Consider the following 72089-nt stretch of genomic DNA (forward strand, 5'->3'; position numbering starts at 1 on the left):
CGGGGGGCAAAGTGGTACAGATGCCCCCCCCTCCTTCCCCTCCCCCCGCCGGGAGGCTGAAGTTTTGAGTTCCAGTGAGAAAAGCTTTGATGCTGCTGTTTGCTGTTAGAGGTCGTGTCTGGCTGATAAAGTCTCGCTGTGCCAGCCTGTACCGGACTGCATACCGGGATCAAAGTGCTTTACTGCGTTTGATCCATTCAAATATTCAACGAGGCGCGGTCTGAACTTTTGCCACCCGCCGTCTCCTGCCTGTGGGACGACAGCGTGGAGGAGAACTAGCCCTATGAAACGTCACGTGCATCTGAGCATGTCAGAAATGGCTGATAGATATCTTTGCCTTTTTGTGTCGTTCTTCACTAAAGCTAAAATCTGTCCAAAAAATTGGACGCAACATTATCTTTCGGGGCCGACTTGGTTTGGGACTAACATTAGTTGGGCAGGTCGTTTGATTTAGTTTGTATCCCAACTCTGCATCTGCTTTTAGGCTGTATGAAAATAGCTTCAGTTGAATAATCCCTGCAGGCAGCAGGTAAAGATGTTGGTGTATCTGTAGCTTCAAAGCTGGGAGCGTTTTCAATGGCGGGACGCGGCGCCATTAAGCACGGCTGTCTGCTGTGTTTACTACAATTAAAGCGCCTGCTGTTGACGCCGGGCTGCTGCAGAACAAACGCAGCAGGCTCGTCCGTATTCTGTCCCTGTTATTAAAATGCAGCACCAATAGAATTATGAGCGTCATCAAAGGATGGAATTTGCTAAATGGTCCTGTCTGTATGAAGTTTTCCTGCCGAAATAACACAAAATCCTCTCCAAGCAGGAAGTGGAAGAAGAGCCTCTGCTCTCTATTCACTTTGTACTGCAAATGGTTTCAGGAAAACAGGCCTTTTGATGAGTTTGTGTTTGTGTAAGGCTTCATCATCTGACGAAGCCATGGATGCTAATGCGTGTGTGTAAAAGCCAGAGAGGCCACAGTACCCCACCCCCCCCCCCCCCCCCCCCCCCCATGCATGCCCTCTGGGTAAAATTGTAAGGTTAGGACTTGTAAGAAGACACTGCAATGTCAGCAAGTCGCCATGACAATGCAGTCATTCCCCGGTTTCATTGCCTTTTTTCCCCTCCTCTTGTCTCCCAGAAGGTCACGTGAGCGAATTGATCCCCATAACACAGGAACACACACACACACACACACACACAGCGCTGCCCCTCTCTTCTCTCCAAACAGCGGCAGCCACATAGACACTGCCATGACGCTGACACGTCCAGAGCGTCGACGTGGACCCTGCAGAATATGAAATCTGTGCTGCTGGCGTATCGCGTCAAATGGGCTCTATGAAGTAAAGCGGGCAAGCGAGTCCTTCAGTAATGCAGAGAAGACGAGTTTACAGCCCTTAGAGATGAGTCGGCTCCGGCACAAACGCGCTGAATGCACATCCAAGGTCGTTGGTGTTTCTGCCTGCCGTTCATTGCTTGCGCTTGTTCGGAGGCTGAGCGAGCTGCGGCGGCTAATAGCCGGCCGTAGTGCTACGTAAGCCAGAGTAAGCCAGAGAGGAGCTCGATTAAAGAGGCAGGCTCGCACCTCGGCATCCTTTATTGCAGGGCGGTAACATATTTGTTGCTTTTTTTTCATGCATGTCTAATGCAAACAGTAAAGTCTGGCTGTGTTGTCATGCCGACGATGATAGACACTGACTTGGTTCAACGTTAGACTGGAAACCAATAACGGGTTTGGTGAGCTCCGACTCCATTACCGCCCCACACATGTGGAAAGCAAATATGCAGCCTATAATGCGCCGGCGGTGAAGGCGGGCCCGGTGGCTCCCGCGTCGACCACAGCTCTCCAACCCCCCCCCCCCAAATATCCAGGCTCAATGCCAGTCATGCAGGGTTCACATCCCCTCTGTCCCGCAACTGGGCAGAACACTGTTCATGTGATGGTAAGAGCAGCCAAAGGACGTTCTGTGACGGTGTTATATTTAGATTTGGGTCACAGGAAGGGTCAGCAGGACGATGTATCAATGCACATTGTTTTTACATGGAACGCCGCTGCAAAAATGTCCATCCAAACTTGGCATTTAGCAACATTCAAGCTTTGAATCCGGTTCGGGTCTTAATTTTTTACGTCTGTCCAGTTTCACCTTCAGACTGTCCTAATAGGCTAAATCTGATCTTCAAAACTATGTGGACCCAAACGTTCTGACTTACCCTCATAATTAAACTCCATTATTAAGCCCTAATCCGCATTTGCTAGCACATTTCATTTTTGTGCTTTGCACTTGGGAGCGGCAGCAGCGGCGTGATTCTCCAGCAAAGCCTTCGTGAGGCGTTTTTAATTCCAAGACAGAGATAATAATAAAAGACCTCTTGACATCCTTGCCAAATATAATTAACGATTTATTGCCTCTGTGCAGTCATTTATCCAGTTACGTTGTCCAACATTTGGACTGCCCCCCCCCCCGCCCCCCTGCCAGCAGGAAATGAGAAATGACATGCTGAAAGAAAGACAAAGGCAGATGAGGCGGGAGGAGTGAAATAAGCGCAGACGACTTCAGGTGTTTCGAGAAGTGATTCCTGTCTGCTCATCGAAAGTCACAGGAAGGAAAGCCAACGTAGACTGAAAGGCCTCACGACACACTCATCCTGGTTCCAGAGGTATTTGAAATGTAGATGTGCTTCTCTCTCACTGCTTCCCTTCTATGGCGCCGAGGAAACGGACCATTGCTGAAGCGTCCGGACGGGGTTTGTTTTAAAAAGAGGTTCGATCACTAATGTTTTCAAGGTGTGGGGGAACTGTTCTGATTAAAGAGAATCTGATACTATGCGATTAAAATAAAATAAAAAGTTTGCAGGCAGAGTGTCAAGGCAGCATTGTTGTTGATTTTTAGCTTAAAGATCTAAGAGTTTGAAAGATTCTTGATTAACCAGAAGGAACAGATAATACTGTAGTTTGGAGCTACATACTAAGGATAGTACTTATCGTTAGCATCTGTTTAATAAGCTGCAAAGCCGTCAGATGACACTTTGGGCAGCAAGTCAGGTGTGATTGAGGCTGCTGGAGAACAGTGTGTGGACATTGGTAGCATTTCTATTGACAATCTCTGGGGGGGGGGCTGTCTTTTTTTAGCTGGGGTAACAAAGTTGATTGACAGAGGCTGAGGGTGGGGCTGGTGATGCGGTAAAATGAGTGGCATCTTCTCTGTTGAGAGTAAAAGCTCCAATCTTGGGGGGGGGGTTTGGCTGTCTTCCGTGTCCTAATAATGTGTCCTTTAGTTTAGAATGTCCTCGTCTCATGTCCTTGGCAAAGGGAACAGTGTGACGCAGGAGGAAATGAATGTTCGGTCAAAAGTTTTACTCCCGACTTGTTGAGTCAAATTCCTTCTTTCCTAAAAAAAAAAAAAAAAGAAAGATGTCTTTCACTGACTGGACATCACAGGTAACCTGCTAAATCGCTGCTCCTCTGACTGGTGGTCGGCCTTCCAGGTGAAACGCGTGTTCATCAAGCAGGAAGTAGACGGCCAGTGGGGTTTACGCCAACATCCAACAAAAGGAACAGCTGAGAGACGCAAATAAAACCAGAGGTTGATTTATTTTTTTCATCTACTTGTGGATTAGATTTGTTTTTTTGCCGTTTTAATGAATATGCCCACACACACTCACACATGCACGCTGAGTGTTCCAGGTGTAATTATAGAAGGTTTTGTTCCATTATTGTTCCTGGAAAATGGCTTTGACTCACGTCTGCTAGGTGTCGGAGAGTTTTTTTTTTTTCCACTTGTCACACTTGGGTTTATGTAACTTTAATGAGTTCTTAACTTAACGTGACTGGCTCACCTGACTGATGACCGGAGAGTCCCGAGGGTTAATGCCTCGCTACTCCTCACTTAGCTCTGAGGTTTGCTGCTCCCGCCTCCCGGGGAGCTGCAGGTGTGCCCTCAGGTCAGTGCAGGACTTCTGGAACTTCCTGTGTTGGCTGTAGAAAAGGACTTCTAAAGCTGTGAGAAATTACTTCAGGGCTTACGGAGACTCCCACTGATCTCAGAGCAGGTGCTCTGAAGGTAGTGGGCTATGCATCATGGGTAATGAACAGTTCCCCGCAGGTCTAATCTAAAGAATTACAAGCAACAGAGGTTCATTTAAAGGCGGTGATGACAAAAAAAAGTCTCTGTCTTTCTGTTTTTAATGATTTTGCGCTCATTAAAACGTATAAATTGTTCATAGTGTTTCTAACTAAAGTCGTTTTATTTGACGGCGTGGAAGTCTGAGATCAGTTCTGTCTTTCTTCCAGCCATCATGTATGTGATGGGAGCCCTGGGACCTGCAGCCGGCTACCTGCTGGGAGGCGTCCTCATCGGCTTTTACGTTGACCCCAAGACGGTTGTCAACATCGACCAGAATGACCCTCGCTTTGTTGGCAACTGGTGAATATGCTCCTGCATGAACGTCCCTGAGCCACGTGTCGGTGCTTCCTGGGCAAACCGCCGTTTAACACGTTCGGCTTCTTTCTTTTTAGGTGGAGCGGTTTTCTCCTGTGTGCCATAGCCATGCTCCTGGTTATCTTTCCCATGTTTGCCTTCCCCAAAAAACTGCCTCCACGCCACAAAAAAAGGAAGAAGAAAAAAATCGGCTCGCCGGGTGATGTTTCCAGCGATGACGACGTGAAGAAGGAAAAGTCCAGCAGCAAAGGCCAGAATGTCTCGTCCTCTATGGGCTTTGGAAAAGACATTAAAGGTGAGGAGCCTGCATCAGCGCGATCCTTGCCCTCCTCTCAGCTCCTTTGTAAGGGAACTGTGTATAATATTGATGTACAAATGTCCTGCAAGCCAATCAATGTCCAGGATTAGTCCTGGAAGCTCCACTGAGATCGCCTTATTGATTTGGAATGGGGGGGGGGGGGTTCACAGATGACCAATGAAGCAGCTAAATCTCTGTTAGCATGAGCTGTCAGTGAGTCGGCTTCACGTACCTAACGAAGCTAAAATGTGGCTAAAAGTCAAACCCTTTTTAGTTTGGTGGTCTAGATTTTTAATTAGAGAAGCTATTCTTCCTAAAAGAGGCGGCGTTTGTTATGTCATCTCCGAGATCTCCTGGTTTTCCCTGGAAGAGCCCCCCCCCCCTCTTCTCTGGATTCTACTCCAGTGTTTCCCAGTTTCCACTTCCTCTCTCCCAGTCAGTCTCTGTGTCGCTCTCCCTTTTTAAATGAGCTCTCGGGGGAACTCTGAGCAGAACTGTGTCATGCATGTGCGCTCCCTCGCTCTTTATTACGTGCAGAGGAACAAAATGAAGATGTACTTAAACAGGTGCGTGCTTCCGTTCCCCTTCGTGCGCGTCCCATAAAGCAGTGCAGACAGCCGATGACAAACTGGAAACATAAAGGCGTTGCGTCTTCCTCCGCAGCGGCAGCTCTCCTACTGATGTTCTTGTTCCAGCAGGCTGTTTTGGGCTTGTTTGCAAACTGTGGCCAATTTTGCCGATTCGGGCGGTTCAGTGTTTGGATCTCTAATGTATTTTGGTGCTCTGTGCCCCCCCCCCCCCCATTGAGGAGTGTGTGTTTATATCAGCATTTTCAGTGCAAAATGCCAGCGCTGAATATTTTCACGCTGTTCAAGCGGTTCTTGAAATGTATTGCATTTTCCAGCAAGTATGGATAAGTATATTGCACACATTTCATTATACACCATTTAGAAATCAAACGTGTACGACTCGCTATTCTAAAGAAGCAAAAATTGGTTTCAACAGCTCAAGATTCTCTGTTCAGTTCCACTCGATGTGTTCTACAGTCGGCGTTTTCTTTCAGAAATGGAGCGATCCATTTGGAAAGGGACTCATCTCGCAGTCTGAAATTACAGATTAGATTATGACAATTTAAAGGACAGTGCAAAACAAGCTGCAGTCCGACCAGGAGACGTACCGGTACCCACGCCACTGCCGCTGAGCATTGGTCCTCTTATCATATCCTCTGCTTGGACGTCACTATCTTCATGGGGTCAAGACGGGCGGACCCCCCCCCCCCCCTCCCCCCAACACATCTGTCCCCGTCCAAACGAGATTACAGCTCCGCAGGAATCGAATAATTGTTGTCTGAGAAAACACTAAAAGAAAAAAAATGTATATATTTCTTCACCTGCAAATGTTGTTTATTTGCATTGAGATGGTGATCCCAGATCACTCGTTTGGATGGGGACAGATAGTGATCCCAGATCACTATCTCAGTGCGGCCCAGTTTGCTCGGCTAACTTTGTGATAACCGATCCAATGGAGGGGCATCAATATCCCACTTCACACGCTCCCCTCCTGTGTTTTGTTCTTTCTCTGTTTTAAGCATCATGTGACAGAACAAGTGCCCACGATGGGCCTTGTGACTAAAGTCCGGATCTTTGCCAAGTTCTTAAAGAACGCTGAACAGACTCTGAATGAAACTGGCGATGGCAACAATCTGACAATTCTCACGCTAGTCTAGTCAAATCAATTCAACGCTAGTCAAGAAAAAACGTTTCAGCGAAACTACCAGCCAGAGATGGGACTCGTAGTTAGTTTTTTTATGAAGACTATTTATATAATACATATATATATATATGTGAGGGGGGTAAAGGGCAAAGGGACTGGGCGTGTCTTAATTGCTACCCCACCCTTTATGAAGCGCTCCGTCTTGTTCCCCTCCCCAGACCTCCCCAAGGCGGCTCTGAGGATCCTCAGCAACGTGACGTTCCTGTTCGTCAGCCTGTCCTACACGGCTGAGTGTGCCATCGTCACCGCCTTCATCACTTTTATTCCTAAATTCATCGAGTCGCAGTTTGGTATCCCCGCCTCCAACGCCAGCATATACACTGGTAAGTGTTCCTTTAGTCCTGAGGTTGGATAATTCACAAAACCCAAAGGTGCATCTCCAGTTTTACTTGGGTTCAAAAATCAATAATGGAAACTCACCACTGCAAACAGCTTATTAGAATTTATTACTCTCATCGGCAGCGTTTCACGTGGATGCAAATACATATTGTGAGAGATCTTTATGTGAACTTGCACCTGTTTAAGTTCACGCTTGTTTCTCACCTCTGTTCACACGGGTGCAGGGCTTTGAGTCGTGGAGTCTCTGACTTTAATTCAGGGATCAGCCTCCGTTTCATCCCCTGAACGCAGCACACGCGCCTCTGCTGGACTGCAGGAGACGCATTCATTCATCCATCAAAAAATTATTACACACATACACACACACTACCCTTTACACGACCTGTAATTTGTGCACCAGAAATGTAGAGTGTGGAAAGGACCAGTCCTTTAGTCATGTCTGAACCAGCGGTGCTAATTCACAAAGGGTATGCTATCAGGATTATTAGAGCAAGAGGTAATTGACAACTCAATTGTGTGTGTGTGCGTGTGTGTGTGTGTGAGAGAGAGAGATAAATATTGCATTAGTTTAAAGCATGGTCATCTCTAAACAGGCACATACAAAACGCCATTGCGTCATCTTGTCTGCCTGTTGCCAGGATACAAGGGGTAAGGGCAAAAGGGGTGGTGCAGTTGCCATGGCTGCAGGGATGTGATGGTTGGGGGGGGGGGGGGGGGGGCGTGCCATTCTTGCTCGGAGCGCAGTACTTCCTCAGGCAGGCAGATGGACTGACCAACTGTGATATTTCCTGGTGACTGTTTTTTTTTTTTTATGAATGAACAGAAGAAAAGGCTGAAGCACGGAGCATTAGCTCCCCGTGTCTTTTATGATATCAGGCAGTAACGATACCGATAGACCGATTCGGTTGGCCGGAGATCATTAAATACAAACTCGTATATTAAGGATTAGCTTTCAGCAGTTTAAGAGGAGCTAATATTTAAGAATGGGAAAAAAATGAAAGATTAACCTTCATTTAACTTTGCAACATAAAGATCTGTTCCCTTATGATCGTTATGACAACATGAATACCCTGATAGCAGAGCATTATCACCCCCCATCTCTGGAGTTTTAAAATGGACATGCTCATTAGCTACAGAAATAGCACCGTAGCATCCCACACCCCTTCTTCAGCTGTATGTAGTGTTGCGCTGTATGTAGCTTTCCACGCTTCACCTTTTCACAACGTTTAGCTCTGTTAACAACAAAGTCAAAGATCTCCGTGCCTCTTAAGAGCAACGGTCGAATCTCTATAATTGATGACACTGATACGCACACTTCTGAATCAGTCACTCTCATTCATTGCTCTTAATCCAGATGAGATGCGTAACTCATTTCCTATGTCTCAGTGAACGTGTGTGTGTGTGTGTGTGTGTGTGTGTGTTTGTCTAATCCTGCAGGACGGGGGAGGTTTTAGCTCAGAAACAGGCACTCACAGGATGATATAAGACTACAGCTGTCACTGAGCATGCTCAGAGACACTCGGTGTCTTGCCCTCTCCTTGTCTTTGTCTTGTTCCCAACACCACACACACACACACACACACACACATATAGGCAGAGAAAAGCCAGATGACATTATCGGTTCATCCGCTATGTTTGATGACCTTCCTCCCCCACCGACTGACCGACCCCCCCCCCTTGCTTGTTGGCAGGACGTCTGCACACATCGCTGGACTCGAGGGCTGCCATGTGCGGCTTCTTCAGCCCTTAATTCATCCACGATGACACTTCCCACCCAGTCCGCCCTGCTAGCAGCTAGCGTTCCCTTTCTTCTCCCATTACCGAGCCCTAAATGACTTACTGGCAGCCTGTAGCACAGGAATAAAGCAAAGCCTTTTTATTGTAGTTGTATGTTGTAGATCTAACAAGTGATGATGTGGCGTTTGACATTTCAAAATGATTCAGCATAGAATTTATTTTACACATTATTGATTTTAGTTCGCTGTGGATCAGATGTTCATGGCACCAAGTCACGCTTTACAGTGATTAAATCAGTGTTGACATTTTCTCACAACCCAAATGAACTACTCTATTCCTCTGCCACAAAACGTCACGAGCGTTCCTCTCACCTGCTCTTGCTTTCCTCTGATTGCTCTCACAGGGCTGATCATCGTACCCAGCGCCGGGGTGGGCATTGTCCTCGGGGGCTACATCATCAAGAAGCTGAAGCTCGGTGCCAGAGAGTCGGCCAAGCTGGCGATGATCTGCAGCGGGGTGTCCCTCCTCTGCTTCTCCACACTCTTCATAGTGGGCTGCGAGAGCATCAATTTAGGAGGCATCAACATCCCATACACCACAGGGTAAGGGCGTCCTGTGTTAGCGCACGCTAATGCCTGCTTTTCACATGACCCGGTGTTTGTTTTTCCCCTTTCCACTCACCAAACATTTATAGATTTGTCTCTGAACTGCTCATAAAGAAATATTCTGAATCTAAGGTGATATCTGACACACACACACACACACACACACAGACAAGGAGTTCTGTGTGTCTGAGACGCTGTCCCAGCTCCCATCATCCTCAATGCCGGCGTGCTGCAAAGCAAATGACTAACTGGTGACGCTAGCATCTGGTCCCGTGGCTCCGGCGCTTCTCGCCACCTCTGTTTCCGAGGTTTCTGCACAGTCAACAGTCATCCCGGGTGTCACCGGGCTCCGAGTCATGATGCACAGCGATAATGACGCGTCTCCTGTGCTCACATCCCATCTCATTATACCTTTACACTACTGAACTTCACATTTCACAAGTCTTAAAATTTGATTCCCAAGACGTAGCACTTGACGAGGAGACCCCCCCCCCCCCCCCCGAGGTATGAAGGACGGGACACACAAAGTCAAAGCTTCTGAACCTCTGTGAAATGTACTTTTCTCCTAACTACGTGATCGTTTGCCCTTTAAGAGCCTCTTCGCTGAGCCGTTAATACCTGCAGTCTCTGATTATAGCGGTGCTTGTAGAGAGGCCAAGCGACGCACGAGGCTCGGGCGTCCCCTCACAATGAACAGCCCCGGGTCACTGGTGGCTGCTGGCACCCTCATGAGGAATGTTAAACCCAAGCCCAACCTCCTGTCTCTTGTCTTTACTCACACACCAGTCTAGACACACAAAAAAAAGGTCACAACGAGCTCGGCAACCTTCCCACGCTTGGTGCAATATTGCTGCGTATCTGCAGAAGCTCATTAACCGGCTCTGTGTGCTTAAATAGAAGCCGCTAGGTCGTCGCATTAAAAGGGGAGCGATCAGAATCTGTAAATGTCACCGGTCGCCTTCCTCCGTTGAAATTAGAGCAGTTGGTTTCCCTTCACTCTGCCTTTTCTGTCTGCGCCGCGAAACCGCATTCAAACCAAACGCTGCCTTTCTGCTCCCTGTTTGGGCTTTTATGACGTGCAAGTCAGTGACGAGAACTGGAGGGTTCAGCGAAGGTCGGGGTTTAGTCTGTGCATCAGTCAGTGCAGCGAGCCTGATGCATTTAAACATGCTCACACGCACACACACACACACGCACAGTGTCTGGAATGTGACACTGTTATGTCAGAACGGGCCCAAACCGGCCTCCCAGGCTGCAGCCGATATGAAAACGAGGTATCACTTCATGGTGTTGTGAAAACGACGGTCCACTGGACAGCATAATGAAGCTTTTTCCTGATAGTCATCTTCAATTACTGATCAAATGTAAAGTCCTAACAGCACAGTGTGTGTGTGTGTGTGTGTGTGTGTGTGTGTGTGTGTCGCTCCCAGCCGGCTGTGTTGTTAGGCATCATCACCGGTCAGAGCAGAAGCTTCCCAGAGAAAACCCAAGACTCGCTTCACTGGTTCTGGTTTTGATGAAGTCCTGTTTGTCTTAGAGTGGCGGTTCCCACACAGTCTGTGGAATCGATGGTGCCGTGATTATTCTAATCTCCTTCATCTCCATTCTCCGCCCTTCTATTAGCCACACACACTCTGGTGGGGGGGCTAGATTAAAGATAATTAAACGGATTATGTTTGGAGATTAGCGACTATAGAAGACGATCTCTGCTTGGCCGCGTGTTTCTTTTATCATTTTCTTCATCTGTAACTTCTCTTATGAGACATTAACATGTGAAATTATTTTATTTTGCAAATGATATAATGTGGTTCAACTCTTCCCTAAGAACACAGGCTTCAAAGATCTGCTTTGTGATGGTGTGGTCCATTAAAATAATCTGATCGGGTCTCGCTCCTTCATCAATGTTTCCTGCCTGCAGTCCGACCTTGACGATGACCCACAGGAACCTGACGGGCAGCTGCAACGTGAACTGTGGCTGCAGGATCCACGAGTACGCACCGGTCTGCGGCTCTGATGGCATCACCTACTTCAACCCGTGCCTGGCTGGATGCAGCACCGTGGGCAACGACAGCACTGGGGTCAGCACACACACTCACACACACACACACACACACACACACACACACGCTTTGTTGGTTTTCTGTCTCGGAAAACTGTTCTGCCGTCGTTTATGCAATGACGAGGGAAAAGATGGATTTAATGAGAACAATGCCGGAGAAGCTTTGAGTTTACGTGCTGGACGGCAGGAAAGAACTCGTTTGTGTTCGTCTACAGATCAGGAACTACACCGACTGCGGCTGCGTGCAGAGCAGACAGGTCATCACGCCGTCCTCCGGCGGCCAGGTCAACCAGCTCCAACTGGTCATTGTCAAAACCTACCTGAATGAGAATGGCCACGCGGTGTCCGGGAAGTGTGACCGCACCTGTAACACCCTTATCCCTTTCCTCATCTTCCTCTTCATCGTCACTCTCATCACCGCTTGTGCCCAGCCCTCGGCCATCATCGTCACACTCAGGTAACGGCTGTGAATCCAGCCCAATCGTTGACTCTCCAGGAACCTGCGTTGCTCATCTTGCTTTGTTTCCTCACATTTTTAAATCTTGTCTGTTTAAACCAAATAAATAGAGTTGAATCTGCCACACTCTTTTACTTTGGTGCATTGGATACATGTCTTTCTTTGCCGTTTCTCATCTCTCAGGTCTGTTGATGAACAGGAGAGGCCTTTCGCTCTCGGCATGCAGTTCGTCTTGCTCCGGACTCTCGGTAAATTAACACTCGGATGGAAAGTAAAAAAACTGTTTGTTCAGTGAATCTTCTTAAAACACGAGGATGTCTTGTCTTTTCTTTTTGTTTTCATCGTCAACATTAGATGTTAAAGGTGAATAAGACTTTCAGGAGTTCTCACCAAAGACACAGCCAGTTTCTCACGAGGTTTTCCCATCACTGGAGGTTCTCCTGCTGGTCTCATATTCTATTTTTCTAAGGTTTTGTTTTCTCCTGCTCGAGTTCTTCCTCTTGTCCTCACTAACCTCATGCGACCTTAAAGAGAACAGCGATGAGGCACCTTAGTGGACCTCTGTGAACTTGAGGAAATCATTTTAAATGGATGAAACTGTTAATATTGCGGTTTTATAACCAGATGGGTGGTTGAACACAAACATCATTTCCTTTTTCAAGGTTAGTGAATCAGATTATCGAACGTTGTTGGAAAGTGTTGGAGTCTCTGACGAAGATGCTGCAGGAAATGGTGCCACCAAGTGGTAGAATGGTGACACTACCATGTAATAAAGTTCCATTCCATTTCCAAGAAAACTCGCTTATACAGCAGGAACAAGAACTGATAAATGACAAGACCCTCACAAACGCACAGAATACGTCCCTCAAATGTTCACCTTCCGCTATATTAATTTTTTTAAAGGTGTTTGTCTGAGGTTGAGTATTTATTGTAATCTGCAAAAGCAACAAACATCTTATTAATCATCATTAAAGCAAACGTTGAATTTCTTTCGATGGTTTGTTTCATACCGTTGGGCTGAACTTCACTAAGCATTTGGGAAATGGACACAGGATATAAACGGCATGCTATTCCATGTTATTGATCGCGGCGTCTCTCTTCTTCCTCAGCCTACATCCCCACGCCCATCTACTTTGGGGCTGTGATCGACACCACCTGCATGCTGTGGCAGCAGGACTGCGGCGTGCACGGCTCCTGCTGGGAGTATGACGTCACCTCCTTTCGCTTCGTCTACTTCGGCCTGGCCGCCAGCCTCAAGTTCGTTGGCTTCATCTTCATCTTCCTCACCTGGTACTCGATCAAGCACAAGGAGGAGCGGGCCGAGCGCTGGCGCCAGCGCCTCCCTCCACTGGGCACCGTCAGTGAGCTCATCTGCCACGCTGGAGGCCAGAAGAGCCACGCCCGCACCCGCTCCTGCCCCGTGTTTATCCCCCCTCGAGCCGACCCGCCTGCCGCGCTGCTGCTCAACCGCGGCCACAGCAGCCTGAGCTGCCCCGGCAATGCCCTCAAAGCAATAACTCCGCCCCTCCCGTTGCCGAATCAACACAGAGGCTCCGCCCATGTCGGCGAGCGCATCAAACCCCCGTCCTAGGGGTTCCACGTGAGACGTGCCTTCCTGATTTACACCAATCGGACAGGCAGGGGCTTCACAGCTGCTACAGGACAGGGACATGTGGGCGGGGGGGGGGGGGGGGGGGGGGCGCACACCATCAATAAAGGGCTGCTCATGGTCGCTCATAATAACAGATGCTCTTTTACGCTGAAGATGTAATCAGCTGCAGCCACACACCCCCCCCGTATCCACACAGAAGGTCAGAGGTCGTCCGTCAAGGTTCAGATGATTTGACTGCATCAGATGGTGCTACCGCTAAAGGGCAGGACATCCACATCTGGGTAAAGACAGACGAGTCCTCATCAACACAGCACAAAAAGCACAACTAACACACCTGTACTATGCAAGATCCTGTGTACAGCGCCCTCTGGAACCTGCATCTGTTCCCTGCTCATTCATAAGGCCACGATTCCTGTCAACGTATCCGAATCGCGTCTCGTATTTGAGCCATCCCATCATGTCGTGCGGTTGTTATTTACATCTTCAGAAATGACAGAAGTTGAATTCTTTTTAATCATCCCACCTTTCTTCATGACGGCACCGCTCAGCTACCAGGGTAACCGCCGGAAGGCCTCGTCCATCTGCTGCCGTCTCATTCAGGTGTTGATATTCTGATTATTTGACCTCGGCTTTTGTGTTTGGGATCAGTTGCCACCAAACTTGTGTCGTTGGGCCCGGTGAAGTTTCTCCTCTTGGGGGACGGTAACTGCTGTATGTAGCCTCTATCGCTGACGAGCACCAATGGTACACAGTGATAGAATCACCTCTAATCTCAGTGAGCAACAAATATATATGTCAAAAACTCATCCCGCTACTTTATCTTTACAGTTTGTAATAATCAGCCTCGGGGTAATCGGGTGGAAGAGTAAAAAAAAAAAAAAGCTCATCTCTGATTGCGTGCAGAACTACTGTCCAAATAATGTGATTGCACTTGAAGGTGGAACTGGATTCAGGAGATTCAAGTCAATGTGGGAAGACTGCGGTTTTCATTTTGCCTCACTTTCAACCTCCTCAAATTAAAATGATTTTTTTTTAATCAATAACAATCAGCAACAAATAATAATTTTGGCTTCGCATTGTAATATTTCACACTTTCTAATAACAGTCATCAGATGTACATAGTAGTTATCTAGTACTCTAGGCTTTCAACGAAAAGAGAACCCCGCATCTATCAGTGAGCGTAATGTAACCAGTGGTCCTGGGTGTTCCGGCGCCCCTTAGTGGTCGGAGAGGGGATTGAAGGCCAGTGAATGTTGCTGTTTGTCAGGCCAGATAAAGGAATAATGATGTACTTTAATCACTGCACTGCATTTAATTTAAATGAATTTAAATTAAAAGATACTTGCCATCATTGACATTTACAATTGCAGGAAATAGAAGTAATAAATAGCTTTATTTTATCTGCTAGATAAAAATCCTCCCATTCAGCTCCCAACAGGGACAGGGTTAATTCAGAGTGTTTGCATGAGCCTCAACTACTGTAATAGAATCATCTTATTCTCTATCTTGGGCTCATTTTTTTCTCATGGATTTACCTACCTACCTTCCTCCTACCTGGAGAAAATGGTAATAAGGCCTTCTTCCTGTTTTTGTTTTTAATATATACATAGAAAAGGTCAAATATGTGGCACATTATGATGCAAGTCTAACAACAATTTCGGTCTTTTCTATTTGGATCAGTATAGCTTCTTTTTTTTTAGCTTTTAAATGTTTCCGGGGGGGGGGAGGAAATGAAGCTTTGAATAAATTTAAAGTTAAATTAACAATGACCAAGATCAATGGTGAAAATGCTCAAGTGTTAATGGCAGTGAATAATTTCCCGATTAAGTGACATAGTACCTCATATGTAATTGTTGTGTAAATACTAAGCAAATTAAGCATATTATTGAGCTCAAACATAGAAGCATATTTATGACCTAACCCTCAACACGGTAGTTAAAAAGGAAAACAATGTTAAAGCTTTAAAAAAAGAAAAGGTGGCTTCATCTGGCTGTGCCTGATCAGTGTTATTCACATGGAAGGGCTCTCTGTCATTTGGGGTGGGGGGTCAGGTCGTCGCAAAGTATTTTTGTTCTTTGATAAGGACAACAGAATTTAGTTTGCCTTTACTGCACTGTCCTACAGGCTTTAATGTAGGGCTGCTTTAACTCATTGGACTTAAATCGACATTTAAACTGAATCTCCTGAACAGAAGTTGTACTCTGAAAGTCAAGCGCTCGTTGCTTTTGTTCCCTCAGGAGCAGAAATCGAATTGTTTGTGAACACTTTGTTTACAAATGCTTTGAATACTTGATATTTGTCATTAAAAAAGAAAAAGAGGAAAACCCGACTTGGCTTGGTTGAGTTGTTTGTTTGTTTGTTTGTTTGTGTGAGAGCACGTGGTGAGACGACAGAAGAAGCCCAAACAGCAGAAGGTTGACAGAATTTATTTCTTTAGTTCGATGGCTTTTCTTAAACCGGACTTGATGCGACACACACACAAACACAGACACACGACACATGCGCGCGCACAAAATGCAGAGAAAAAACAAGGACATCAGGATTTCTAGCATCTCAGTCGCTCTTTGGGAACACCAACAGCAAAGATAAACTATTAGCATGAAGGTTAAACATTCTACCCTCAATAGCCCTAGAATATTAAGCTTCATATCAAAGTTACAAATCTAGCATCGCACAAGCGGCTCTAGGAGACTGGGCAGTCACATTTGGAATGAATTGATCACGTTGCAACCCAATATTCTGCATGATCAAAGCGCTGCATCGCCACATTGTGATTGTGTGAGCGCCAGATTGGGCTGGTGCAGCTAATAAATGGAGAATATCAGCTGTGTAACGGTTTAAAACCGTCCGACACCGGAACCGACACGATGAGACTAAACAAATCTGTAATTGTGTTTACCATTTTCAGAAGTGACAATCCAGGCGTTTGATCCAAAAGGTTTTCTTTTATAATCTGGTTTCACAATGGACACATTTCACGAGGGTCGCGTTCATCATATGGAGAATTACAAAAGTGCATTTGGGGGTCAAATGTTCTACGACTATAAAAGGTCCTGTTAACGGATTCTAACCCACAGTAATGCTAACTAGCGGTACCCGCTGACATGAAGAACATCAATGGGTTTATCCACACGGAATTACTTTTCAATCCCAACACTTTAGTTTAGCTGCATTAAGGCTTTTTATTTTCTAAATATATATATATATATATATATATATATATATATAAAAACCACAACACTGTTTACTAATGGATGTAAGCACCTGTAAAAAAATAAACAATAGCTTTAATAGTCATTACGCAGCTCCGTCTGGCTGGCTGAGGCGGCATCGCTCGCCGTCGCTGTTGGCAAGCTCATTGCTCAATCGCCGCGCGTCTCTGTGTCATCCAGCAGCTCACTGGCTGGCCGGTCTGCATGTGCTTCCGCCTCAGAGGGTCTGATTGGAGGGCTGAGACGGAGAGCCGCTGCCCTCATCATCCAGGGTGAGCGGCACCTGTAGAACCAGCCCGACACCCTCCGGGCTGCTAGTCTGTGTGGCTGGGGGGGCCCTGGCGGCGCTGTCCTGCTCCTTGGGCCTGGGTGCCTTCGGGGACAGAGGGAGGTATCCTTGGGCCTGGAAGATGTCCTCCTCTTCATGCTTCAGGCCCTCAGAGGAGCCTGTGTCCTCTACTTGGCCAAAGCCAGGCTCCAGCTGGGCCGGCAGGCTGTTGGGACCGTGCAGCAGGTTGTCGTGTTGTATTTCCAGCTCGGTCAGCCCGTTTCCACTGAACGCCTCGCCTTCCAGCTCCTCCAGCTGCACCCACACATCGCTCTGTGAGATAAAGCTGTCTCCTCTTGGACCCGATGGTGATTTTGACCCCTTGGGTTTGTCCGTAAGCCTCCCAGGAAGGTCGTTAACAAAAGATTCCAGTTTTCTTTCCAGTGCGGACCTGGATGTGGGTGGTGCTGGTGGCGTTTTGGTGGGGGAGGGGGTGGCGAGGGGAGATTCTGTGGCTAAGCCCGGCCAGTCATCACTAGCTTTGGCCAACTCCTCTCCGCCACCCTCTTCAAGGCCTCCACCCCCGACCCCGGAGCCCAGCTCTGGCAGGGTGGAGTCGTCACGCTCATGGGTTCGGTTGGTTTTAAAAATGTGTCGCAGTGCAAATATATTATCTACATCCTTCTGGAAGTTGGCCCAGTTGTCCGGGCTGGGTCTGTACTCAGGCCTACATTCATAAAGGCTTTCGTTTATGCTATACAGATCCTCCAGTCCCTGCCAGTTCACCTCCTCGTCTGTCAAGTTGGGCAGTTTAACCCTTTCGTCCGTCCCACATGGGCTGTGTGCTGCAAAAGACAAAGCGACAGGAGACTGTAAAGATGTGGAGGAGAAAGAGCAGTGGAGTTTTCTCACCATGCAGTCATGCCCAGCTTCCGGCCCCATGGGGTTAGAGGCCCCAAGCAACACACACACACACGCTTCAAAGCTGCATTTGATAAGCTAGATAAACACGACTCAAGCCTTGAGTAGTGCAAACACATGCCGCCTTAGATATTAACATTAAAAAGACTGAAAAGAAAAATGGTCCATCATAATAGACTGACATATGGAGCTGTGCAAAAACAATGTAAGGGTGGAGTTAATGATACGCCTGGATTGGGGTGAATGCAAATCAGGCAACCTGGAATAAAAGAACAGAGCAGCATTGGAAATAAAAGGTGGTCTCTAAGGAAAAAAATAAATACGAGAAGGATCTTTGTGCTAGCTATGTGATTTATCACCATAGAACGATGAAGGAATTCAAAATGCAACAACAACAACCAAAAAAAAGGGAAGTGAAAGAAAATGGCAGCAAAAAAGCTAAATCAGGGTTGGATTGAAAGTAAAAACGTCGGATTAGAAGCATCAGAGCCACTTTGGGTCGGCTCTCCTTTGTGAGATCGGCTTCCTTTGAAGCTACAGCGGCTAGAGGACTGAAATGGGTTTGACACCGGCTGAGGGACTCACAGGAAGGAGAGGCTCGGTCGCCTCTTTGACCACTTTCGATGCTGCCGTTTCCTGGTAAGCAGGTGTCAAAACACAGGTCAAAAGGACACAGGTGAGTGGGAGGACAGAGAGGTCACAGCAACTCAAGTGTCCATTGCACCACAGGCTGATGGCCATGAGAGACGTCTGTCTGAATGTCCCACACTAACTTGTGGGTATGGCTAACACGGTGGGGGTGATGCTAATGAAATAGTTCAACATTTTGGTAAATTAGCAAGTTGAGAGTGAGCTGAGAAAACTGACCTCTACTGATGCTGCAGTTAGAATGCCTTAGCAGGGAGGAGAAGCTGCACTGAACACATGCTTTAATTTAATTTTCAAAAACATACAAGAGTTTATATTAAGAATTTATTCTCTTTTGCGTTTCTGTACAGCTGATTTCTTTCGCTCGCAACACAGCATAGCATAAAATTGCACCTTATAGCGTGCAACCTTCTCATCGGACTCTCAGCAATGCTCATTCACCCAAAATGTCGTACTCTTCCTATGTGTAGGATGTGATGATGCATGAGGGATGATTGGATGAAATCATGCGTCAACTCGGTGGTTGGGTGGGTCTCAATTGTAAGAATCTATTTAGCATCACGCTATCACGAGAACAGCTAAGATCGATCTTGAGGATATATTTGATATATTGATATATTTCTGCCTGTAAATGTTGCATCAAGCACATGCTTGGATGGATATGTGTGAATTGCATGCTGACATCATACAGCAGAAACAAATGAAGGCAGATGGTGCGCAAAGAGGTGACGACATATCAAGCTGCTACGACAAGAGAAAAAAATAATAATAATCTGTTATAATTTGTTATCTTGTCCCCAGCATGCAGCCACAGATTAAACGCCAGCGCTCCATGTACGGATGTATTAGTGGGAATGAGAGGCAATTTGGCTCATGCAGGTGTTAAAGAAAAAGCCTCTGAAGAGAAACAAAAAAATGGATGGATACCTGTGTGGCTCATAGCTTCCTCCATCTTTACCTCCTGATCGGAAAAATAAAAGCAATTGATTGTTAATGTTTTGATTTAAGGAGATGTAGAAGGGAGAGATAAATAAGGACGTTCACACTGGAGATTTCTTCATGCACGGCTGCTACTCCCTATGGACAAACGCAGTTATCGGGCAATCAGGACTTCAGGAGGAGAGAAGACTTTGGATTTGAAAACAAGAAGGAAAAGTGCACAAGTTCATGTGATCAGGTGATCACATGGGGGGGGGGGGGGTGTATTGATCGGAACGGAGTAGGTTTGCGAGATGCAGCGTTCAACAGGGATTCCCCTCGAAAGCAAAAACGCGACAGGTCATCGAGTGAGACGGTAAAGTCACCGTCCATGAATGCATGCAAGTAGCTGCTAGATCCATTAATCCAGAGTGTATAAACGTTAATGATCTATTCCTCCAACAAAAACATCACTTGATCTAACCACAATGGCAATTTTGATTGGTTCACAGCGATGGCATGGTACCCGAGCAGGAGAGCCAGTACCAGTAATAGATGTGACTTGTGTTGGCACGGATCTGACAAGTCCAGCATGCCAACGCTGTCAGAGCAGCTCAGCTGCCCCAGCTGGTAATTACAGAAATTATGTTTTTATCCTCAGGACATAAACAAGGCAGCCAGTTCACGCCGCACACACGTTCATAATTAACCACCTTCGTGGCTGGAGATCTACTCTGTAAGTGTGCTCGAACCATGTGGTGTTAGTAAAAACCGCAATGTGTCGGATTACAGAAGTGATGCGTGACAGGCTCAAATAAAATCACTGCCTCTGTTGGCACGAGGGCAGAATCCTCCAAAAAAACACGCCTCACGCCTGGTGACCCATAACAGAGGATGAACAACCGCCCATATTCTTTTATCGTAAATGTTCCAAGGTCTACGTAAACAGAAAATGTGCCAGCAGATAGGAAGGTTCTGGCCTGAGGAATAGAAGTCATTGTGAGGAGAACATCAACACATCAAACAAGACAGCACTCTGGTGATGATTCCTGAGCCTCCACCTGAACTACGTGCGGGTCACTCCCAAACGCATGCAGCATGCAGATGCATGCCAACACACAAACACCACTGAGACGGAAAGAGATTTAAAACACAGCATGAGACTCACTAGACTCACTTTATTCACCTAAGCAACAATAACTGATGTTTTTTTTTTTTTTATACCTGCATCCAGTCCTTTCGGGCGAGGGTTGCACTGCTTGTAACCTTGGCAACTCCTCATCTCCATCAGCTGGGCGTGGAGAGCGTTCAGTACCTCCCGATCAACTGCGTACACCGCATTGGTCAGCTGCCACAGGAAAAACAGGGACCAATGAAAATGGTTCTAGGAGTACAGCCAGGAAGTGCAGCAAATTTGACCGGCGACAGATTGTCCACCTACCTGGTAGGGGTCACTGTTAAGGTCAAAATACTCCAAGAAACCAGTGGAGAACTCGCAGAACATGGTGTTGTGGGTCTCATTGATGGTTCTCAGGCACCAGTAGGTGTTGTTGTTGGAGCTGGTGCAGGCACAGAAGCCACCCACTGGACAAGGATCAACATTTGCGGAAGTCAGTTACCAAACAGGTTATAAATAAGCGCGTGGAGCCGCTATACGTACACGACCAGAGCGGAGCCGTCTGCCAGTGGTCGTTGTTATGCGTGAAGCAGGTGAGGCCCGGCAGGCTGCAGTCGTCGCCCTTCCTCTGCCGTTTCTTCTCCTTCCTCTCCTTCTTCCTCCTCCGGATCTCATTGTACAGCTGCGACCTCCCGTCTATGTCGTGCACGGACACCCTGTCGACCAGAAAAGCGAGAGAATTACGAAAACAGCGGCAAACAAAGATGACATCAGCCTCTCTAATTCCAGTAACCACACAGTAGTTTAGGATCCGGAGGGGACTTCCAGGAGGCCGGTGCCAGGACAGCGACAGTCTGTTTACTTTCCAGTTTAAGCTCTTGCTATACGTCCAGTTTTCTCAGGGACGACATTCTAGCCACTGTCGTTCGCTTCCTTCCTGCATGAGCAGAGCGAGCGTGGCAAGAAAACAGCTGCTTTGTATTGCCAAAATGTGTTCCCAATGTTTCCCAGTGCAAGCGGATCGCTGTTTGAAGGACTCACTGATTTCCCTTCTCTGTTGAGTCATAATAGCTTTCCATGTGACTCAATCATTTCCAGTCTCACAAACACACACACACACACACACACACACACACACACTCACGCAAATTAGGCTGTACCTTTCCCTGACTGTAATTTAAGCTCAAACCAGGGACTGACAGGAAAAGGTCTGTACATAAACACACAATACACACACACACACACACACACATGCTAAACTGGTCATGTGAAGTCATCTAAATGAAGGTGAGTTGTATGTTCAAACCCGACATGCAGTGTCCATGCACATGTACAGTCAAGCAAATGATGTAAGGATTGAAGAGTTGAAGTATTATGTATTAAAGAAAGGGGCAACACTAATAGTAAAACTCATAATTGAAGGCAAACTCACTTAAACGGGTGGAGTTGATCTTTCCTGCTCTTCAACCTCTCTGCCTTGTTTCTGTCTCCTTTGCTATAATAGCTGGTTTTATAGACAAAGAAAGAGACTAAGGACCAAACAAACTTTCTTTCTTTTTTTTTTTAACATTTGGAATCCAGTAGACCCTAAACAAGTTCTGGAGTTAAAAAAAAAAGATAGAATAATAACTTGGATGTGACATTTAAACTGACTAACCTTCTGTCTCCGCAGTCGCACTCGTCTGGTCGCGTCCTCTTCAGATGGCCTCTTACTTCCCGGAGGTTTTTAATTTTGTCTTGAAGCGCTTCAATCTGGCGTTAAATGTGCAACAAATAATCAGTTCTGGCCACTGAACGAAATCAATAACCTGGAAAATGTGTGCTTGAGGCAATCACCTCCTGATCCACGTAGCTCTTGTGATCTTTCCAGGCTCTGGAGGACTGATAGACCTCTCTCTCGCAATGGATGCTATCATTCATCAAGATAAAGCACCTGAAACACAGCATGAGCACCTGTTGGTCTCCTTTGACACACACACAGTATATCCAAGGCGATAACTGAAGAACTGCCTCCTTACTTGTGTGTGACCTTCACAGAGTTCGGGTATCCCACAGCATTCGTGTCGTCCGCCATCATTTCCTCCGAACCATCATCTGAACTCAAATCAAACTCCGGATCGTCCGGGCTGTAGTGACTCTTTGAGATGAAGTGCCGACGGACCGCCGACTGATCGTCCGCTTGAAGGTCAATGTCGTAAATCTGACCTTCAAACTCCACAGAGAGAGACCTGGCTGGTCGGGTGTGGACGAAACGTGGCCGATAACCTGTCAAAATAAAAGTCAAGTTTCGCATTAGAGTTCCTATGAACCAATAACGAGCAAGAATGACTTTTAGTCCATTTTTAATGTAAATGTTTGAGGGCCATCAGTGGTCTTAATTCCATTGCATGTTCTCTCAGTAACACTAGAGGGCATCAAACTATGCAAAAGCACTCGAACATACGCACAGAACAAAAAAGCAGGACTTGTTGCAGGATGTTTGTCTTCTCCAGACATTCGTCTTCCTTTTCATAACATAAATAATCCATTTCAGGAAATCATGTTTCTTCTAACCTTTGCAGACATATTTTTTCTGCAGCTGAAAATCACACAGAAATCAACAGAGAACAAGCTGGATGTCAACGGAAGCGGTCTGCCCCCGAAAATTAATTACAGCAATCCTGAACACGCGTACGTCAAACGCTCCGCTTCACATCCTCAAACAAAATTAGAGTCAGTGAGCACAATACTCACGCTGGCCAGAAGAGAACTGTCGGTGGGAGCGGCGGTCGGATTTGGTGGGCTTGAAGGCAGGGTCCCCGCAGTCACATCCCCTCTCCTTGTTGTCGTAGCTGCTGCGAGGCTTCAGGCTGCGGGCCCTCTTCCTGGAGCCTTCTTTCGAGCCACCTTTACACTTCTGAATCCTCCATTTGCCCGTGATCTCCTCCACACAATGCCATTTCTAGCCACAGAGTTGATAAGAGAAAGAACATTTCTGTCGTGTTGGAGAATCAATCCCCTGTAGGGAATACTCAGGCTGTTCAGCATATTACAATGTGCACTTTAAAGCGTGCAACTTCTACATACCATTTGTGCACGCGTGTATTTGCTGCGCTGCAATGACATTTGCTCTGCTGCTGCATTTAATTACTGACAGCTACGTACACACGTTAATGTGACCCATAAACCTGAATCTGGATCGCGTTAGCCCGGCCCAGAAACTCTGCCTGTCATTTAACGTGACCTTTAACTCGTAACAATTTGTATTGTTCTGGTCTGTGCGCTCCGAGGCCACATACTGCAGCATTTTGTGTTGGTGTGCCAGAGAGTTAATGGGCACAGATGTATGTACCAACAAATATGTGCACAAAACAGGGTGGAAAGGGTCCAGCTATGAAACCGCTGTTGTGCTGCAAATGAGCAATTGTGGCTTGTGGCTCCGTGGAGCAGTTCAAGAGGCAGCGTGGAGGTCACGGCAAGAGTCCTACTCAGAACTGAAGAGCATTCGCATTGTGTATATCGGGGCAACTCATTCTAGCTCACAAAGGTTTGCAGGGCACGCTTTGGTTGGTTTCTTGTCGTACCTGTCCAGGCTGCTCGCACGGTGTCTGGAATTCAGCCTGCTGGCAAGTCTCTTTGACCTTCTTGTACTTGGGGAGGCTGTTGGTGTGTGGGGTGTTCGTGGAGTCTTCCTTCTTTCTCAGGATCTTCCTGCGTAACCAAGTATTAAAGGCGAATCAGTCTCAACAGTCAAAGAGTTTCTATGAACCATTAAATGAGCAGTATGTCGTATCAGCTGCTGTTTCGGAGTTTAGAGCGGAGTAAGGCCGGATTGGGGGGAGCCATCGTCTTCATCGCTAAGCAACCCTCGTTGCTAATTCATTTATCTGACGTGAGTCAGGCAGACATGTTCAACATTTCGCTGACATTCACTTCTTGCAGCCGGTGGCCTTTAGCCAATGGTGATTAAAGAGCCAACAGTTGTTGTGGGTGTCACTCCCTGATGGCTGCATTATGCAAATGATTGGATTTGCATAGTGAGCACCAGACCAGCTGTCAGACTGCAGATCACAGCCTCAGTGGTACAGTGCTTTAAGCTCATGCGAGGAATCACATAGCGTATATTAGATGACTGGTGAGAGAACTGTACAAAAGGCATTAGCTGCTGCTTCATCTGGGTTGGGGTAACAGAGCGGAAGGTCCGCGGAGGCTAATCTCAGCATTTAGAGACAGGCATACAAAGCAGACAGCCTCTCTAAACAGTGTGGATAAATGGAGGAATGGATTAAAAGAGCGAAAGCTCCTGTGGGCCAGAGGTCACAGTCTTTTCCTTTCATACGGGGCAGCTCATAGACAGACTGGTTCTTCTGTTACACATGCATGCTTGGCAGAAGCGCTAGAGAGTGTTTCCTTTATATTCTTGCATGTATTTGGGGGGGTGGAATTGGGATTGTGGGGCAATTAGAGTGAGTTAAAACAGTGGCTGCACAGGAGAACATGTCATAATGTGCAGTACCAAGTAGACCAGGCCTCAGACATTATTACTGTTCTCATCTCACTGCTTTAATGTCTATTCTTTCATATTCATTTTCACCTTTGCTACTTGTGTCACGCGAAGATGGAGTCATTTTTCTCTCAAAGTCGTCAAGTTTCTGTCGGTGCATTATCTTCTGGAATTACCGCCTTAACCGAACAAAAGCTCGCTGTCAGACTGGAGATATCATTTTCTGCGGCGTCTATCTTGCAGCAGAGGGAAGGGTAAATAGGAGACTGATGGAATTTGTGATGGAGCATGCATGGCATGTTATCGTGTGAACCACAAAGAAAGCAGTCTTTGGGGAAACAGCGAAGCGTTGGCTATAGCATGGCTGCTGCATTCCTCACCGTCGGCGCTGGTGGCGCGTCCAGCGAGCGTATAGACGGCGTCATCGAGCCATTCCTCAGGTAACATCATCCTGAGCCTGGATGGCCTTTATTTATTTGTGATTTTTTTTTTCCACTTGTTGCTGAAATGTAACTTCCGTCTGTTTCTTCCTGACCCGATCATGGAAGACTTTTCTTTGCTTTACTTGTAAGTGATCAAATGACCTGGTTATGCATGCGTCAGCCTGGACTGTCATGACTTGCCACATGCTAAAAGCTTTACCAAAGAGCTTGGAATATTTTGACCTCTTCTACACACCGTTGCTTTCCAAGCTGACTGCGGTGAGGAAATGTCAGTCAGATAACAAATAAGTGGGGGGGAAAGCAGGCTGTGTGGCTGGAGGAGGGAATGTGCATTGGGCCTTGTGTATTTTAGGTTAAATGAAATGTTTTGTCAGGTTGGTGCGACACACAATTCTCTGCAATTGACCATGATATGCCTGTGTTATGGAAAGAGAATATAGAGATCCGGTTTACCCCCGCTCCACCAGAAATGTGTCCCTCCAGACTTTTGGTTTCCGGTTGGGCTTGAATCTGGGAAAATAAAACACACAAAGGTCATGGAATTTATAATCAGGTTTGCAGTGAGCCTAAATGTTCACCAGAGAAATCTCAGGACCTTTAGACTTAGACAGTGAGGTATAAATGTAATGTAAATAAATTATCCTAGGGCTTTTGCTGTCTTTGGAACTGTTTTCCAGAGTAAATTTTAGGAACGTAAAGGAATATGACTTTGTTTTGGGACATTGTTTGGAAAAGCGGGGAAAATAGATAATGCAATGTGCAAAAAATTATACGGGAAACTCCGTTAAAAATAAGGAATCTCAGCCGAAGCCCCACATCCAAGCAAAATCTACCAAGTTGCCCTGAACCCACTTCGTACTCGGCTGGAGCAAAAACAATTATTTTTGAGGGAGGAAATTTGCATTCATTCAGTAAGAGCAATTAAATAGGCCTGTTGCACACTGTTCAATTACTCTAAATAATATCCCTTATGACATGATGGATCGACTCATACCTATTGCCAGTCTTCTCCTGTTCCAGCAGCTTAAGGATGGACTTCCCGTCCATGTCTGGAGGGGTGTCCAACCCAGCAATGTGAAGGATTGTCGGAGCTAGGTCAATGTTCAGCACCAAATGTGGGTTTCTGAAAAGGCACACACACACATCAAATTCACTCTGAAAAGCATGGCAAAAAGTTTGGATTCAGTTTTCCCATTTTCTGAGAAATTCTGATCAGTACTATAATATAACAAACACTGGAACATAAACCTGAGGAAACATCCAAAAGTAATTCATTCTGACTTACACTGCCCCCGGCTCGATGTTGGGTCCTCGCAGGAAGAACGGCACCCGGATGTCGAAGTCGTAAGGCATGGACTTGCCCTTGACCAATCCAAACTGGCCGATGTGGTAGCCGTGATCAGCTGTGTAAACGATGTAAGTGTTGTCAAGCTCTCCGGTTTCCTCCAACATGTCATAAACCTGTGAAGCAAAACGACGTTAAAAGACGGGCTGCGGATTGGACGACTCGTTTACAAAGTCCATTGGCAGTTGCACTTACCTTCTGCACTGAATCATCCACAGACATGAGCGTTTGAAGCCTCTTCCGATGGAGGAAGTTGGTGAAGTCCATGTGGATGGGTTTCATCGGGCCTGTGTACTGCATGATCCAGTGCTTATCCATATTTGGAGCATAGTTGTAGCTGGGGGTGCTAGAAGGGAGGGGATTAACAAGATGTGCATCTTGAACAAGTTGCTTGCATGGGACATACATGCGTATTTGTTGTCATCTGTCTTGACGTGTGTCATTGGAGCACGCAACATTTGCGATAGCCGCCAAAAAACACCTGCCTGCTACTTTTCACAAGCCGCTGCTCAGTAACAGGTGCTACGGTTGTCCACTGTGTGTGACAGGCATAAATCTTTGCTCTGTTTGCTCAAGGAAATATCTTAATAGTCAGGAGCCAGCACCTTCGCTGTTTTTCTAGACCGCTGTCCAACATTCTCTCCCCCCCCCCTCACATGGAGACGACAGTCTCCTCGCTTCACTTACGCTCTTGGCACAGGAGAGTCATTTGAGGGTTGGCACATAGCTAAGAAAATAATAGGGCCCCGCAGTCAAGTTTGTAACGACTTCTGGACCAGAACCGCAATAAGTCATGGTCATTTGAAATTGGGGGGGGGGGGGGGGGGCAATTACAGAAGTGGATAAAGAGCTGAGAAAGGAGGGAGAGGCTGTGCTTGCTTGCGGAGTTACAGCTGAGGGAGGCCGTTCACCTGTCGGCAGTATTAGCTGCAGAGCAGAAATAACAAATAGCATGCAATATACATGCAATGTAAATTAGCAGGTTCCATTAGCAGCCATTGGACAAAATATCAAGATTCTTAACGAAGACAGGAGCTGCTTTGCTCTGATTGAGTTGAGCTGCCTTCTGCCCTCGTCTCCTCAGGCCGGCTTTGTGAGAAGACTGAACTCTTCACCTACCGAGCCAGGCGGTCTAATAAGCACCACAAAGGCACCGGTTTCTGGGCAGTGGGCCACCGAGGTATGGGGCCCCCTGGGCACCAGGAAACCAGGAATGCAGAGCTCAGTGGCACGAAGCCAGTCCCTATAGGAGCGGGCACAGCGGCCACCTGTCGCATGAGCGTCGTGCTTTGTGGCATTAGCCCTGGATTACAATCACCCAGGGCTCACTGTTCACCCAGAATGTCATGACCTTAAAAAAAAAAAAAAACTTAACATAGACACATCCTACCCGAGGATTACTGCATTCCCTGAAGCGACTGTTGAGTGACGACCATGATAACGATGCTACAGTACATGCCACCGGGAAATCACTGCACGCTCTACAGCGTTTAAAAATCAGGAAGGAGCTTCTAAGAGCGAGTGGAAACGCCTCCTGTGAGGAATGTTGATGGCGTTAACATCAAACCCTCCCTGCCTATTGTTGCTGTCAAAAGCACAGACGCGTATTTGATTTGTGAGGCAGCTCCCGTTTTTTCAGATGGATCTGGTATTTAAAGTGAATTAACAAAGTTCAAAATGGATTGATGTCAGAATCATACTAAGACATCACCCTAACAAAAAAACCACCCACACAAGACCACACCACACAGCCCCCACCAACGGGTCCTACACATAATCGCTGGGACAGCCCCTTCACTCGGACGTGGGTCCCATTCCAGCCCTGTCACCCGAAGGCTAGCACTAAAAATAAATGAATGTCGCTAAGGGCGCTCCAAAACACACAATGCATTCCTCTCATCCCTGCAGCCGCAGGGGAGAACCTACTGATTGATAGGGACAGGATTGGGAAGTCCTTTTGCGCATTTCACAGGAAAGTAGGGGGGAGGGGGGGGAGAAAATGAGACAAGGGAGTCACAGGGGGAGAGATAAACAGAGAGAGAGAGAGAGAAAGTCCAGACAGAGGCCATAGCTCAACCAGACGAAGGGGAATGTTGAGTGGATAGAAAGTGAGAGCAAGGAAGTGGAAAACACTGAAAGGTCTGTGAACTGAAAGTGAAAAAGGGCAATATTGATAGGTGCTTAAAATGGAATTCTCCGCCCTCAACCCGGCATCACTGTGCATCCTGGGGCGATGTAGCAGGGCAAGGCAAGAGATAGTAGGCTGTCTTTTCCACAGAGTCACCCAGAATATATCAGCACTGCTCTAAATCCGTGACGCGTTCTGGAAGGCCAGTTCGGGCTTGGCGTGACTGCAGAGTGCTCTTAAAAAAAACAGCAACCCCTGATCCCTCTTATTGGTATGTGCCCCCGCTATTCTTGGATGATAAATCATTTTGATTTCATGCTCGCTGAATAGCCTGGCTCTCGTGGTTTCTAAGCAACCTGTCATCACTTGGAATCAATGGGCGTGATCACTATAAGGCACACCAAATCATAATGGATGTTAACGAGTGAAATTCCATATGGCAGCAGATGAAAGCTGGCAGAACTGCTTGTATCATTTAAAATGACAGGATCCAAGCCCTCATTTTTATTACCTGAAAACTCAGGCAGGACCCTGATGACTTTATGCGTTTGAGTCTGAGTGTAACTTACATATGCTGTGAAGCATTTGGAAAGAACTCGGCGTACTGCGGTGCCGAGTCCTCCGGGCCGTGAGGAGCGGCGTGACTGATGACCATCATCACGGGACGGTGAGGGTAAACCCGCTTGGACATGCGGAAGAAGTTGATGCTGTCGTTGGTGATCAGATCGGTGAAATAATCCTGGAGAAATGGGGAGCAAATACTGTGAGTAGGTGGGGGGGGGGGGGGGGACTGCATAACAACACCAGCTCTAATAAAACTCCCTCCGACAGCTTCCCTGGTCTGGTCATTTTCAAATGAATGGAGAGAGGCCAGTGTGGATATGAACTGGGGCCATTGAGTGCACTACCAATCTGTCGAGTCAACAGCTGGCAGCTCCGCCTGTGTGTGTGTGTGTGTGTGTGTGTACAGTACATGGGCTGTTGCCTCATCACTGAATCACTGCATTATTAAACGTGACACCACTTGATGGTGAGGAGCCTGGCGGTAAGTGCCTGAGACAGTTCCAACCCTTCTACTCCTCTTTTCCTTTCCTTCTCACGGATTCAACTCAAGCGATAATGTGAATATATACATAAGACTCAATAGATAAGCCTCAGGCGTTGCTCGGGAAGTGAGCTGCATTAAGCGGCGACTGCCTGAACCGGAATGGACACGAGTTTCCCCGAGACCTGACGTGATTGGTGATTTCCTACAGTTAATTCTACCTGAAGTTGTGGCATGTCACAATCTGGGAGAGAAGGGAGAGCCAGGTTCAAAATTAAGGGGTAAAGGGTGATTTCCCCGCAAACGTCAGAAGTGGGTTTGGCTGATATACCCTGTCTCTATTAATACAACTTTATAGACAGGCCAGGTTTAATGGTCTGGCCGTGCATCCTGGTGGAGGATGGTGATTGCGTGCACATGGTTCCGATTTGCCACACTTATTTTCTCAGTTACCAGCACTCCCGGATTGCGCCAATACTGCCGAGGGCTCTGGCAGGTCAAAAGGAAGTAGCTGCGTCACGGGGGAATACCTGGTGAACAGCTGCAAAATGGTGAGGGTGTGTGTGGGGAAAGCATCACGAGTTGGAGAACCGTGTGGAGGAGATGAGCTCTAAGTTGGATTTCCATCATACAAACTGAGCCACAAATGCTTAAATTCCCCCCATTATTATATCCTTCTCTTCAAATCGAACTGTTGACATTTTGAGATTTATTCCCAACCTACACGGTTTGGCTGTCAGTCGAACAGTATGCCACGGCTTTGAAAGCTTCGCATCTCCATCACACACTCCTTATTAATCTGATCAAAAGCCCCTTAAGAAAGGCCGTACCTTCTTAACTTCCATCCAGATGGAAAATCAAATGGTACCAAATGAAATAAAGTCAAATGCCTGATGTCCAATCACAATGACTTGATGCGGCAGCTACACTCTGCGTGGAATAACGCCAGCTTCTCACCCCGTGTGAATCTGAAGAGGGGAATTATATTTGTCTCACTGGCAGCAGGTTGATGGCTTTTGGCAGCAAATAGCAAATAGTGTGTCCGTTTGGTTTCAAACCACAATCTGCAAAGCGAGCACATGTCATGTAAACACCTTGGCCTCAGCTTGTGGGTGACTTGACACCTCAGTCCAAGTTGGCAGGAGACTAACTGTCCAAACATTTGTTTGCCCATCTTTTGGGCAAGGCCGTCTTGAAACTATAAACCCTTCTCATGGATTCCTCGTGCACCCCAGACTACACTACCTGGAAACATATTGGCACGAAGCAGCAAAAACAAACTGACGGCTCTTATAAAAACACTTTCTGGGGATGATTGATGACCGATGTCATCCAGAGTCACAAAAAGACAGTGTTACCACAGTGTTCGTCAGGATCTAACAGTGGCAAAGTGAAAATTCCCCCATTTCTCCTGCGGTATTATAGCCCACAGTCATTCTGCAAAAAGGCAGACATATGGAAAGAGAGACAAAACAATTGCACGGTGATATTTATGATAAGCAACACTGACTTCTCATAAATATGCTACAGTTTTACAGTGGTAGGGCGGATCATAATAAAAGGATGCTGCAGACAGAGGAGTCCGCCCATCCCCTTTAATTCTGGAATGAGAATTCTTGCCGGCTTGGATCACGACATTGTGATAAGTGAAGAGTTTCTGCATCTATATTTATAAATGAAGGGAGGCTGCAATTCTTTCAGACAAAGTCTTTATATTAGGTCATGAAAGGACAACAAAAATGTTAATGCCCCTCTTTTAGAAATTACAGGAGCACATACCTTTGCATAATCAGCACCGTGTTTCTCCTTGTAACCATTCCGACAGACGGTGTAATTATAGAAGCGGGAATTTTTTATCAATCCAACCCATTCGCGCCACCCAGGCGGGATGTAGCTGCCGTTGTACTCATTGAGGTACTTGCCGAAGAAGGCTGAGGGAGACAGACAGGGAGAAGGCATTTCATTTCTGTGCAACTCTATATGCAAAGTATGTGATGCATAAGAGTTTTTTTTGTTCACCCCCCCCTCCCCCCTCAATTTACTGTCGAGCACTCTTAGATAGGCTGCGCCAGGAGCCAGTCTGACCGGCAGAAGGTTACTGCAGACTAACACATTAGTTCAAAAACCACAGGCCGAGCTGCGGCCCACAGGACCCCACTAAGCTGCCCGGTCCAGAACCATCACTCACACAAACCCTGACGGGTGAGACATTACAGCAACCTGGCCGGCTCACCGTGTTTGCATTTCACACAAGAGTCTGCCTGCTAATGAAAAAAAAGCAACTGCATTGAAAAATAAATGCCACCTTTACATGTAATATATATATATATATATAAAGCGTATTTAGAGGTACAAATGGCATTTAATGCTGATAAAAACTGTCTCTTCCTTTGCGCGTGTCTTTGTTCACCAACCTGTCCTGTATCCAGTGTTGTTGAGATACACAGCGAACGAGCGCGGCTCATGCTGAGCCTGCCAGGAAGGGGAGGAGCAGTTCTCATTGTTAGTGTACGTGTTGTGGTTGTGGACGTATTTGCCCGTCAACATGGAGGACCGTGACGGACAACACATGGGCGTGGTGACGAAGGCGTTGGTGAAGGTTGTGCCTCCGTCCTCCATGATCCTACGGGTTTTATTCATTACCTGTAGAGAACCTGCAGGACAAAGTTTGCAGGTCAGTGCTGAGGGTTGAAATCTCAATATGCATTTGTTAAAACAGTTTGTCCCAAATCACAGCATGACAACAGTTTTCTGTGATGACAGTTATGTTTTTTAATAAAGAAAATAGTCTTGATTTTAATGTGGAAAAATGCAGTCAAGTTTGATCTGTTCTGACTCAATTTCCTGACTGGCAAATAATTATAATTCTGCCATTAATGTGCCAGATGGCCTTTCTACTCTGGCTTATGGCCTCTATTTAATATTTCATGTGTGGAAAAACACCATATAAATCCTGCTGCAAATATCCAAAAAGAAAAGTGAAGGAAATCACAGAAATGAACACAATAAACATTTTAAAGAGATGATTTTATGTAAGGGGGAAAAAAAAACAACTGAAGAGGAAATGACGGCTGTAGAATTCCAAGAAAACAAGCAATTGTGAAAACTTACCCAGCTCAATATCCTGGTCGTCAGTCATGATGAGGATAATGTTGGGCCGGATGTTCCTGCGGTCTCTCTGAATGCGACCCCTCAGGCTCTGAGCCCGGGTGGTGATGAAGGCCCAGCTGCCTGGAGCCCAGTCCAGAGACAGCAGGGCCAACCAAGTCAGCCACCGCATCAGCATGGTGCCAGAGACAACCAGAGATGGGACGGTAGAAGGGAGGATTAACGGAGGGCTGAAAAGAGAGGGTGACGAGGGTCCGGTCAGGCCACTTGCTCACACCCGCGCCGCTCACGCAGCTGTGGTCGACTGCAAAGAGAAAGAAGAGAACACATCAGAACCAGGAACACAGGAAGAAAATAATTAATTGGGCAATTTGAAAGTGGAAGAACAGAGAATGGTGTCATAGTCTCAAAGAGAGAAGTCCCTTGAGGATAAATTAAACATATTTACTTCGTGCATCTCCATGGTTACGACCCATACTTAGAGGAAAATAAACAAAGAAGGGAAGAAAAAAAAAAAAGAAAGGTTTCTTCTGATGGTCAACCACAAGAAAAGTTACCCAATGTCTAAAAACACAGAAAACATCAGAGTCCTCCAGCATCCACTTCTCTGACTTGGAAACTGGGAACCCATCGGCAGCATTTACGACAAAAGACGAGCGAGAACAAGGCGCAAAGTTCTCACCTCAGACAATACCATGACTCTCCGGGCCTCTTTTTGCAATCCATGCACTACTTGTGTTCTTCACTCTCTCCTGGGTCAGATGACAGTCTCACTAGGACACCCTCCTAGTCCAGCGCGCTGGTTCAGCTAAATGCACCGAGACTGTCAGCAGCACTCACAACACCCACTGCCACTCTCCTGTGTCAACCAATCACAGTCCACCTTTCATCTGTCGCTCACAAGTCACCACCTGGTGAGTCAAGCAAAACAGAGATCCTGTGGGGAGGATGCGACCACACTAAAGGGGGGGGGTAGGGGGTATAGGAGGCAGAGACAGGGTTCCGCCACATTAGCCTCAGTGCCGTGAGTTGCCAATCACGAATCACTCCTGAGTCATCGCAAAACTTTGCAGCCTCCTGCTCATTTACAATGTCATGATTTAAAATGCTTAACCTCAACACCAGAGAATAGTGAAAAATGTGTGCAATAACACAAAGACTATCCAGGGGGAATAAAAAGGCTACGTCTGCAAACATTACCTCCCAATTCTATGCTGCAGAGTCCCATTAGGAATGACATTTTTCTATCAAATGGGTGAACATGTCGGTTAAGTTCTTTTCCTTGCTCAGCGCCGCTCTCTGATTCGACTCCACTTAGAAGTCGTCAATGATTGAGCAGACCCTAAGAGCACTTTGGGTTTTTTTTTTGCTGGGTTTCAGATGAGCAGCATCCGGGCCAGGCGGTCCAGCCATCACGGCAGACCCTGTGCAAATATTGGCGCCGTTTGTTCAAACAGCCCTCCGGCGTGGGGTGGCGGCGTGCACAGAGCCTCACGGTGAGTAACAGGCTCAACACAAACTACTGGACAGACATACGGTGACATGCAAGGACTCATGAGACACTCATGCATGAGGCTCGGTCCAACAATGAAAATGATGCAGCTCAAGATGACACTCAACTTTGCATCAACCTGCGGAAGACTAGAAATCAATGTTAAAATCAACCAACTAGTACCACGTTAGCACCCGGTGAAATGAAATTTAACATACCAATGGTTCCTAGCAATAGCCTCTTCATGCAACTCAGAGAAGTTTACTGTGGAAGCTGATACAAACCTTGTGGTTCTGATGTGTTTCGCCATAGTGCAGCAGTGTCCATAGTATCAATGGCCACACTGTGTGTGACCACGGAGATGGCAGGCATAATAAAGCACCACGTCTAACAACCAATGGGACGTGGGCAAAACAACACAGCCACTGTCCTCTGGGTCACCTCTCATCCTAACACGGTTCCACCTGATCCACTTTCCTCGCTAGGTTATATAAAATTCACGTACGACCATGCAGGAGGAACTACCAAAAATCAGCTTGACAGCTGTCCCTCCCATAGTAAGCCTTAAACTTAAAAAAAATCATGCTGATTTATTAATGTAGCAACCTGAAACGGCGTAGTCAGAACAAAGACAGTGGTGGCTGATGGTTTTAGAGCAGAGGTAGGCTGGTGCCAGTGGGTTGGCTGCAAGTTGTGCAAAAGGAGGTTGAATATGTTTAGCAGGCATCCCTTTCTTTGCACATGCTTGAGTCTAAAATTAGCTAAACACCAATATTCTTTGTGTTGTGCTCCAGACATGATGGTCCAATTGTCCGGATTGGACAGATTATCTTATTTTGACAAGACAAATTGAATTAATGTGTTATCTTTTACATGCAGGCTTAAAAAGTACCCTCAGGGTCACACGCATCAGGGAGGACACGAGTACGTCCAGCTCTAAATATATCTGGAATCTGGAATACAGTGCTGTGAGTACAGGGAACATTATGAGCAGATGCTGAAATCTGAAGGCGATTAAAGAGTTGGCTCCTGGACTTCTATTCTGCTGTGACCACCACTTCCAAGTTGCATTCAAAATGCATGTTGGAAATTTTCTAAAGCCCCTTGAGAATAAATCTTAATGTAATTTTCATAACCCCATATGGAAGGAGTCTTTTATTTATCCCCTCTAGCGTGATGTAAGTAGAATGGGCTGCGTCTATACTGCACATCTGTGGAAGAGAAAATAGGCCTTGTGTCCTGGACAGACTCGCCGGAGCAGGGAGCACTTTGTTTTTCCTTGCTCATTGTTTTAAGGGATTAGCACCAATGACCCTTTACTGTACTCAACATGGTTAAGATGGGAGGTGGGTATTTGGGAGAGATGGGACGAACATAAAATGCCCTTGGGTTCAAAGGACCGGAACAAAAATGCCACTATGGAATTTCAGACACGTAGCCGCCAGATAGATAAAAGATGTGTAATTTTCAGATTAATAGCCATCAACACTCCGGACTTTTAGCACACCTCAACACCTTACTTTCATGAAAGTAAAGATTATTTTCCCTCCTTGAAGAAAACAACTTTTCCCACTTACTGTCATGCAGGCGCTGCGCGGAGATTTTGCTTGCAGCTCCACAGACAGCTGTGCTTTTGTGCGTAGAGAATGGAACATAATAAAGTTGCTGTTTGTGTAACCATCCAAGGCAGCTCGCTTTGGCTGGTTGGCAGTCGTGCCCTCCAGTTGGGGCCTCAAACCACACACCCTGCTGCACCCCGACCCTCCCCTGACCCAAGTGGTAATATGGCTTTGATGGTGGCTTGTCTAACCTAACCTCAGCAACCTGAGGCTACCCACACACAGAGGTTAAGAGGGGAAACTCTGAGGGAAGAAAAACTGAATGAAGGAGGCTCAAGTACTGAGGTATGAAGGGAACAAACGTCTTCTGAACGCCTGATTGGCCTGCATATTCGTTTCAGCAATGCATGGCAAACAGGCTGCATCTGGCTTGGGGTTGCGTTCAGTCACCACCGGTCGTCCATACATTTGTCATCTGTCCCTGACGCACCGTGAGGACACGTTCATCCGTGGAAAAACAAGGTCTGAAAGACATTAATCCCTCTTTGTCTTCAAAATCCACATTTGTCTTAAGACGCGGTTTCCGACTATGGAGTCTTGTTCAAATGAACGCTTTTGCTTCATTTGGGTCGCCTTCGTAACACAAGACGCACGCCAAACCTAAACCAGATGCCCCTGCTGGCATAAATCAGTCGTTCATAAAGGGCACTCCTATTACGGACAAAGCATTTCAGATTCTCTCTCTCTCTCTGGATCATCTCCAGGACAGTTAAATCACAGTGGAGCAACGTAAAACGTGGGGAATTCAGGTCTGATGGCATAGTTTGAATTCTGCATTCTGTTCTGTCGCAGCCGGCTCCATGACTATCAATGACAGCAGTCATAGTTGTCTGCACAAACTACACTCTGCTTCGATAAAAAGTATAAAAATAAAAAAAGGGCGGGATGCTATGTGTTTAGACGCAAACTGATCTGAAAGACAAGGCAAAATAGAACAATTACGGTCTTAGACCGTGTTAGATTTCATGATTATTTCATTCAGGCTGGTGAGACATGACAGATGATTGCTCCCTCTCCATTTCAGAGGGGGTGGGTGGGTGATTAGATTAAGGTTTGTCCAAATATTTCTGTAATTTGTGGGAATTTGGTTGGTCGGCTGCCATGAGAACTGATGAGACTGAGGAGGGACTGTGTCACTGTCGGCTGTGCCCAGCAGGCCAAGGGCAGCACACTGTACCCACCAAGAACTGCCCGTCAGCCACACTGACCCGACTGAAGGAGGGCTCTGTCCCAGGGTGCTCAATTGGCTGTTGGTATGCACCTGGAAAATGCTCAGACCTTGGTGTTGTCAGGCTCTTAATTCCGCTGATTTGTTTGACTAAAATGCCCAAATTGATGTAGGATCTATGACAAAATTCCACTGAGAAAACCAAGTGCAAGGCGCCGGTGAGGGGGGATCACTGGCTCTTTGTTCCAACATGTTTAAGGCTCCACAGCTCTTAACCTTGACAGGCGCATTCAGAATCTGCATTTGACCATGTCACAACTATAAAATGTCAGATGTTACGGCTCGAACTGATTCCCATCCAGCGGAATGCAGCATGCTTGGAATCACAACACGGGCCACGTTAATGAAGAAGAATGGCCTCAATTCAGCGAAATGTGAACCCGGTGTGAGTGCATTCACGGCCATTAGTTAAACCCCTCGAGTTTCTCTCAGACCTGGCAAGAGACCCTTTGTAGTGCCAGGGCTGCCAGGCCACCCCATCAATATTATGGAGGCACCTTAATGTGTAATTAAATGAATCCTGGTCCAAAAGACTTCAAAGTTGGAAAGGCTTGCGGGCGACCAGGTGGTCTGCTGGAGATCATGAAGGGGTTTCACAAACCCTGAGAGGGAAATGATTAAAAAACACACAAGGTCATTTCATAAATGGGGGAACGCTGCCTTTATTTATTTATTTGTGTGTGTGTGTGCGCTCCTGACCTGAGGATTTATTAAAGTGCTTATATTTTGTTGAAAACGCCTGTTGAGAATTTGAGCTAAGCAAAAGCCTGATGTTGGTAATGCTGACAAATGTGGCTTCGTGGTTTCTGCGAAGACGATTTCTCTCCCCACCATTCAAAAAAATTACATAAAATAAAAATAAAATAAATGGACAAACAGTATTTTATGAAATTGGTAATAAAAAAATTGCACTGTTCTTTCCAAGAGCCCGGCCTCTTGAGTAAAGCTCAATTTCACCAGTGGAAAAGCAGATCTGCCATTCGCTAACCTAAGAGAAAAAAAAAGGAGGTGAGAAAAGATAGACTTACTGAAAGGGAAACCACTCCTCCGATTTATAGTGTGATATGAAAACACGGGATCACAATCAGAGGAGCGACCGCTGCAGTTACATGATACGAGCCTAAAGTAAGCACTTCTTTTCAGATCTATTTGAAAGCATGAATGGAAACCATTAGTGATAGAGGACCGCAGATAAAATACAGAGCATTAATATTCCTCCAGCCACTTTCTTGTCAAAAGCAACACTCCCAGTAGAGTCTGTCAGGCTGTGGGAGCTCCCGAGAAAGCCGGCGTGAGACGAAGGAAAGCACATTGCTCACTCCCGGGTGGCATTCTTGTCTCTTTGACTCGTCAAATATACCCCAGATAAATGATTCCTTTTACCACAAGAGAGAGCTGCGGCAAATTGCTTCAATGGCTTTCCACTGAGGTAATTGTCAAGAATAAAGAGGTTGACTTCTTTTCCATTAAAGCAGCAGCAAGGCGGAGAAGAAATGGAGGGAGAGTGAGAGAGATCAAATAAACTGAAGTCTGAGGGATTAGTATCTGCTAAAGTGTGGCAGTTTACCAGCTTCAATATAACTGCAATACCCGCCAATTAGAGAAGTGTGACCCGAATCCCCTTTCGTTTAATCACAGAGACGGACAATGAAAAACAAGCCTGTGTTTGTTGTTTTTGAATATATCTGCTGGAGTCCCCTCAGATATTAGGAAGATGTGGGCTTTCTCTTCATGAACACGGATCAGTGCTGAGTAACTGTTGCAGCCATCTCCAGGGAGACTTGTTGACTTAGGATAAGGTAGGGAATGTTTTTGTTGCATGGATCTGTGCTTAGATTAAATATATACCAGTAGTTCTTTGTCCCTGTAAAAGTGACGTTTCACAAAAAAGAAAACCCCGGAACTTTTGGAAAACCTCATTACCACTTGGTTACTTACATGTTTGCATCTTGCCTTCTTTTTAAAGCTCCAGTTTTCTATCCCTCTGGGAGATCCTTGATTGATTGCAATCTAATCAGTATAAAAAAGAAGACGACATCATCAAGGTGATGGGTCTCAACTGAGCCACCAGCGTGGTCCTGCTGATGACGTATGAAACTAAACACCCCTTAAATGCGGAACATGTGTTGGCATATTCTTTTGGATACCGTAGACAAACATAGATCACGAGAGGCAGCCTGCGTGACTCTTGACGCCATAAACAATCTGTATGGCTTTTACACACCGGTGTGATACCGCTCATAAAAATGCATTTGTCTGATTGCACCTGTGCCCGTTCAGCACTCCGTCTGGCCCTGCAGGCATATATGCATGTGCGGATTTGAATATCACGAAGTTTGCGTGCATTAGTCATTGCAGGCACCAGTCATTCGCCGAAGCAGCCGAAGCACGACGCCGGCAGACAAGAACACAGACAGACACATAACCTGTAATTTGTACGCAGGGAGCTCTCCTTTCCTTCGCCTCTGGCTCTGTGTGTGGCTTTCCAACGCACGCAGTAATGCCATTCATAATGTAATTAACTTCGTGCTGCCTGGCTAAAAAAAAAAAAAAAAACAGATCTTAGAGCATTCTAAGTATCTAAAACACGATATCCACAGAAATACTTCACACTTTACAAAACCATAAAACAGGAAACTCAACCCGTCCAAGTGCTGCCATTCCTTTGCCTTGGAGCCAAGGTTTGCAGGAATGCACGCGGCACATCATCCCAACATGTTCAGCAGACTGCAGCCAAATTCAGCTGAACTTGCCGCGGGCGATTCAGGGAAAGCAAGCAGAGATAATGAGTGTAATACAATGCTGGACCTTGTTAGTATAAACAAAAATGCTACAACCGCTCACGTGGGGGGGCAAACAGGGCCGAAGGCCGCCAGTGTCAACCAAGTCCACTCATATAGATCACTGTTTTTATTTGGTTGGTGTTTGCGAGGAAATAAACTAAAGTATAGTCTCATGAGGAGGGGGGCATAACCCCACCAAGGTGGAACACGTCTGTTTCGCTTGCACGGCTCACTCCTTGCAGAAAGTGTTCCTGCAAATCAGTTCAATGTGCCCCATCGCGCAGTGCTAGTGAAAAAAGGATTCCTGGATCTGCACCAGAAGTGAGTGGGTTCTTTCTTGACCCCCGGAGAGCCAAGTGGACCCCCGGAGAGCCAAGTGGACAAGAGAGCAGTGCAGCGTTAAATCGCAGCAAAACACGGGGATGATTCTCATGTGAGCCGAAATGACTGCATGTTGGGACCCTGGAAACTGGTGCGGTGGCAAAATGACTAATGCATGGTCCCAGTTGGAGACCAGTGTCATCAGTTGGTGTATCCCAATACGAACACGGGGTCGAGTATTGCATCTCCGCAACCGCGCCCATCCTTCCAAACCTCATACCTTAACCAGTTAGGTTAGCATTCAGCAAGAATGGCTGTCTAAACAGGCTGCTGAACATTATCTAGACGTAGATCTACAATGCCACAGAACTCTAGCGGAGGATTAGAACCACGGTAAGTCGGTGTAAAGGTAAAGTAAAGGTCACTGAATGTAATTGTCTTTGGATGTAAAGAATTCACAGAATCTCTTTTTTTTTTTCCAGGGTTGGCGGGTCGCCCCCCTCAGGCAACGGTGGGGATAACACTGACACTTTGTGCATGTGCGTGCACACACACACATTGTCACACATGGGCAGAGGGGAGGAGTGCTGGCAGAGGCTGAATGTGTTTGCCCGCTCCGGGGGGAGAAGGAAAGAAAGGGAGCAGAAGAGCTGAAACAAACGCATGCTGGCTTCTATTAGTCGAGTCGTGGAGTTGGATAGAGGGTTGAGGAAATGTATTCATGCCTTCTGCCCCCCACCTCCCGCCCTTCCCCACAACCATTCCCATCCTTCCAACCCTCCTACCCCATTATCTCCATTCTAGAAGGGCGGCAGTTGAAAGGGACAACCCCCTCCAGTGGGAGCAAGTCTCCCTCCAAACTTACTCTGACGCCTTCTGACGGCTGTTTAATTGTACGTGATACAGGCATGGCCTTTTCTCTTTTAAATCTAAAACAGATTGCTTCTCCCTGGGGAGTGGGATTACTGGACAAGTAGAGATGACAAAGCAGGGACAGTGCAGCCCTACCGGGAGGGGAGAACGGTGGAGGGGGTGAGCTTGTGGATGGAGTCTATGTGTATGTATATTTCTATGTCTGCTCTTTTGTACATGCCCGTGTCACAAGAAGATTAGGCTTGTGTTCCAAAAATGCCCACGTGTGGGTGACAACCTGGAACGTGTGCAGAAGCTCCGCCTCTGATCGCAGCGAGTTCGCAGGATCTTTCTGTCCACTTCAGATTTCCCATTCACACCTCCCTTTCTCTTATCTTACCCTCTTCTCCTTTATCCCTCTTCCACTTCCCCCTCTGTGTCTCTCTTGACCCAGCTTTATCTCTCTCCCTCTTAAGCCCACGCTGCATCCATGTGCGGTGACATTTGAACAAAAGCTGTTCCGGACATCACAAGAAAAGCATGAGAATCCGCTTTCTCTCACTCGGTGGCAAAAGTTCACATTAAGCCTCACAGCAATCCTGCATCTTCCACTCCTCCATTCACTCTCGGGATGAAATTAAAAGGATGTGGTCGTGGGGGGGGGGGGGTCAGTCCCTCGCTGTTGCATGGCTGAACCAGTTATTCCAGTGACTCATTAGGGCAAAGACTCAAGACAAAGACAAGGGGAACAATGGCAGAAACAAAAAGTAAAGCGTTAAACATACATCTGGTTTCTCTTTAACGTCTGCGAGAACCAGAGTGGAGTTTGGCGGTTCAGGCATTCCCGCCAACACTGAGCTGGATGTGATGTTTGTATGGCCTGACCTTTTACTGTTCAAATTAGAGGCTGAACAAACACGCGTGGGTGCTATTGTGACCCCACACCCCCCAAAATAGATCTATGCCGTCTGTCTTCGTGCATCTCGACAGGCACGGCATATTTCTCTGGAGATAGCCCCCCCCCCAAAAAGGTCAGGACATGTTTAAGGGGGTGTATTTTGAGTGGATAGGAACTTTATGGAAATGTCTGATCAGTATAAATGGAACAAAGGGACTGAGAACGTGGCTGACTCCTCTAGAGATGGCCATTCTAGAGCCCGCATAAAATTGAAAGCATGTCAGATTCTCAATGTTCAAATTCTGGTCGTTTGCAGCGATAGCACTTGTGCAAACTCCCACAATGCTACCGTGCAATCAGGTCGCTATGAGCAACGCTATCATTACGACCAAAGGAGATAAACAAGTATCGGAGGAGAGGGTGGTGAAGGAAATCTTTGCGCGCACACAAGAGAACAGACGCAAGCTTCAGATGAAGTTCTCTGTGATTCCCAGAGATGAAATCGGAGGCACCAACTATAGCGTTCCAAACCATCAATAAAGAAACATTCAGCGAGTCAATTTGTTCAATCAACAGCCAGTTTTTAAGCGATGTGGTTCAATTTGATCAAATAACTATTCTTGGAGGTTTGGAAGGGGAATTATTCTCTCGCTCCAGACGACGCTTTCTTCCCGTTTCAACACCATCTCAGCTTCTTATTATTAAAGGGGAATGGAAAGTCATCTGAAAGGCTTGCCATCTAACCGTTACCGAAGGGAAGCCCATGATGACAGAATTTATAAATGCGACCGGTCACTGTGGGGTCAAGGAGAGAAAAGTCAGAGCAGAAGGACAACAGCTCGGCTTTGGCTGAAAGGAATTGTGGTGCTGATTGGGTGAGAGGCGAGAAGTGGTTTTATGTGTGGTCGTAATAAGAAACAAAGAATGGAAAATGGAAAATGCTTGCTGAACTCCCACTGCTCACACCTGCTGCCTGTACATATAGCATGAATTATATAGTTACACGTATTTAAGCTTTTGTATAATAGTAATTCTCCCTTTGACCATATTCATCGTGTATGATGTCATGAAAGACGTCTCGAAATATCAGATTTACTGTAGCTGATTTTTAAAGAACCCCCCCTGCACACACACACACACACACAGACCAGTAGATTGGAGTGATGGCAGAGCTGCTACTGCAACGTTTGTTTTGGCAAGCGCCTGCGCCCCCCCCAGAACGTAATTATTTGCAGCAGCTGCTCATGCTCTTGTTTGTAGCACAGTGAATCTAAACTGTTTAAAGGATAACCCGTCTCCTCAGAGCTGGCAGTCAGCTCCGTGCTTTTAAATGCCCCCAAAGCTGCTCCGTTATGCTCTAGGTAAGGTACCGGTAACTAGAAATTTAATCTCAGCACTGGACTCCATGACCGTCCTGCTCTTTCATTCAGGAACACAATCTGGCACTGCCAAAGTATTGAAATGTACTTTTTTGCTAATTGTGCCTGGTACAAGCAATCGGCTTTGAAGAGGACTACGGCACAAGTTTGCCATTCATGGAAACTAGCTCAGAGGGATAAATTCAAAGATTTGTGGGCTGGTACCGGAGGTGATGTGACACACAACACAATCCCAGGTCATTGCGGTCCAATCTACATAGATAAAATGTGAATAAAATCTCAATATATTATTTTACAGAATATTCAGATACTTATAAATGTACTTTACACGTAGCAGGGATTAGTTGAATCGATTGATAAAATAAATAAATAAATTGGTTGCCAACTATTTCAGGATTTTCATTTAATTTCTGTCATTTTTCAAACATAAAGTTTCTGGTTCCTGCTTTTTAATGCAAAGGATTCGTTGTAATGTGTCACAATAAACGACGAGTCTTTCATAGAGTTTGGACAGAAGAATGGTCTTAAAAATGTCACTTTCACATTATATAGGTTTACAATGAATCAGAAAATAAACAATCTTTTTTAATAATATTGTACGCACTTATCAGTGGCGCTGCCGGTTAATGCACCAGAACACATCACCTCATTGCCACCCTCAAACTGTCCCAACGTTGTCCAACCTTCCCCTCCAGCGCTCTAAAACGCTTTCAGCTCCTATAATTAATCTGCTCACCAAACTTTTTTTTTTTTTTTTTTTTAGGAGCTTCTCCATGAGCTTAATACCAGCGCTCATCACAACCTATTGGTGGTTGTGTTAAATATGTCGAGCAACAAGCAGGAAGTGTAGCTAAGGCTGTTTAACCAAGGTAAACACCAAATCACACAACAGCGGCTTTCACCCATACAACCTCCTCTCCTCTCAGGCCGGCTGCTGTCCACACAGCCTTTCACAGCTGCACAATCTCCATTTACACACACCTCTCTCACACACACACACACGCACACATACACGTGCACACGCACACGCAGTGCCTGAAGCCAGGTATAAATACTATACATCATATTCCCACTCCGCTGGCAAGTTTCCCTTCTCACTTGACTTGAGTCAAATAAGTGAAGTGAGGTGTGCATTCTCCGCGTCTCTGCCTCTCTACTTAGCTCTGACAGTTTGTCCGGAAAGCGCTCTTCAGCAGCTCATCCATTTAGTCTCTTCTGACACAATCTGCCAGAGATGCACTCTGAATAAGATTTATGAAAAATCTTATCCCGGCTGAAGTGAGGGAATGTTTAAAAAAAACCACCGTGACTTTTAGGAATGTAAAAAAATAATAATAATTGTGCTTTAAGTTATTTAATTAAACAACGAATGAAACATTTTGTCAAGACGTGTCCTTTTTTTTTTCAAGTGACAGCATGCATCTACGGTAGTTTCAGTTCACTTTCAAATATCATGCATTCAGTAAACTGGCAAATTAACAGACCGGCTGTTTATGGATTGCAGTAAATGACATTAAAGGAATGTTCTGCCTTCTAATCCCCAGAGACGAAGGAATTTGCGACGGAGGGAATTCCTGTCATTCAGGGGGGAACTATGAAATCCAGCGCACACAGAGCTGCTGTACAGGGAACACAGATTCACTTCAATTGTGGACTCCCACTCCTGAGTGGAAGCTGGATCAGACTGAACAAGCATAAAAGGCTTAAATGTTGCAAAAACAGAGGTGGAAAAAAAAAAAGAAGAGGAAAATAAGCAAAATCTGGGAATGTTAAATACCTGAAAGGCAGGAGAGCTGGCTGTGTGAAAGGCAAGGCTGGGTTCCTCTCTGCGTCTCCCTCTCACGATCCTTCGCCGGGTCTCCCTTTGCTGATAGAGGGGGGTTGGATTCTTGGGGCTGTGATTTTGGGTCTGAGAGAAAGGGGGACCACACAGCTCCTGGAAGACAACCTCTCTCCTCTAATCCTCTCTGCGATGTGATGACACTCTCTAACCTCGACCATCTGTTGAAACACGTCCCAGAGCAGTCAGCACAGCGCTGTGTCAAGAAGCCCACTCCCCTGCCCAATCATAGACCAGCTGCTGGGTGGCTCCTTGCTGCCAGGAGGCAGGGACAAGGACACGGATCAGCGTGGAGGCAGACAAGCTCGCATGGACTCACACAGTACGAGATGGAAGCAAGAAAACCCCCAGTCATCGTAACCTGAGAGGCAGAGTAGGAGAAAGGGACCGGCAGAGAGAGAGAGAGGAGTGGAAAGAAGGAATGGGAGGGGAGAGAGAGAGAGGGCAAGAACAGACTGAAAGAGTAAGAGAGAGAGAGAGGAGAGGGACAGCCTGTTCCAAGGCAGCGAAAGATAAGAAAAGATGGACAAAATATTGTAATGCTTTATATTGCTTTAACTGAGATGTTAAGTCATTTGAATAAACCCTTGATACCACACACGCACACTCTCACACACACCCACACGCACACACACACACGTTGTAACCCTTGTCCAGGACCCCTTTCCTCCCATCCCACTTCCTGCAGCCACAGAATATGTGGTCTAAAAAAGAATCAGACTAAAAACGCAATAAAAAGGGAATGGTCTGCATGGTGGGAATGCTGTTAGCACGGAGCTGTTACATCTCCAGGCGCTGCAACAGGCAGCAGCCTTAGCACCTCAGTGTGATAAATCCTTGCACAGTCCCTCAGCTGCATTCCTGCCCTTCACCACCTATTGCCTTAAGTTAAAAAGGAGGGCAGAGGGGAAGGCACTAAAATTACAAAGCGTCGGAAAAGGTCTGATAGAAAGAGAAAGAAAAGGGGGAAAATGGTAAAGATAGGGGGGGGGGGGGGTGGTTACAGCTAGATGGCGGCAGACTGATAACATAAACATTTACCTCAGCCCGGGAACTTAACACCATTAGTGCCGCATTTCCTAAAAGAATCAACCAATTTTTGACCCATTCATGAACAACACACGGGGACATTAGGTGAGAATGGCTGTCACATTAATCATTTTGTTGCACCACTGTCCTCCTCAGTGATCCGTTAAAAAAGGATTACAAGACCTTGATGATATTCAGGAGCGACTTCAAAGGCAGCGCCTAATGAGTTAATCACTGCTTGATATTTGACAGCATCTCAGTGAGTGAATCAGAGGTGTGAAGCTGCAAAGAAAGGCTTCCCACTGGGTCATTTACATCCTATAAGCTGCCTCTGTTGCATGGCGCCTTTATTCAAGACTGTTAAGTTCATTATCGGAGACTTTGATCATCATGTCCATCTGATCTTTAATGAACAAAACACTTCCATTTCCTCACACCCTCCGCAACACGTTTGGTGCATCACAGAATCGCTGACGTGCAGAAAAAGACAAAGTGTTTCTCTGTCATGTTCATCAGATTTCTGCATTTTATTGTTGTTTATTTGCATCATAACAGCAATGAGACGCACACATTTATCAGTAGGTGCTGCCAGTTGTCTTTATCTCAGGTTTGCATGTCGGGTTATATTAGATGAAACTTGATGAATCCCATTTTCATCAGGGACACATGAAACTTTCCCCAGTTTGGAGAGATGTTTTGAAACAGGGGAAGCGGGAAGGGAGGGAAAAAAAGGGCCTTGGGGGGAATAGAGCTCAAATTAGATTAACTAAATTCACAAAGACTGTCCCCAGCCCCTCCCTGCATGGCTACACACACATCCCGACCCACACCTATGGCCCCCCCCCAGCCCCCTATTCTCATGGCCGAGAGGTTTCCAAAGGGCCGTCAGGCAGACCAGGGGCGACCAAATCCCTGTGCTCTTTACTGGATTAAAGATGGCTGTCCCACTCAGCCTGCTTTTTCAAAAACTGAGCAGCATCTGTAAACATCCTAAAACCATCCAGACAGAAGAGAATATCATCCCGAGTGTGTGTGTGTGAGGAAACGATGTAAAGATATCCAATAAGGATAAATTGGTGCCAAAGCACATCTCGTAATCACCGTTTTCCAGTTCCATTTGTTCTTATGGACACAACAGCAGCAAAAAAGAAGGCTGGAGGGAGGTCTATAAAATGGCCTCATCTTATGACTGACTGAGAGACTTGCAGGGGAGGGGGGGCTTCTCTGGTAGCCCCATTCACTCTCCGTCTGTCCATCCTCACTTGAAAAGAATCCACTAAGCCCCTCGTCGGTGGCTATCTAACACAGTAATGAGTGACTTCAGCGCTCTCGGTGTCAAAAGAAGATAATTTGCTCCTCTCTCGTCCAAGAGTTCTTTTTTTTTTTTACTTTTACAATTCGAGTCGATCCAGAAGTCTCCCTTTTCCCTTCCAGCTTTCCAGCTTGCAGGTGCAGGCAGAGGCCTGTGATGGGGGGGGGCTATTCGGTTCACTAGCCCCATTCTCCGTGGCTGAATGAGATACATGGGGGTGTCATGGCTGTGCCAGTGCAGAGTGCTGCAGCTGAGGCAGTGGGATACTGCCGGTGCATGGAGAGAGGGGTGGCGTTGCCTTGTGTTTAATATGCTACTGCTACGCTAATATCTCTAATGTGATACTGTAGAATTATGTGTCTAGTATTGGATGTGACCATTCTACAGATCCGCTCTATAGTCAGGAACTAACCACCAGCTAATGAACCTCAAACGATGGGAAAGGGTGATCAATTCAAAAAGACAAAACTGTTTCCTACAGCTAAGCTGAGGTTCGATCGGGTTTGTGGAAGCAATGGCTTCCACTGTGAGAAGTTTCCGGTTATTACATTTGTTTCAGTCTTTCTGGTTCCCAAGATCCCTTACGATGCAGGGGGTCACATCACATTTTAAGTTCACGCCAGAGAAGCACAACTGATCGCTGGGAACAAGTGGCATACAGCAGGAAAGCAGGAGACGACATGCAAGGCTGATCATGAATGCGCAGGCCTGGCTGGAGAGATGAAAGGCAGAAGAACACGAGGACAAAGGAGGGACAAGAATACAGTAGGGACAGAGGGGCAGCAGGAGTGAAGGAAAAAATAGAAAAGGGAAAGCAGGGAGTAGCGCAGGAGGGGCTTCTGTGGTTCGGTGACAGCTGAACAGGCAGCACACGCGTGTGGAAGGAGCCCTCGTCACGCCGCCCTCCTGCTGTGTTATGGACGGACCCAGATACTGCCTGTCTGGGATTTAACACGGCTATGCAGACATCACGGATGTGTGCGCTGGCGACGTGTACCCCGCATCTTGCCCATAGCCAGCTGGAAAAGACTCCAGCAACACCCTCGACCCACAAAGCGGAGAAGCAGCTGTAGACGAGATGCCGATCGTCTCATCTACAAGCCAATGGATGGATGGGAATTATACTGAGTCATCATAAAGATACTTTTCTACATGGTTATTGCACTTGGGTTTTGGGCTATCTATTAATATATATATATCAAGTATATATAAATTAAGAATCCTGGAATTTGCTGAATACTTTTTCCAAATATTTGTATTTATATATATGTATCTGCATGGGTGGAAACCTGCTTTCTTCTTGACGACCATTCATTTAAAACACCCAACACTGAATAACACAGGAGTCACAAGGGCTTCCTCACTTAAAGGCTTTGTAATCATTCCTACAGTAAACATCCTGACCGACACTTAGCCATGAAAAGACGTTGTCAAGCAGCTAACAGGCAGCGCTGCAGACAAATGGAATAGACACAACACACAATGAAGTCATTAGCGGCAGGTTGAGAGTGAGTGTAAGGTAATGATGATAGATGATAGGATTTAGAGGGCTGTTAATAACGACGTCCTCCAACAGACTTCAGTCAGAGGCCAGATGTGCTCGCACTTCTTCAGCAGATGATTACGTGACAGTCAAAACAGCCTTGTGCCATCAGAGAAAAATATATTTATGCTGACAATATAATATTGCAATTTTATTCTATAATGTAGTTTTAAGGTTATAAACTGTGGAATTATTGTAAATGTCATCAGTTCAGGGCAGTTGGCATTTTTATATTCTCCCCAGGAAGAACGCCTAAGGAAACATGCCGTTCTTCAAATTTGCGCAAAATACAGTTGGCTTAATCTTTATCGTCATAATTTTTTATCTCAGACAAAGTTCTTATTTCCACACATCTTGTTACAGAGGAACGTAATCTATCTTGGATAGTTTGGTCATAGTTGGAATCATAGAGTTATTGATTTATCGAGCCTTTTAAAGATTGTTGGGCAAACCAGGGGAATCCCGTTTTCCAAATCCATGGATCAGTTTGTTTAAAAAAATATTCCAATATTTAGCTGCCTTGAATATAGGAACTGATAATCATTTCCCAAATGTGGAGGACTTTCCACGTATATTCTATGTAAATGAAGTCCAGTAATAACACACCAAGAGCCTCCTGTAGAAGTCTAATGGATCACCCAGGGTAATCTGAAAGCTGGACCAAGACCTTCCACAAAAGTTGATAAAAGATAGCGAGAGAAACCAATCCCATCCCACTTACCTCATCACAGGGACACAGGAATTACTTTTGATGGCCTTAAGCATTGGTAAGTGGAAAAATGGCTGGGAACCAATGCTTTAAGGGCATTAAGATATGAGCGAGATACAATGAGATACTCATCACTCTCTCAGGGTCCAAGTACCAAGATGAAAGACCTTCTAACAGCTAAGACAATGAGAGTGGTGTAGTGGCGAGGCTCCACACACAGCGCCTCGGGCACATTTTAGGCTGCAATAAAACTTTATGAATTCACAGAACGCGTTGGTGCCTATCATCAGTCCTGTAAGACAAGAGCCGCTTGAGGATGTTCAGTACATCAGCACGCGGGCTCAGCTAAACTGATTAAGTGAATAACTTTGAGTACACAGTGTACAATTTTCAAACATACTTTTGCTGCGATATCTGCAGTACATACAAAGCTGACCGAGGCCACACATCTAAACTGAGGAAACACAAAAGGACAAAATATGGCCATTATGCTCAATAGTGTCCTGCGTCTGCGAGCCTTGAATCTAATGCTGTGTCCAAGAATTGCATTGCTTTGCAAATTGCTTCATTTGCAGCAGCAATAAATAAATAAATTAATCCAATTAGCAGATGTTTTACAAAATGATCCGATGGTAAAAGCCATCATTTCCGATAAGTATGCCCTGGAACTTTCTGATTAAAGATAACTCTATTGTGATACACACATTACAAAGGTAAAGTACGCTCACATGTAGTATACCGGTACTACATTTGACTGCATTAATCATTAATGGAAAGTATGGAATGTGGGACACAGCGTAAGACTCCTGCAGCAGCTGCAGCTAATATTATCATGTTTGTAGCGCTTGTTCATGGAGTGTTGAACAACAACCTCACCAGAGCCAGATACTGTCCCAACGTTCTTTTCTTGCAGGCAATTTAGTTAAATGTTCTGCTCGATGGTGATGCTAAATACGCGCTACCAGACCGAACAACTTTGGGACGAACCCTGTATTGATAAAGCATATCGCTGACCATGCACAGCAGCCACAAATCAACAGACTGCAAATCACAAAACAATAATACAATCAGCAAACAATAATTCCCTATCCTCTGACTCCACAGACTCCAGTCAGTCTGATGGGTAGCAGAAAAATCTGCCCCCAAAGATTTTGTTTATCATGATATTCTCTGAAAAAAGAAAAACAAGAAATTGAGAAGTTTGTTGAGAGAATGCAGTAATTGTTATAAAGCCAGAGTCCAGCTCTTTCCTGTTTTGGAGGAGCTCTTGGAAATCTCATTGTAACTGAGTGGTGCTCTGTTTCCGGAAGCCTGACTAATCCTCTCGGGCGAGAAGGTGAAAGCCGGGGGACAAGGAGAGAAGCAGGAAAGCTGTGCATGGGAAGGAAGGGGTATGAAAGCTACAACATTCAAAATGCCTGACAATAATCCCACAAAGCATGCCGCCGGTGGCCTGTTGAGAGGGAGAATTAGGATTTGTGTAAGGCAGATAGGCTGTTTAATTATCCCCTCAGAGGCCCTTAACTATCTCCAGACCAGGATGAGGACCAACCTCTCATTTATCAGCATTATGTGGTGAGAACGAGGGAGAACAGATCACTATATATATATACTGTGTTGACATATCATCTTATTGTTAATCACAACCCTGCAACCAGCAAGCCAACTCTGCAGAGAGACATGCACCCTGGGGTTCGCATCCGTGTGGAACGCTTGGTACAAAATACTAGCTTAATGAGGGCAGAACAGTTTTCTGCGCCCTGCAAGACTAAACCCAGGGATGTGGCCGTGAACGCTTGTTGGCTCCCAGAGATGAGGGGAAGCCCTGTGGCTCTGTTTGGGATTTGAGATTCGCACGCGGGCGGGAAAGAGAGTCCTTTTAATCTGTGCCCGGGACTCTGTTTCCTCCCTGTAGGAGAAAATCAGTAACACGAAGAGCAAACCGCAACAGAACTGCACAACCAATGGGATGTTTATGACCCAGTAAAGGCCCACGCATGGGACAAAAAGACCAACGCAGGAAGGTTCAAGAGCAGGACTTTCCCCTTCTCTGAGCGCTCTCATTCAGCGTCTCTCATATCTTCAACCATTACTGTCTTTCTTTTAAGATTTATGCCACCATTACTCTCAGGTCATCTCAGCCCATTTTCCAGAGAGAGCCATGAGGGACAGCTTTCAGGATGAGCTTGATCTCCAGGCAGGTGATGCCTATATTCATTTGGACATTGTTGTGTCTCTATAAACCAGCCCAAGGAGCACACGGAAGATGACGAAGGTAGATATCTGACAGCAAGATCTGCCTTCACAACTCATACCAGCTCGACTTAAGAGCAATAAACAAAACCTTCCATGGTTCCGATGTGGGACTTGTCCTGCAGTCTGAAGCGTCCCATCCCACGGGAGGTCTAAGAGTCGTGCACCGTGTGTGTGTGTGTGTGTGTGGGGGTGAGCACTCGTTTGAAGAAAACTACCAATAATCCAATTAAGCACATCATTTCCTTTGGTACACAGGAATTAAATCGACGGTCAGAAAGCAGGCGAGTCAGAGAAAGAAAAGTCAAAAGAGTGTACATAGAGAGGGTGAGAAAAGGCTTCTCTGTTTACTGTTCTGCTTCTGCAGCGAACAAAACCCAAACAAAGCTCTGGGGAAAGAGGCTTTAGATCTCAGCAAACACGCCGAGGCCTCCCAGCTCCACTTTGTAACCGTCCTGCTTGACTGGCAACCAGCTCTCTTGTTCCAGGACCCGATCGCTTGACGAGTAGCCAAGCTGCCTTTCAGGGTATGGAAGTGTGTGTGTGTGTGTGTGTGTGTCTGTTGCTTGAATATGCATGAGGTTTGGCTCCTCCACTTTTCTTTGCGTTGCTCTTTAACTCACATCATCATCCTCACAAACACGGCTGTTAGAGGAACTGTAAGAGGTAACATAGGGATGTGGGGGTTTCATATGACAGAGTCATGTAATTCAGTTCCAGTAGTTCATTAGAGGGCAGGAACAGGAACTTAGAATATCCTCCTACCTAGACTAACCTATCTATGGTTTATATTTTTGTTAAAGTTTAACTAGAATAAAAGTCACGTACTGGTATGTACGTGTTAATGCTTACTTAATGCTAAATCAATTTGTTTTAATAATAAATGTCCCATGGAATGAATAAAGACAGGAGGGCGGGAGTTTAAAAATGAAGGTGAAGGGTACATTTTCAAGAACGGTATGAAACAGAAAGCTTAAAACAGTGAAAAGGGGTGCGCAACTTTTCTTTTTCCCAAGCTTTCATATCCTAAAAAGAGCCCCTCTTAACTCCCTGTTCTTTATTTCCTGTTTCGGGCCGGGTCCAGATGGCTCAAGAATCCAGAGAACATCCTTAACGGAATGACTGAAGACTTTCTTGGCTGAGCTTCAGCCAAACAGGATGAAATACATGGGAGGTATGGAGATTTGAATCCTAACATTAGACGACCAGCTCCTTTTACCCATAAATCATCAGCTGTGTTTCTGCAAATGTAAAAAATTTAGACACTTTGGAATAGACAAACCAGACACGGGGCGTAATAAAGCTGAAGAACTCAAATATCCTGCAGATGAACTCAGCGAGGGTTCAGTTTCAATTCCAAAAAAATTGAATAATAGTGTCAATATATGGTGATGAATGTGTTTAGTTTGGTGTCAGGCACACTGAAATTGTGTGCAGGAAAGAAAGGGATAAAGCATGCTGAAGGCTTTATGGACCCCTTGCCACCTATTGCACACAACTAGAGCTGATGGCGAAATCCAAACTGTACGCTGACTGAATTAAAAACAGTCATAAATATGACCGCCGTTAGCTTAAATAAACACACTTTGGGAATGCAAAATTTCACAGCTGCGAAAGAGTTTTCAGAACTTGTCTGATCGCATCCAGGTAAGTTAAGAAGATGACAAATTTACTCTGACAGGTTTATGGTAGAAAATAAAGAGGAATATTCCTGTAATCTGATAATAAAAAAGAGTAGAAGAGTAAAACAGCAGCACCAGTCATTATATTCTACTTATATCATCGTAAAAAAAACATGATGTACATAAAAAAAAACATTTATTTTAATCGAAATTTTAAAGTGCATCATGTGAAACCATTTTATATTTGTTATGCTTCTTTATTTCTCTAAACCTGAGCTGGAAGTCTGAGACAGGAGCATGAAACCATGTAGACTAATTCATTATTCATAACTTATTTAATTCGTGGAAATACATGACATGTAAAGGGTGAATTAATAAAGATGAAGCCGAGGTGTATTACTAAATGCAAGCAGTTAGAATGCATTAAAATCTATTTTAACACCGAGATGCGGTTTCATTGTTTTGTTCTCTTTTGGGATGATATACTAATTAAAATGAAGGTTTTTTTAAAATGGCAATTCAGCCCAGCCACAAAAATGCAAAAGGCAAAGCAATCGACAGAAATTGTCTAGAAAAAAACTAAATGCACTGTGCACTTTCCACAAGTCAGGTTTGCCATATGAACCCGGTGCTCTTGGAATCCACCGTAATGGCATTGCACAATGGCGTCCATGTTAAACAACAAGTTGGTTCGCTAACATCAGAAGCCAAACAAAAATCGCAACCACAGCTTTTGTATCCAAGTCAAAGAAAACTAGGCTGTCGGCACCACAAATGTAGAAACCTGGATAAGCTCAAAGTCAATGGCTCTCGCTTTAATGTCTTTGCTAGCAGAATCCAGACTTCATCCACATTTCACGTCGTACAACACTAAAAACCGAGCCCATTCGCATTGCATTTGACAGACAAGGCCGCCAGGCACCGAACGACTTGCAGTCCCTCTGCAGGCAAAAACAGGCTCCGTGGCCGAGTTGTGTGTGAGGTGCCAGTGTGTTAGACACAAGCCAAACTTTAGTAGGCATTTGTCGAGGGCACGCAAGCCTTGGCAATGAAATCCATCTGGAACAGCGGAGACGATTTACATCTGCAAATGGAACAAATAAGGCTCGAAACGCGATAATCTCTCAGCAGTTATTTTGTGGTGTCACTGAATGTTCCATGACAGCCCTCGGAGTAAACATCCTGACCTAAGTAAATTTCATGTTGTTCTTCTCAGATAAGCCCTGAACACATGATAATGCGCTCAGAGGTATGGGGAGGGTGCTTGTCCTCTGGGCTGGGGGAGGCAAAGGTCTGACTTCAGGACTTTCTGACACGGACGCTCATTGCCTTGCATTGTGTTTTCTCCTTCTTGCTTAACAATGGGGCAAAATATTAAAATGTATGAGGCAGCATCCAAGTTGGGTTTGCCCACACTGCAATTCAGAGCCCAGGATCACATGCAAAGAAAGGAGAGTCAACCCCTGCTATTATTTATTGGTAGGAAGGCCCAATGACCACAATGACCGTGTGTCTGAGATAAAATGCATCCCAGGGAGCCAAAAGTAGACATGGAATTATTAGCAGCAGGACAGAGACCAAGCCTCAAATCCACAGAGATAATGTGCCAAACCCGAACAAGGTTGAAAGAAACTTTGCTACCGTTTCAGATTCAAAGTTTTCTTTTTGGGGGAGTCCTTCATTTCGCCTTATATCGGCATCCACATTAGGTAATTATAAGAATACATGAGTTGTTTTTAAAGGGTTCTCATCCTGAGTCCTCAATTACACAGCAACTTCAACTCGCTATCAGATTTAACATCCCAAAGGGAGGCTATTTTTGATTAACTGGGAGACGATATAAGAGGGTTCTGGTCTAACCTTTCCAAATAAGCTACAGAGAATATGTGCAGCATTATTTCTGCATTCGGGGTCAGCTCTGGGCTTACTCTTTAACACATACCAATCATTATTGGCAAGTTTTTTCTGGCCGTCATAGGAAAAGGTTATCACATATCAGTCCTCGGTGTTCTGTGAACCAAGCCCTAGGGCGAGATTTCTCTTAAAGAATTGAGCTTCTGCTATGTAACTTATCTACAGAATATCACAGACACAAGACCTAATCAGGTTTCTGCACAGCTCCACCTTGGTGTTTTGCATCAATGGCCAAGAGGAAATTGTGTAAAAGCAGAAACACAGAAAGTTTCAGATGAATCCAGAGAAAGTTGAGCTTGAAAAAGCCCCCCCAATAAATATGAAAAGTTCTTTAAAATGAACCTTCCCTATATTTTAGCCTGCCCCTGTTTGCTTGTGTGCATTCAGTGCTATCACTATTTAATCAGTTAGTGTGTAACAATCCGTCAGTCATTTAAAGATGTCGATTCAATCATCAATGAACCAATGGGATTCATGCAAAGTTCAAACACAGGTGCATTCCCATTCCACCGCTCCCATCCAAGCACGCCGCCTCTCCAAACATTCAAACTGCGCGAGCAACAGGCAGAAAACGGCAAGCAGCCAAGAAGAAGTCAATGAGGATGTTTACTCCCCTCGCAGGAATAAATCACCAAAGTGGAGATAAGATCTGTCAATAGATAGCACACGTACCACATATGAAAAATACCGTTAAGAGATAAAAACTCTAAAAAAAAAAAAATACTAATACTAACAGAAACTGCTCAAACTGCTGAAAACGTCTAAACGATAGTGTTTTAGTGAGACTTATTAACTGGGAAAATGTATAAATAAGGGATAGGGATAAAGTTTATCATTTATTTAAAATGCAATGCAAAAAAAAGAAAATATTTGATTATACTTGATTTCATTTCCACATCAGCAAATAGCTTTTGTGTTATTATGTCCTTCCAGTGGAACTATTCAAAATATCTTTCACTGTGTTTGCAGATTAAATAGCACGTTGAGTAAGAAGTCACAGTCCGACAGCTAATGCCATCCAAAACTGAAAAATTCTCAGGCATCTCTGATAACAATTTATTCATCTAACCTCCGGTTGGATGTTTATGACCCTGGCATGTTGGACATTGCTTCTGCTGCAGGGGCCGTGATTTACAGGTTTTGACAGAATCCACTCTTCAGCTTTTAGTGAGATGCGTTCCTCGATCCTGATCTGCACTGGGTGTGGTCTGTGAGGAGTTTAAAAGTTGGAAGGTCAGAGTCTTGCACTCCATAATCTAAATTTCTGTCTCTTCCCGAAGCCCTCACTCAGACATTATTTTTTGCACAGTTTATTTTTTATGTCGGTTCTCTTGAGTACAGACATACAGTGATTTTGGTTAGCAGAGTGACTTTTATCTAGTTTGTAATCTGGCAATCTTTGCAACAGCAAATACGCGGCTGTTCAAATAACTGATAGATGCTTTAATGTGATGAAGCTTCGGATTTACACCCTATTACATTTGGTTTAATTGACTTAAGGGGCCTCCCTTTGGAGGTGTCCCCCCCCCCCCCCCCAAGCGGAAGGAGCCCCTTAATAAAACCCAGAGCTCTCTGGAGGGAATATAAATCTAATCCTGCCTGGGAATACCAGGGAATCCCACAGGAGGAGCGGACAAATATTAAACACAAGGGGCATTTGGAATACAGTACCGTTAATCTGATACCACCTCAAATAAATGCTACTAAAAACTGTGCCTACATTATTGACTGCTGTCAATTTCTTATAAATTATTATTAATTCTAGCATAAAAATGGATTCAATGTTGGCACATAATTCAGATGTAATGATGGCAGTCATCATGAATAGTTCCACGCACTTACGTATGTGTTTTTGTGCATGATTGTCATTTAAAGAGTCTGAGATCTGACATGTCTGATAAAAATGCTGGTGTTTTCCTGTGCTTTGCCTCGGAGTTTCGAGGTCTGGTGGTAAATGGAAGCTCAGGTTATGTACAGACTGCAGATAAATCCGCCTCCAACCATATCCTCCTAAGTCCTTTCCTCTTCTCCGAGACCTCCCCGTTTTCCTGGACCCAGCAGGACCATAAGCAGCTGTATCAAAACAGCATTAAATCATCTTCACCACGGGTCTCGATAAACAACCTTCCGCAGAGGACAACACTACATTAAGCCAATCTGTGACACACCAAAGAAATTCCTCCTACAGATGAAACTGAAATTAAATATAAAGTTTAAAAGCCTGTTAAATCGACACTGTAAACATTTTAGAAATATTTGAAACTTCAAAATATACCTATAATCCAAAATACAATAGCATACTGATCTATAAATGCCAGTTTCTTAAATGGGAAACCATTTAATTTAATATTATTTTCTTACTTTCTTTCTTTTTGCACATTGAATATTCCAACAAATATGTTTACTCGATCTGTGGCTGAATGCAAAATCTGTTGCAGACTCCAATCCTGAAATGGATTAAAACAATTATAGTTTGTGGTTAACTGGTTACCAGAACCTAAAAATATAACCACATGTGTGCCAAGGAGACAGAGAAAAAAAAATGAATCAAATGATCAGGATAATCACCATTACTTTTCCCCCTACATTGGAACATGACAATTTCATCTTATTTACAGTTTTAAGCAATCTTGTTCCCCTCATTGGCCTGGCCGTGGGACACTCAAAGACAGTGAGACATATATATTGCTGCTTGGCACATCTCACTTAGCTAAATTAACCGTGCCTCATCCCTCAATACCAACGGTTCCAACGGGTAAAATAAACTCCGCCACATGCTGTATAGAGCTTTTTCTGCAGCCTGCATTCCTGCTGTAAGAGTGGAGACTGGTCTGACATGCCTGGATAGCCTTGGTCAACACCTGACCAGCAACAAACGCCGCCTCAGACTCGGGCCCCGTCTTTCACACTCTCATAGGTGTGCAGCAGCTTTTTTTTTTTTTTACGAGGAATCAAATGATTCAGCTCAGACACAAGTCTGCACACAATCTCGTTCTATTAGTCATCACATTTTCAAGAATTTGGACGGAGGGCAAATTGTCCAGATGGCCGTAACTCAGCAGTAGCCATATTAGCTTTCAAAATGTCCACCCCACCGCCCCCCTCCCCGAGTTACCATTTACTTTGGGCGGCAGGGCAATTCCCTTTTGATTTCTGCACAGTTGCTCTGATCTGTCAAGCAGAAAAATAACCAGAGGCTACTTCAAAGGGCAGGTCCAAAATGCTAATGCCTCCATTGCAAGGAGCCAAAGCTAAAAGACGTCTTTATATGAAAATTGGCTTCATTAAGATCACTGGAATCCTTTGAGGGCCAGCGGGATAAAGGAAACACACGTTGACAAGCACAAACGTCTGCACATTCTTATAAACATCAAGCTCATTGCGTTTCACAATTGCATTTGTGACAGACTTTTTTTTTTCCTTTTACATTTGGAAAGACATTACTCATACGATTGAATGCAGGTACTGTATTCAAAAAATGATTTTAGAGCCCTATACGTCTTAAAAATGTTTAGGGGTCGAAGTAGCTCCCTGAACAACAGGGCCCTGTTCTTACACCGACATATATGGTTTCTGTGCTGGTGAAAGGATACCCTATACGCTCAAAGTTTTATCTCAAGAGGCGTTTAACTGCCTCCAGGAGGAGGCGGAGAGGAACGGGATGCATTCAGAGTGAATAAACTCACATCGCAGGAGGGATTAAGCACAAATGTTGCTCAACATGTGCTGCAAATAATGACATGTGTATCTGTATGTATGTAAAATAGAAACATGTTATTACCCAACAGAATAAAAGTCAAACTGTGTACAAAGATCAATTGAGACAAAGCCAAAAGTTGTAAAGTAGGGAAGTTTAGTGATGTATCAATTAGAGATCAAATGATGACTGCCTTTGATTCCAATAGCACATATAAAAAAAATACATGAAATTATGGGTCAGCTGCTCATTCATAGCAATCAAGGTCGTCTAGAATAGATCTACAGCTGGAACTTGGTTGCGGTAAAACCTCCAAAGGCTGTCAAGTCAACTGATAGCGCAGCATTATGAGATGCATTATACCAGGAGAAGGGAGAACTCCAACAGAGAAGCATTTTATCACAGCCGAGGCCGGGACCTGCTGTGGTTGTTCTCTTCGAAGGCAGGGAGGAAGGGGGGGGGGTAACCCAATCTCATCAGCAGTTCCTTATCTGGCCGATGATCAAACCCTCAGGAGGTGCTGCAATTTCTTACCGGGACTTTGACAAGCAGCATTTAGGTGCGGTCTGGTCCCCTCCTGGAAAGTGTTGCTTTTTGGAATGCACATATGCTATACAGAAGCTGCAAGGCTGCAAGGAGCAAGTGGGAAATGGTGTTTTAACACAAGAAGCGGCCTTGTAATTTTATCCCCATCGTGTTTAAGCTCTTTTCCACCATGTCCAGGTGAGATGCTTCGTCATCAAAAGCAGGAGTGGTGAAATTTCAGCTCACAGCAGCAGGTCTTGTAGCTAATAGGTTTCAGAACGGCCACCCCTCCACCGTGCGGCTCAGCTTTAAGTAGAAGTGAAGACATTGAAGTCCTCTGTCTGAGTCTCCGTGGATGCATTTTGGAGGATGGTGGGGTTATGAGTTTGGCTCGTGTTACCTGGCTCTGCTGGGGCTGACCTGACTGGGACCCACAGATTAAGGAACCATCTGGGAGATGCAACCTGAGCTCTGGAGAGGAGGAACAAGGAGGCCAGGGCACCGCTTTTATTTATTTACAATGATGCACATACCTACAATAAACACCAGCATCCACTGTTATTCAGAAATTATTACTTACTCGGGGCTCAGACCAGGATGGGGGGGGGGGGGGGGGGGCACATAAATCTGTCTGGGGGGGTGTATTTATTGCATTTTCACATTTTACCCCTCAGTCCTTTTTAGTTTCTTCCCACTAAGCCTCTATTATGTGACCTCATAGAAAGTGTGGGGTCAGCCTTGTCGGGTCCAGGTGCAGAGCACAACAGCCGTCGTCCACCCAACATTCAAAGCTACTTTTGGGCAAAGAAATTAGTTATTACAGAAAGACACTGGGCAAATTGTAGTTTTAAAATAATGGAAGGATTTTGTGTAAAAAAGAAAAAAAAACGTTCACTAATTTATTTCCTATTTGGAGAGGCCCAGTTCATATATCATACTACAAGCATACTAACCTTTCCCTTTCCCAACAGTGCAATGAATATAGAGCCTGTTCGATCTGTACTGTATGGGTTCAGCATGGGGGCAGGAGGTAAACCCTGAAAATGATCACACAATCCCTGTTCATGAAAAATATCATTAGCTGTACCTCACAATAGCATGAGACTCATGAAGCCTGAATCAAAGCGGTGACACCTGAATGACATCCAGCGGTCCAGATGTGTCATACAGTCTGCCCTGCGTGTTCCCTGCCCTTAGCAACGGAGCGCTGATCTGCTGCCATGATACAATCCAGCCTACATCCACCGGGAATAAGAAACAAACACTGTCTAAATGCATTCCCGTAATTTAGGAGATGTGTTTAATGCACAATGTCAGGATGTATCCACTAGCGGGCTAGCCTGTTGTCTTTCACCCCCAATTTGACAGCAGTTACACGGACATACTTCAGAGGTTGTGCAGCCGTATTGTGAAAGCACTCCAGTTCCCTGTGGTTGCGGCCCTAATCAATGATGCACACAGCAGCCCGTCAGAGAACAGATTTACGGCTCCCATAATGTCATGCCCAGCATTCCTGTCCTGTCAGAGAACCAATTGATAAATGTTTTACAAATGACTCATTTTCATACAATGTGAACCTCATGTTGGAGTGCTGATGTACGTGTTGGTATTTGTGTATATATATATATTTAGAGTTTCTGTATTTTCGCATGTCTGTAGGACAGATTGACACCTAGTCTTAATGCAGAGTAATTCTGCAGCGTCGGCCTTTCAGGTCTCATTAAAACAGCTTCTTCCCTTCTCAAACGTCATTCTTGTTTAAAGGTCAGACACAGAAAAATACTGTATGACTGTGCATGCGTGGGAATACCTCTGATGTAAAGCCATAGCAACCACAGCAAACGCATTGTACGGCCATCGCCGTACTTTCCTCTACACCACTGCTTTCTCCCGCAAAAGGCAAACAACCCACTAGGAACAGTCATGGACAAGTCGCCAGGCTGCCAGAAGTGATTGGACCCATCTCCCCTGAAGTTCGTGTCTGAATGACAGTTCCCGTGCTCCAGGCATTGCCAAAGCATGGGCCTCACATCAGCTCCTCTCAAACAAGGCCACCACAAACTCGACATCAGCCTACCATCTGGTAGTTGTATCTCTCCCAGATCGTTAATCATGCTCCCTATCGCTGCACCGATGCTGAGGAAGACATTATTCTCACCACATCATTCTAGGAGACCGGAGGCCCACAGATTTATTTTTATACGCGCCAACATCTATATGTAAAAGCAGTTTAACTTGAATGCTGTGAGAAACATTTTTTTGGTTAATGCATGTTTATATTTAGAGAAAGGCTTTAAAGGTTTTGAGATTTACAGTCGTTTTTATATTTAACATCAGTGATAGCAGGATAGCAAAAATCCAGCCAATAGTTATTGCATGCAACTTTTCTCAATTTCACATTAAAAAAAGAATTTGCACCCATTATTTTCAACAAACCAAGAAAATATATATATATTTTTAAACTGCCTTCTCCTATTTGGGGCAGGAAATGATGTGGTTGGCAACAGAAAAATCTTCTTCACATTGTCATAACACACACACACACACACACACACACACCAATATCCAAAGCAGTGGTGGTCTCTTCTGCACCCATGCTGTGCAATAATCATGAACCACTAACCTCAGACCTGAGGTTGTGGAAGGAATTTAAAAGCAAGGAAATTATTTCTACAATAAACCATCATTTGATACAGTGCAAGACAAATGTCTCCCCCCCCCAAATAAAACCCACTTAAATAACTAGAATTATCACCTCGCCATTTAGACTTAAGGGTCAACCAGCAAGAATCATAATACAGACCTTTTTCTCATGGTACAACAACAATCACCTGAAGTTAATATCAGAAAGACCAATCACTACTGAGCTTCCAGTGATTCTAATTGTATGTTTAATATTGTAGGTTCACTGAGAGTGATACAATAAAGTCAAAGCTAAAGCATCAGGAACTCCTGGAAAATGTTCTTTAAGATAACAACAAAATGTGACGCCGCACAATGAGCACAAGCTGGGGTTATTTTGTACTTTGCATTCAAAAACACAAAGAGCTGGGAACATGGTTTGATTTATTATATTGAATGCACCCTGGATAAGTCACCAGTTTATCGCAGGGAAGTGCACAGTTGTATAACTGTATAATTTAGAGAGACCAAATTCACCCATGTTGGATATTTTTGTTGGTGGGCAGGAAGCCGGAGAGAACCCAAGCAGACACGGGGAGAACATGCAAACTCTGCACGTTCTTGCTGTGAGGCGACAGTGCTACCCACTGTGCCACCATGCTGTCCCGCAAACTGCGGGTCAGATTTAGTTATTTACTTATCTGCTTATCGGCTAGGTGTTTCCCCTTGAGAAGTCTGAGAACGCTATAGCAAAGACCTTTGTGGTATTCCTGCTTCCTGCTGCTTTATATCAGAGTTCATGCTGTGTCTTTAAGCAACCATCGAATCTTTTTATTCCACTTATCTTGGGCCTCCGACTAAGCCTTTTGAAGTGGGGGGGGGGGGTCAGCCTCGACGGTAATCCAGGGAGTGAGTGTATTGTGGACGCAGACATCAGTGAAAGGTGAATCTGTCTTGTTGGTTTTTACCAGTTGCAGCTGTGATAAATCACATCTCATTATTTCCTTTGGCTGGTTAGTTCATCTAAAAACACCCAAGGTTTTCTGTCACATATCAATTACAATTTACAGACTGAAGGAATTTTCATAACCAAGAGAAGGATTAAAAAAAATAAAATAAAATATGATTTTACACCTTGGAAGAGCAGTTGAAGCAAGCAGGGGACAGGTGGTAAACAAAAGGCTGGCAGGAGCATAAATGAAAACGCCTGTTGCTCCAGGTTTGAAACAGAAGGGCTCTTTCCTTCTGTCCGCCTTCATCTGATGCTTTATTGTCATCGATTCCGATGGTTGCAGAGGCGCTAAATAAATCCTTTTCCAGCATTTCACACATCACTCCATCCTGTAGAAACCCCTCCGCCCACTTGGTATTCAAACCTTATTTAAACTGTCCCGTATCCTTATATCTTGACTTGCTTAGGCAGCATGTTTTCTTTGGGAAATGACTCGTAAATTTTGGTAGCTCACAAGCTGGCTGTGAAAGAGCCAGACAAGGGTCCCGGATTGGGGGGCTGGGAGAAAGGCCAGACAGACCAAGGCTGCGGGACCTATTTAGAGACATCACGGACATGAAAGAGTTAAGGAAAACATATTGATCACAGAGTACTGAGTGGGTCAGCCTTATGAGCTGTGGAAGGGGATGCCTGAGCATCTCAACCGTGTCATGAGCACCACTAAAGGGTTTGATCAGAGGATATGCCGTGTTTTGAATAAATGCTTAATAACGTATATTAATTCAATATTGTATGTGATGGTTGGTCGTTAGGAAAGGGTTGAGTTAAAAAAAAGGATGGGGTTGGCTTCCTTTGGGATTAATAAAGTATATATCTAATCTACATACGTATATCAATAACTGATTATCCGTTCAAGAAGAAGAAGGTGGAAAAAACAGCAATAATGACTAGGGATGTCCTGATCAGGTTTTATTGACCGCGAGTCCGAGTCATTTGATTTTGAACCGATACCAATACAGAGTCCCGATCCGATACTTCTTTAGTACATTAAAAAAAATAAAGCCGAGTGAAAAACAGATCCAGAATATCCCTAATTTTTATTTATTTATTTATTACTTGAACATTCAAGTAATAAATACAATACTTTTTTCACTTTGGACTAGTGCAACAGAAAATATTAAATACGAACATTTAAAATAAATTGAACAGCACCTCAGTCGCCAGGTTTTACCGGTCTCCCCTCTAACACTCTTGACAATGATGATGCGAAGCACAGCCAAACTCCTTTTAGTCATTAAACTCAGCATTCACGTCTGATGGGAAGAAACTTTGTCCAGGAGATGAATTCCAGAAGCCTTCATATAAAGTTGTGCAAACACAGCCCACTGAGGAGTTATACCAGCACTCGGGTTCTGGACTTTATTCAATTTTAAAAAGGCTGTCCATTGAGGTAAAACAGGATGATATGCATCCAACAACCGCTGCCTTGGGACCCTGAACACGGCTAGATGTTCGCTCTTCCTCTCTTAAACATGTCCACAGCGTGCGCCTGAGTTATTAAAAACATTAATTTTGACTCTCACTTACAGACTTCACCAGCTTAGGCTAATTAAAATGTTTCATGGGGCTGAAAACACATATTGCAGGGGGTTGTGTTGAGGCGTGAGCAGGTAAATGTGATTTAAACATCACATCATCGAGGAATGAACCTTTAGGCACCATCTCAAAAAAATCAATTACAGGGACAACTTCAACCTCACCTCAGACTCAATGACTGTCCCGTAATTTTCCATTCGCAGTTTACGTCAAGAGACAAAAGAGATTTCAGTCGCAATGGGAATTTAGGTTTAATGGGTCCTCCCTTAGGATCCATAAGGGCATAACACTTTATTTCAGCGCAGTCTCGAGAGGCTTACCTTTAACCTGTGGCACAGACAGACATAAATCCATACAGAACGATCAAAGAAAACCTCCACATTTAGCACAAAGCACATAGGTACCACACAACACTGGGGGCAAATCCGCCCAACGGGATGCCATCAATTTTAATGCCCCAACTGGACGTAGAATTAAAACACAATTACTTCTCACAGCTCTGGTTGTTCAACAAGGCACTCAAAACTTCAAGTCAAGCATGTTTTCCCACATTAATGAATAAATGAAGTTCTTTTTTTTCTTCTTTTCTTCAAGAATGACCTTTAGTGCAGACAGCAATAAAAATAAAGATCCAAAATGTCTGACCCTTAAAACACAGACATACATTCAGTCAAGTCAAATGAGCGTTTGAGAATGTCTTGGAGATGTCTAGCCTTTGGCTAATGATCCCATAAAGCTGATAACAGCAGAGGCTCTGTTGGCTACACAGTGCCAGATTTTCAGCAACCGATTCAGTCAGCTCCAGGCTTTTTTTTATTAACTAAGTTCAGTTGGATGTTCGATAAGATATATATATATATATATATATATATATATATATATACAGTATGTACTTTTAGTTTCATATTCATTGATCCAGATTGTCTTACTTATTAATACTCTGATTTAGATTTTCCCGTCAGTTATTCACTTTCTTATGAAGACAAGGATGACTCATTTCTGTAACTTTTTTCCTGGTCCAGAAAATCCCTCATCATTTGACCTTTAGTCTGAAAGGCCATTCCCAACAGGACGCAACATGGACGAGAACAGTAAAGCCCCGAGGAGAGTCCTGTGATCGTCATTGTCTCACACAGTCAGTGAACTACAGAGCAGCTGTCCTTCGCCGGCCTGAACTATCCCCGTCAGGTCAGGCCTGCTCTCAGCTGCCGAAAACAAAACACTGAGACAACTGACTGCCAGATTAGCATTTTATAGCCCTGAGCTGTAAAGAATATACAACAGAGAACAAGGTAAGGGGTGGTGGTGGTGGGGTGGGGGAGAGGATGGGTAAGAGGAAGTGAGGCCTGCGGCCTGGATACAGCAATGACAGTGATTGTCATTCACGGTGTTGTAAAAGTGTAGTTGAGCGCAATGAATGTAAATGGTTACTCGCGGGTTCATTGTTCACGCAGGAAGTTGTTGCTGATGGTCTGAGGGTCAGGTAGGTGATGGTCTATCAGAAGGCAAACATGAACTCGCCCGTTTTTATAAGAAGGCTTGTTCAGAATAAAGATACCTAATCAACACATATTATATTTAGCACAGAACTTCTCAAATGTCGTAAAAGAGGCTGAAATACATCGGTGGTTAAACTGTTCCTTTTTCATTGCTACCACCTGTGCATACAGCTTAAAATGTTGTACGCAACAGAATGCAGACAGAGAAAACTCTCAGCCGATCTGAGGAGGGGGTGTTTGTAGAAATTCTACGAGGACAAGTCCCTGTTGATTCCACCACGCCCACTGGTTTCCTCTCTGGATGGCCTGCAAGGTAAATAACAGCAGGACAGAGATCATTCTAACTGCAGCGCTCCTTGACCACAAATGCAAACACACACACACACACACAGCCTGTAACGACTCAGTCTCCCATCCTCTGACATTCTCATCACCTTCCCACGCACAGTCTGACTTCCTCTATTTCACAAGCCTTGTAAACAAGCACCCCAAAACGCTAACATTGCATAACGGTGGCCAAACGCCACCTCCGCTCACACACTTTGTCGCAGGTGTCCACAACCAGGGAGAAAAATATTTACGTGCTCGCAAAACCTCTGATTCGAGCGTCTACAAATTTGGTGATCATTCAAGCGCATCCGTCACTGAATTCATTCATCACATTTCCTGCTCCTCCTTCGCTTTCTTGGCTTGCAGGTCTTTCCATCTGTTAGCCAGCTGGTAGAAGAGGAGGATTGGTGAGGGGGGGGGGGGTTCTCCATTGGGAAGTTTAATGCTCCCATCAGTCTAACTATCATCCCTACAGACTGTAATGATCATCCTTGGGTCTCATTAGGATCTGAACCTAACTGGGTTCGCCCTCCATGCATGGTATCACATCCAGACCACCGGGACCTTACCCATCCCCTCCGGACAAAAACAGCCAGCGACTGTATCACGGTGGACCTTGCTTTGTTTAATGACCAAATTGTGTTGCTTATTTGGTTTTAAAAACCTTAACCGGCAGCAAGCTGTCCAAAAACAAAGAGTGCTTACATGCAGCCTGGTTAGCGATAGCGTGGCTTTAAATGGCTGTAGTAAAAGCATCACATCAGATTAGGCTCTTCTCTGACACCAAAGCAAGCAGCGGCGTCCGGCTGAATGGGCGTCATTGAGCAAAGCCTGCGTGCCAGAATGTGTCATTCATCAGTCGTTTCTTCCTCCTCCTCACTCACTCTCCATTTCGGCCTCCACCTCTCCTCTGACAGACCGGTTCAGGGCAGGCCCGGGGTCGCGTAACCCGACCCTGCCGGCGCTCGCTCTCCCTCTAATGATCTTGGCTTCACTCCCATCCCCAGTGTTGATTTAACCTGATGTTAATGTGCCCAATCAGCACTTTTGAAGAAAAGTGCCGTTCCATCGGGTCTAGCGTCGCCTCCGCTGTCAGCTGTGATCTTCAGTCATACAGAAACGCATTTGTACATCTGTAGCCATGCATGCTATTGGTTGTCACAGTGGGTAATACGTATTTGTGGGACACATCACTGTCCCCGTGGAAATCTTGGAATGTTTGTGAAATGATGTCAGGATTTGGAACCAGCAGCTTTCCTATGAAGTGATCGGTGTTCGCGGTTCTGTAAACATCACTGGTGAAAGTCGAGGCCTAAGGGATTCGCATTCAAAGTAAATCCAAAGCAGATGCTATTTGAACTGGAGATGACCATTAACATTATGCGTTATATTTTTATCAGTGTAGATCTCCATAAATTTGTCCTGTTTTGCAACATTTATTTGACATCAGAGCCTGATCTAACGGTAACGTCTCTACTTCAGCAGAAGGGAAAACACAGGCGTGCTTTTGCAGGAACAAGAAAACGAGCTGGGATATTCAACAGGCGTGTCTTGGCCCGAAACACACCCAAGTGTCCTTTAACTGGACGGAAAAGTGAGCAACAGCATCTGCACAGATCTGATCCCTGCTTGCATTGTCTTGTTATCATTATGAAGTGAATGTTCACGTGTGTCACGTGATTGTAACCCTTCGCTTAGGCCCTTAGGGTGTGAACGAAGGCCAAAAAGGCAGAGGCCAGGTTGGATCTGTGTCTGCATCTCTTTCTGTGTGTTTTATGAACGTCTAAAGAGCCGTGTGTGTGTGCGTGTGTGTGTGCATGCGAGTTTGGAATGGTCAAAATCTACCAGCGTGGAATCTTCCTTCAGGATTACGTTTAGGTGTGAGCAAGTTTATTTGTGCTTTAGAACTTGAAATGACCTTTCACTTCTCTGATTCCCCGTTTAGTTGTCATTAGTGTTACAACCCCCCCTTTATTTACTTTCTAGCGTGCTCGTCTCCGGTTCTTGGAATGTACTCTGTTTTCTTTTGAAAGTATGCTGCTGTTTCGTGAATCTCCTCAATGGTTCTCTAGAGAAGCACAAGTATGCCGCGCGGAGAGAAACGAGCCCAGATGATCGCTTTCATCCGGGCTTTGATGTTTTATGGTTCTGCAGTTCTATGGACACTCATACAGAAAGGCCTGACCGTTGCCCCTGCCCGAGTTGCTATAGATAACTGCAATGCAGACCACTGACACAGACCACATGCTGCAGACACACACATGTAAGTGCATTAGCATCCAAAAACATTTCATTCCCAAAGTCAAAGGGAGAGAGAGCAACCGTTGACAAGCATCCATGACAGCATTAACATTACATTGACCTCCTCTCATCGACCCCCCCCATCCACACATGCAACTTTCCCCCTATTCAGTTCCTGTTGGGTGAAAGCCCCTACGTCTTTCCCTCATTCAATAACATGCCAGTCCATTCGCTCTGAGGTTTCCATGTCTCTTCAAACACAGAGGCTGGTTCAGAAGAAAAGTCCACCAGAGAGAAAATCCCATCTGTGTCCTCGTCCATTCTGCAAGTCTGGACATGAGCAAACAGCTTGCTTTCACCACCCTAGCAACCGTTCCAACCTTCACACTGGCAAACCATTCAAGTCCGCGCACAAACAGAATCAGCATTTCTTGATGCCAGACCCGACATCCTCTCACGGATGCAACAAGACAAACCTTTTTTTTTTGAGGACACAAGGCAAGACTTCCTGGGTTCGTGCAACATTTTCTAAAGGAATGAGCGATTGAAGTCCTCTTTTCTGATCAGTAGACCAAGACACTTGTGTCTAAAATAGCAAGTCTTCAATCACGTCATAATATTTCATGCACAGGGTATTTCTATTTCTATCAAGTATTTCTATATATTGAAGACTTGGATGAAAAAACACTTTGCTACTTTTCGATACTAAGATGGACTTCCCTTCCTTCAAAGCATCATCCCTCATTCATTTACATGCCACACGGACACGGAGCGATGCGATGGGAAGTTCACCCCTCAATTGGGGAGTTTGCTTGGACAGATTGGACAAATATTTCTTTTGTGTGGTCGTCTCCTCGTCTCTGTTCGGCTTTGACAGGCACAGAAGAGGCCATGAGCAATCCAAACTGCACTGCATTATGGGCTGGGTGGCTGTCCTACCCAAGACACATGGCTGTCACACCAGATGCCTGTCTGTTTACACTTCACTATAGTCGTAGGCATCAATTAGGTTTATGGGGAAAGGGAGGCTAAGAGAAGAACAGGCAGAATTCAGATGTCTAAGGATGCTGCGTTCTTCACATAAAGAAGGGTTTTTACCTTTTAAGAGAATATCTGGTGCAGATAAACTGGAAAAGAAAAGTGATATTAAAGGTGAAACAATTAGTTTTAACTTTAAAAAAAAAACATACATTGGGGCGAGAAAAAACACAAAAGGCTGTTTATTGGAGAAGCCCTAACAACTAGGCAGAAAAATATTACCATCCTTAGAACAAAGTTCTCAATATTTTGTTTTTATTCCAAACAAAACTGCAGATACAGTTTAGAGGTTTTTTGCACCATATGGGTCTATCTACGGCGTCAAATGCTCTGTAACAGCACACCAACTGCGAGGACAAGCAGCAGCCCTGACCACATGTCCCTGTAAATCAAACCCCGACTGTGACGTGTCAGCAACTGAAATGCAGCACTAAAAGGCAGGTGATGCCATTCTGATCACTTCATAGTCCTGCTTCACTGACTGCCTAAAAACGGAGGGCCAGACGGCGGTCAGAAAGCTGACCAGGAAGGGGAAAAAAAATATTTCTGGATGTTTAAACCCTTTAGAAATGGAAAATATGATTGCATTGATGTTAAAAACAACATATTCATTAATTCCATGTCACTTTTATTCTTGAGTAGCAACAACAGTAACCATTTGCTGAAATACTCAAGTACCTTTAACAACCGTCAACAAAACAATAATCAATTAATTCTCTTTTCACATGTTCTTTATTCACCTTTAAAAACGAGGCTCAAGGTAGCAGATTAACGCAGAATCTATTTTTGACTTCAACAACTGTGATGTTTTCTCAACGTGTACATTAATTTTTGTTAATTTGATGATTAAACTATTGCATCGTGTGATAAGAATAACATTAAAAAAAAACATTTAAGACTCTTTAAAAAAGAAAAAAGATCCATTGAGGCTTCACCATAAATCAACAGAAAGTAAAGATGCATAATCTCCACCTCTCTGCTGCAGGAGACTCTTGAGCTGCCCGAGTGCAGACTTTACATTGAAGCCATAAATACCACACTCAGAGGCCGTTAGTTTTAAGAGGACATTAAAGTATCACGACAGAGCCTTCTGTATCGAGAGATTTTCTGTCTTTCAGCAGGAAATAACCTGCAGGCAACAGGAGATTAATGACTAGAGCCTGGGGAGGGATCAGCTGGTCGGGTCGCACCTACTGCACAAGTCAGACACAGTTGGCTTCTTTCAGCAACATCATCTGTGCCCTCTTGTGGAGGGCTGGCACAGTTCAGCCCGGTTAGACTCCCTCACTCCGTGCATCTCCCCCCCTTTTAATTGGAGAAGAAAAGACTGCAGCCGCTGGCGTGATACGTTTTTCAAGAGTTATCCTCTTTTCTCAAGCTGCTCTTCTGCCTTTTCTCCTCAAAAGTTGTTGGCAGGCACCTCTCAGCTTTTTTGGAAACGTGTCAGAGAAACTAGTATCTGCCTCAAAAAAAACCCTCATTGTTTGGCCCGGACTTGAAAGACTCTTCAACACGCAGTCCAACCATGAGCTAAACCTTCGCTGACATCATGGAGGAACATTTAAAATTGTCCAGTTATCAATGATTTATTCATGTGTTCATTGACCCCTCTTTGAGATGAGTCCCGATGTTACATAAATATCAAAAGCAACCAAAAGAGGGGGGGGGGGGCATGATGCAAGAGATAATGTGAGACAGAGAAATGGGAACAATTTGAAGGAAGAAAACATTGGAAATAATCTTGGAATTATATTGGTGTATGTGAGTGTTTCATATTTGATATGGAGGAAATATGTTGTGTAATAGATAATAGAAAAATTGTTAAAGGGAAGATTTTCAAAGGCTTTAAAAG

The 72089-nt window shown here is 45.1% G+C and overlaps 2 protein-coding genes across 2 annotated transcripts in view; one reads left to right on the forward strand and one right to left on the reverse strand.

Annotated features, from left to right (window-relative positions):
* Positions 1 to 13286, forward strand: part of slco5a1 (solute carrier organic anion transporter family member 5A1) — a 22943-nt gene extending 9657 nt beyond the window's left edge. Inside the window, exons 2-9 of the mRNA XM_068748234.1 lie at positions 4280 to 4412; positions 4505 to 4722; positions 6657 to 6821; positions 8978 to 9176; positions 11098 to 11257; positions 11454 to 11695; positions 11879 to 11943; positions 12805 to 13286. Of these exons, the coding sequence (XP_068604335.1) occupies positions 4280 to 4412; positions 4505 to 4722; positions 6657 to 6821; positions 8978 to 9176; positions 11098 to 11257; positions 11454 to 11695; positions 11879 to 11943; positions 12805 to 13286 (1664 nt within the window). The remainder of the gene's footprint in view (positions 1 to 4279; positions 4413 to 4504; positions 4723 to 6656; positions 6822 to 8977; positions 9177 to 11097; positions 11258 to 11453; positions 11696 to 11878; positions 11944 to 12804) is intronic.
* Positions 13287 to 16736: 3450 nt separating this feature from the next.
* sulf1 (sulfatase 1) lies at positions 16737 to 33121 on the reverse strand. The gene is made up of 18 exons (XM_068747762.1): positions 32947 to 33121; positions 32250 to 32489; positions 31615 to 31766; positions 29360 to 29529; positions 26858 to 27008; positions 26603 to 26778; positions 26312 to 26440; positions 25771 to 25827; positions 23955 to 24081; positions 23125 to 23332; positions 22410 to 22656; positions 22228 to 22324; positions 22049 to 22143; positions 21824 to 21895; positions 20935 to 21107; positions 20716 to 20858; positions 20499 to 20622; positions 16737 to 17632 (listed from the first exon to the last, which is right to left on the reverse strand). The coding sequence occupies exons 1-18, from the start codon at positions 33119 to 33121 to the stop codon at positions 16737 to 16739; spliced, it is 3432 nt and encodes a 1143-aa protein (XP_068603863.1).
* Positions 33122 to 72089: the final 38968 nt, after the last annotated feature.

This window comes from Brachionichthys hirsutus, chromosome 14 (genome assembly GCF_040956055.1).
Source record: "Brachionichthys hirsutus isolate HB-005 chromosome 14, CSIRO-AGI_Bhir_v1, whole genome shotgun sequence".
Taxonomy (NCBI): Eukaryota; Metazoa; Chordata; class Actinopteri; order Lophiiformes; family Brachionichthyidae; genus Brachionichthys; species Brachionichthys hirsutus.

Bases quoted from the DNA above. Each gene is read 5' to 3' on its own strand.
- sulf1 (XM_068747762.1), bottom strand. From the start codon at position 33,121: ATGCTGATGCGGTGGCTGACTTGGTTGGCCCTGCTGTCTCTGGACTGG. The intron at 31,767-32,249 runs GTTGGTGAACAA...TGTCTCCCTCAG, and splicing joins CAACACTGGATACAGGACAG to CCTTCTTCGGCAAGTACCTC. The intron at 21,108-21,823 runs GTGAGTTTGCCT...TCTGGTCGACAG, and splicing joins GATCAACTCCACCCGTTTAA to GGTGTCCGTGCACGACATAG.